Here is a 72089-nt window from a genome sequence, read left to right on the forward strand (position 1 = left end):
CTCAAGCTAAAATTACTAGTTTTCTCGTTTGAACTTTAACTTAATGTTTTGAATACAAACTTATTATTAACATACCTTGAACTGTACAAACACATAACTAAACACTTATATGCTCGTTTATATCAATATTAGCTTATTACACAGGTAAGAAATCCTCAAAAACTAAGCTAGTTAAGTGCAAATAAAAACACTGAGGTGTATAAATCTACCTAAGATCAAGATTCTTAGCACTCATTATATTAGTTCTCCACGTATTTAATTATTTAAATAATTTTTTAAATGTAACACTATTTGAAGCAATATTATCAATAGTAACACTGAATACATTGTCCAAGTTTCACTGAAGCAAGTAATTACCAATAGCATTTGCCATTTGCTCACCCTCATGACTAAAAATTAGACAAAAATTTAATGTTCTTTTATACAATGTCCAATTTCTATCAATAAAATGAGCAGTCAAATATATGTAATTAATTTTTTGCATCGATGTTCATGTGTCAATGGTACGACGAATCTTTGGTTGTGCTTTCCTAAAAGACTTCTTCAGATTATATTTTAGTTCACCATAAGTATCATAACAATCGCACACTGTTCTCACAGGAAGGAATCCAAAATAAAGATTGAGGTAGATTCATGAATTTTTTAAAGCCTTCCTTTTCAATAAAGCCGAATAGCAGTTCATCTACAATTATAAGCTCAACTAAAGCCCTCCTAACAGTTTCTTGATCAAATTCCCAAAGTGGTTCATCTTTATATGAAAATTTTATCTTATTTTTTTGAAAAATAATTGCATCAATAGGTTTATAAACTAGATACCTTCATAAATATTATTTCAAGCCTATTATTATATTAATGAAAGTATAAGCAAGGGATGGGGAACAATAACTGCACTTCACTTTATCTATATGATATAATCATGAGATCACCAAGAGCACAATACCTTTTACAAGGAATCAAGTCAAAGAGCTACATGGTCTTCAAGCAATGTTCACGAAGTTGGAAGCTTGTGATTGTTTCATGAGTTCACCTATTGGAGTGTATATGCTAAAGTGTGAAGGGGAGATTTGAAATACACTCCAAATACGCCTCTATTTGGGGTTTCATTAAGGGCATTCTTGTCTTTTAATGACCTATTTTTACACTCCAATGGAGCACCCTTCATTAAGGGTATTTTTGTCATTATTTGTAATAAGTATAAATAGACCCTTTAGCTTGTATTTTCCCAAGACTTGGATGAATTGATTGAGTATTTATCATTTTATTTTTTAGTCCTTAGTTTGTAGCTTAGAATCTGAAAATTAGTCTAAGAACATTTGAAGTTAGGGTTTCGCTTATTTTGGATAATTTGGCAAGAAAGGTGTGCTTGAGGAAGAGTGTTTCCTTTGGTCACCTAAGAGAGTGGTTTGATCTTACATTGGTGATGTGTGTTTGAAGGTTTGATACACCTTCTAGTGCTATTCATTGGTGAAAGTGAGGGTCTCTCTATCTATCTTTAATTTCATGCAATTCTTCTTCTTCATCTCCCTTCTAAGTGTAGTTTTTCCTTTTGTGTGCTTGCTGATTTTTGCATATCTAGTGTCCATTTCGTGTGTTCATAGACTTTAGGCTATCATTTGGTATCAAAGCCTTGTTTAGGGGTGTTCCTACATCTCTAAATCTTGGTTTTAGTGTTATTATATCGTAAATCTCATAAAAAAATAAGTCAAAAATCCAAAAATCTAAAAAAAAATTGTGTGTTGTCTTGTGTGTTTATTGTAGATCCGAAAATTACAACTTAGATCTATAAGTTTTTACTTTGTTTTGAAGGTTTCTTGTGTTATATTCTTGTTGCCTAACACCTAGGGAGTCTAGATCTACTTTTAGATTGAAGTTTGGTTGAGATTGAGCTTAGAATCCACCATGGCTATGGAGTTTTGAAGATTTTTGAGCTATGGACATTTTTGTCATGGTGATTTAGGAATTATTTGTGGCTGGTTTTATGTTGGTTGTGTTTGTATTAGCCTAAGTAACCTAAATATACAAGAAAATCCAAATTTGGGGTTTATTTGATAGAAGGTCAAACTTTGGTCAACTCTTGAATATTCATCTTGTTCTTCATCATACCTTGTTTGAGAAGAATATTCAAAGTGTAGTTTGATCCAAAAGAGGAAAGGAAGAGGGAGAAAAAGTTGTTTGTCCAAAAGCATATTCAAAAAATATTCCATTCTTCCAAAAGGAGGAGGGGATAAGGGGACAAACAAAGTACAAGTGTAATTATTAAGGGGGGGGGGACCATTTCATTTCATTTTTTTATTTGAGACTTGAAAGAACCCTAAATTGCCTCATTCCATCCCTAAATCCGAAATTATAATTCCCAATGGGTAGTGTTTGGCCAAAATTAAGTTTTGGAAAAAATTGAAAATTTTGAAAAGTGATAACCAACCACGAAGTGCCACATCATCATTTATGCTCAAGCAAAATTCGACTCTAAACTTAGATTTCTTAGTTTCTAATTTTTGATTCTAGTTTCTTTAAGCTAATTTTATCACTAATTAACAAACTAGTAAGTACCTACTAGGTTGGTAATTAGATTAGAGAGTTCGTTTATTTCGCATCTTCAATTTTTATGTGTTTTTCTCATTTTTAAATTCATAGTATTTTGTTGGTTCAAGTGCGTGCATCACTTTATTTGAGTTGTATCAATCCAAGATCAATTCTGATCTAAAGCTTCTCACCTCTCAAGTAACTTGCCAAGTATTGCCGATTCTCCAACACTTGTGAAACCAAATGTGAGGTGAGGTTGAGTGTGAGTGAAGTGAGGCTTTTGAACTAACTCGTTTGTTTGTTTTGTAGGTTTTTTTTCTTGCTGTTTTTGCACTTTGTAGGTACATTTTTCCATGGAATCCGGGGGTACTACTTCCCAATCTTTGGGAAATGATGCTATTGGAGCCTTGATGGCTCACATTGAGGTCTTGGGCCGAGACATGAAGAGTAACCATGATGCCTTGGCCCGAAAAATGGAAGATAGTCATAATTCCTTGTGGAATGATATGGATGCTATGAAGGGTCACATGACTAGAATAAAAGCGGGGGTAGATAAACTATGTCCACCAAACCCTTCACAAGTTTAAATACCACAAGTCCAAAGATCCTACACTTCATAAAATCCAATGCCTCCTCTCCACAAGTTGGAATCCAAAGAGAATGAGGCTAAGTCTCAAGATGGAGAGAAACTTGAGGGTGAGATACAAAATGAGTATGAAAAAAAGAGGAAAAAGGAAAAGAAAGCCGTGGGTAGTGATGTTAGGATGGAAGAAAAATACTTGATTGTGGATCTTGTCCACAAAGAATCATTATTACTCACTAACCCAAATACTAGAATTTGCCTAGTATTTTACCTTCTCATGTGAAGGTTCAAGACCCTAGATGTCCCAAGGAGAAGCCCAAGGAAGTTCCCTTCAAGCCCTTGGCCGAAAGTCCCTATTTGGGAACAAGCGATGAAGAAGTGAATCCAAAGGGAAACCTTGACCTATTCCCTTTTAATGTGGGCCATGAGGGATTCCATGATGTGAAACCAAGTTAATAAAACACTTCCCATGATCTACAAGGTAACAAATCTCTCTCCTACACTCCTAGAAACTTGAATTGTTGTGAAGTGGCTAGTAGTGGCCAAAGTGGTGTAGTTTTGGATTATCTTAGTGAAGAAGTGTATGAATATTCCTTTTGTGATACTCTTGGTGTTGTTAGTTTGCATAATGACCAAACTCTTGTTGTGAGTATGCAAGCACTAGTTGATCCTTTAGATGGCAAAATCAATTCTTTTTGTAAGAATGATTTGTGTCCATCTAGTGCTAGCACTTACAACTTGAATAAGGTCATATTGCCAAGTGACAGGAGTATTCACACACTATTGGGCTGCCCTAGTACAAACCAAGGTAACCTGGGTACATTCTACACTCCCTTGAGTTTAAAATATTGTGATGTGATTTTGGGTACATCTAGTGTAGAAGTACATGCTTCCTTCTTTGATAATGCTTTGGGTGAGTGTGATACCCTAGTAAATGGAATGAGTAGCCTCGGTTTATTACCTTTTCCACTTTATCCATTTGATCCTGGTGTACTAGTGGGAAGAAAAAGGGATTGTTTCGGTTTGTGCTTATTTTCCCTTGATGTTTGTCTTATCCATATCCTTTGTAATGCTCATATTAGATGTTTCATGGTTAAAACAAGGGATTGATGGTTGTATTTTAAAAGTGTACCCCCTTGGCATGATGTCTTCACACTTGATTTCTTTCTATACAACCTCTTTAGCTATGATGATAAGCATGTTAATTTTGAATTTGTATTGTGTAGAGGTAGGAAGTTTGGTGGCTGGTTTCATTTCTTGAATGATGATGATATATGGATGAGGTGGAACTTAGGAACAATAGTGGCACCATATTTGATGAGTTCCTTTGTAGAGATAATGAAACAAATGTGTCTTATGGTTCCTAAGCCAAAGGTAGTCATACCTTTTGGGTATAGTGAAGCCATTAAGACCATTGTAGTTTCCTTATCTCTTGATATTTTCCAAAACCACCTCCTTTGTTCCATTCATGCTAAGGTTTTCATGTCACACACAAAGGACCCGTGGATGCATTTCAAATGTGAACAACCTTGGCTTGTTGATATATATGATGGTCTTTTGTTACACTCCTCTTTCCTTGATGTCTATCTTAGCCAAGTCCTTTGTGATTCTTGTAGTAAGTGTTTTATGATCATAAAAAAGGATTATTGGCTATATTCCAAGAGTGTACCTCCTTGGCATGGTTATATCATTTGTGGTACTAATGCTAACTCTCCTACCATGAGGATTGTGTGCTTGTTTTCTTCTCTCTTTAGTGTTGCTAGATGTGAATTTAAGGACAAATCCCATTCAAAATGGAGAGGATGATACAAGAATGAGAAGCATCAAGAGCACAAGACCCTTTACAAGGAATCAAGTCAAAGAGCTACATGGTCTTCAAGCAATGTTCATGAAGTTGGAAGCTTGTGATTGTTTCATGAGTTCACCTATTGGAGTGTATATGCTAAAGTGTGAAGAGGAGCTTTGAAATACACTCCAAAGATGCCTCTATTTTGGGGTTCATTAAGGGCATTCTTGTCTTTTAATGACCTATTTTTACACTCCAATAGAGCACCCTTCATTAAGAGTATTTTTGTCATTATTTGTAATAAGTATAAATAGACCCTTTAGCTTGTATTTTCCCAAGACTTGGATAAATTGATTGAGTACTTCTCATTGTAGTTTTTAGTCCTTAGTTTGTAGCTTAGAATCTGAAAATTGGTCCAAGAACATTTGAAGTTAGGGTTTCACTTGTTTTGGATAATTTGGCAAGAAAGGTGTGCTTGAGGAAGAGTGTTTCCTTTGGGTTACCTAAGAGAGTGGTTTGATATTACATTGGTGATGTGTGTTTGAAGGTTTAATACACCTTCTAGTGCTATTCATTGGTGGAAGTGAGGGTCTCTCTATCTATCTTTAATTTCATGCAATTCTTCTTCTTCATCTCCCTTCTAAGTGTAGTTTTTCCTTTTGTGTGCTTGCTGATTTTTGAATATCTAGTGTCCATTTCGTGTGTTCATAGCCTTTAGGCTATCACTATACAAATACCATTGTCATCCACAATCTTATGATGATGATCCAAAACCTTAGACCTAGATAAAATTTCTTTTCTTTTCTTTATAACTTGAGTGTTAATTGAGTCATTGCTATTTTCTGAATTAGGTAAGCTATCACTTTTACCGGCAATATGTACTTTAATTTTATCATCATGGATAACGCCCAAGATGCATCTTCACCTTAAAGATGATTACAGTTGTTGTCAAATATAGTAACCCAATAAAGTTTAGGGTCGAATCCCAAAGGAATACGTGGAATAGTGGATCTCAGATATTGTAATCAATGGGCAAAAACTGGAAAAGTAAATGGGGTGATTTGAATAACAATATCAAATAAGGAGCAATTATCAACTTCGGTTGTAATCAGTATTAGTGAGCACTAGGATTGTGTTCCCCCTGGCTTCTCAACTCCGTAGGCTTATCGTGCTTTGTTGAACTAACCCTATACCTTGCATGCAGAATCAATAATTTATGTACCTTCTATAGTCTGTTGGACGAGTAGAAGGATTTCACCCTTTACCTTTTGAGTATCTGGATGTCACCTTACTAATCCTTATCTTGATCCCAGTTAACTATTACCTTTTGAGTCTCTAGTTATTAGATGAAATATAATAATCTTCCGTAGATAATACCTAATAGCATGGATCGACAACTAAACTTCAAATTATTATTGTCATTATCTTTTCCTAGTCACTACTCCTTTTTTGGAGTAAGTAGCAATAATCTTGGCGGGATCTTAATGTTGGCCACTGCTAAAATAATTATTAAAATAAAGATAATGCAATGTATGCATGGGTATTAGTTCAGAACAACAATATCACTTCCCTTACTTTGTCAATCCGCCAGGGTTTCTACAACCATAGCTATGGGTTTTAGCCGCTCATGCTTATGAAATAATCAATAACATGCATGATTGAAAGAATATATGAAATCACAATAATAAGAAGTATAAAACCCACAACCGTAACTGAATTAATCAACTAAAGTCAATACAAGAGAATTCAAAGATCAAAATCGAATCTTTGGATCAAAATATTTTTGTGAGTATCAAATGTGCGTAACTCCTACTAAAAAATACTTAAGGAGTATTTATAGTACACGAGGAAACCCTCAAACCAAAGCCTGAAAGAAATAGGAGAAAGTAGGGTCGGTAGACACATTCGACCCCTACTTGCACCCTGACCCTAGGCGCAGGTAGTACCCGCGGTCAGTAGAGTGGGCATAGGTATAGGGCGCAGGTACCAGGATAAAAAAATCTTGTAGGTGAGCTCTCGGGATTTTGGACTTCTGGCACTTACTTTGCTTACTTGTGGTCCACATGTTGACTTAGTAAGTGCTGGGAGTCATCTTTTCATCTCTTCTTCAATTGCTTAACATGCTTCGATCATGAATAAGCCAAAAAATATCTTGAACATCCATAATTGCTCCAAAAAGTAGTCAAAAACACCTTTTTTCAAGAACCTAGCAACTAAAACATGATTTCCTGTAAAACATACCCAAAATGCATCATATCTAACAACACAACCTCAGAAACTTGCATATTTTCCTCGTTTTAAGCATCAAAACTACTATATTTCTGTAGCACATCAACACCCTTAGCTTAGAACATTTAGATGTCCTCAGGCAACAAAACACAACAAAACAAAAATGATGCTTAACTAGGAGAATCTTAGCTATTCAAGCCAGTCAATCAACACTTTAAGCTCAAAACACAACACCCCTTGCAATCTCACTTTTCAAAACCAACTTTGTATAAATATAAAGCACAATAATGTGAAACAATGAGATCAAAGTATGGTATTACATTAGCAACTGACAACAATGTATATTTACAAGTTACACTACTGAAAACATACTAATAGCTAGCAATATGACTTATGTGCCCTCACAACAAATATATGCCACTCACTCCAATGAAATAATGCAAGTCAATGCAGGGACAGTCAAGTGACATTCACTCTCAAAAGAGAATTTCCAATCAATGTGCATCAAATACCATAGGCTTGCCCTTATGTTCTTTACCTTAGTATTCAGACAGTCAACTTAGGATCACTATAGGACTTTTCTAGGCTTGTAATGTAGTCTTTGGGGCTGGTATGGTACATATGGACATATCAAGTGACTAAGCCTCCTTAGAACTACACTAACTTTGGGGTCTCACTTATTAGCCAATTTCTTTTTTATTCCACCCTTATATCTCCCTTTTTATTCTTTATTCAACATTCAAGTTGGGTGTGGTCTTCTATTCCCTCTTTTTCACAATTTTTCTTTTCTTTTTCTCTTTCTCTTTATTTTTCTTTTCTTTTTCTACCACACCCAGCTGTACTATATTTTCTCTCATTTTTTATTCTACATACCTATTTTAAACTAGCACCCCTATGATAGCCACCTCCAACTTAGGCATTTTGCCTGAGTTTAGGTGCGCAATGTCCAAGAAGGACCAGGGCCAAAACAGGTTCATTATAACACAAATGGGAAAGTGAAAGGTTAAAAAAATAGGCTACAAGGCTCAAAGCAGGGATCAAGGGATGCTGATTTCCACATGGAATGTCATTTAGGCTAAAAGTGGACTAGAATAAAAAATAACCTATGATCATTTCCTAACCAACTATCCTACAACCTAGGCAAAAGTAACCGAGCAAGTTCTGAATTCAACACATAAAGGGAACTAAGTAGTATCTCACACACATGTAGCACAGAGTCAATATAACAAGCTACTACCTATCCGATTCATGTAATTATTTAGAAAGTGATTATCATGTCACTAATCCTAATTCCATAACAAGATCCACAAAGTTCACACATATATACATTCACACAGTTCTAAAACACAAAATTTTGGAGGGGTAAAAATCCATAAAAACCTGATAACTACCCTAAACACTTAAGAATATCCTGATTACACACAACATATTACAATACAAAAAAAACACAATGCGACACAAATTAACCTAGATCTGTTGGTTCTACCACCATCCACGACCGACAGGAAAAGAAGAATGGAAATAACCCAGCGGCAGCTATGGTATGCTCCACCCTCAAATAAAAATCATACACCATCCCAAATGTGCTAAAATAATAGAAAACAAAGGGAATGTGGACACACCTGGGATGCACTAGGCATTCGTGTCATGATCTTCCCCAGATGGGGGTATATTTACTGGTGGAGACCATGGTAGTGGTGGTGCACTGTAAGAAGATGCAATCACAGATAGCTCAACATGCCTCTTCCTATGAAGAAACACAGTCTCCATTGAATCATGGGTGGCCTACACACCTTAAATCCCATTAGGCCGGACATACACCTAAAGCCGTAAAGGACTGAGAGTAGCCACTTATAACCTTGTACATATCATGTATATAAATATGATAACCAAGGGTTTTGCCAAATATGGTACAATGCATCGATGAGAAAAACCATGTGGACGAGCACAAACTTATATATACAAGACTTGGCCATTGGGGCCATAACATCTTAGGTACAAGACACCACCATGCTTATAGTTACATTGGTCTACAAAGCCTATAAAAGATACATAGACACTTAGTTAAGGCCAGGACAAATGCCCACTTTACTTATAACTATTGTACAACACCAAAATATATAAAATAGACTCAAAAAGCATTGAATCAACCTGGAGCTCATTGATAATGCTCAACTTACACATCAATTTAGTGCAAGGTGGTCGTTATCAATATATTTACCCAACTTTGGAGTTGGGGTCGAATCCACAAGGAACAATGTGAGTGGCGATTAAACTAATTTGAAACTATAGCTATAAGTTGAATTCAAATAAATGGTACGAAAAGATAAAATGGGGGGGGGGGGGTTTGATGATCAAACAAATGTTAAAGTTTTAACTTGCTTCAGAGGTCAAAACTAAAATTTCAATTGTTTAAATCAGTGATAGAGAAACTAGGGCTGCGATCACTATGATTATTAATGCCCATTAACTAATAGCTATAGTGTTAGGTTCTCATAACTTGTGGGAAACACCAAAATATTAGTTTCTACAATCCATCTAAGTGTTTCTCAACCTACTTAGATGTTGAACTCCCAAATTCTCTCAAACTTAGGAAATCATTCTATTCATTCTGATTTTATCTCAAGTTGATCAATCTTGTTACAGCATTAATCATTAGATGGAAGCTTAACCTTCCCAAATCCTTGTTGATAATTCGCTACCTTTAGTTTATTTCTCAATTCGAGCAAATCAACATAAGGAGGGATTTATTATTTGCAATCAATAAATAACAATCATAACAAAGGAATTATCAAGATGCCTCCACAATCACTCAAACCCTAACCAAGTAATAAATCCATGGGGGAATAATCATAGATCCCACAACCCTAGTTGTGGGTTTGAGTTCCACATAAGAAAGAAAGAGATAGCAACAATTATAATCATCATTCAAAGTAATTAAACTTGCAAAAGATGAAGTCTGAAGTTGATTCTCTTCTAAGTTCAAAAGAAAATTCCCATAACCAAATCAAAGAGTTGAAAAAATTGAATTTCAAGTTAACAGAGCCAAAAAGAAAAGTAAACTCCCTTGGAATAAGTTCCAGATGTTTCGTCCCTTATGATTAGAAAACCCTAACATATGCTTTAAATACTTCATCCTAATTATGGAAACAAAATCACAGATCATAGTAGTTTCTCGGATAGACGACGACGTGTGTGATGGCTTATCAGGAGTTTGATGCCTTATTAAGAATGTCGTCAGCTCCTTTTCACATTTGAACAAGTTCTATCTTCAGCTGACGATAAAGCCTGATGGCTTATCAGACATATGACTACTTATCTGAATTGTTGTCGCTTCTTCACTTCAAGTTCTCAAGCACTGCCTAAGCCTAACGATGAGCCTGACGGCTTATCGCAACTCGGATGGCCTATTACAGGTTGTCATCACTTTTTCCAGCTAAATCTCATTCTCTGTCTAAGGCTGACGGTAACTCTAATAGCTTATTACAAGGATGGCGACTTATCAGATAAGTCATTAGCTATACTTCCCTCTCTACTTGCTCTGAAATCAACTCTTTTACTTCCATTATTCCTGGTTCTCTTGCATCTTGACTTTTACTACAATATCAAAGAGAAAACAATTAAAAACAACAAAATTATCTTAAGACTTTGCAATTATTCTCAGTTAAAAGCCTCAAATGTGTTAGAATCTGCTCACACATCAACACCCTCAACTTAAAATAATTGCTTGTCCTCAAAAAACTAAAACACAACCAAGAGGATACAAAGTACATTCGATAGTCAACCATCCATATTATCTCAAAACATCTTCACTATCTCCAAGGTCAATTAATTTAAAAAACAACTGTGCATATTATTGAAGGACAACAATGCGACACACAGGAATCAAGACATGGCATCAATTCAGCAACAACAACCATGCATGTACCAAGATTACTCTATCCAAATAAGTTAGCAACTAGCAACGTAATCAGTATGCCCTTACAACAAAGAGGTCCCTCTTCATTCATATGTGAACTCAAGCATGTCAATGTGGGGACGCTCAAGAGACACTCACTCTCAGAAAGAAGTTCCAGTCTATGTATGCCAAATACCATAGGCTTGCCCTTATTTTCATTACCGAAGCTTTCAGACAGTTAAGTTAGGATCACTATAGGACTTTTCTTCAGCTTGTAATGTAGGCTTAGGGCTGGTATGATACACAAGGATATTTAAAGTAACTAAGCCTCCTTGACACTACATTATTTTTGGGGTCTCACTTATCAAGCTTTACCTTATTTCTCCCTTTCTTGATTAAAGCACATTCAAGTTGGGTGTAGTTTTTATTCATTTATTTTTTTTCATAACTTTTGTTTTCTCATTCTTTTTCTACCACACCTAGCCTTGCATATTTTTTTTTCTTTTATTACCCTTCTTTATACTCACTTTACATCATGCACCCCTATGATAGTCATCCTCAACTTAGGCTATTTGCCTAAGTCAAAGTACAAGATGTCCAAGGAGGACCAAGGCCAAAATAGGTTTATTGTGATAGAAATGGAAAGGTGATAGGTAACATAAAAAGAATAGGCATTCAGGCTCAAAATCAGGATCAAGGATATTATTCACACATGAAAGGTCATTTAGGCTAAAAGTGAACTAATATCAACAACGGCCTATGATCCTTTCCTAACCGCTATCCTACAACCAAGGCAAGACTAACCGGGCAAGTTCTAGATTTAATACACAATGGGAACTAGGTAGGATCTCACACACACATGGCACAAAGGTACATCACAATCTACTACCCATTTGGTTCATGCAATTATTTAGCAATGGTTATCATGTCACTAGTACTAATGTCATAACAAGATGCACAGTCGTCACACATAAATGCATATTACACAGTTATAAAATAGACCATTGGAGAGGTGTTCAAAAATTAATAAAAACATGTTAACTGCCAAAGGTACTTGATTTCTCCTAGTCAACTACAATATTTTATAACAAATTACAATACGCCTAAACATGCCGGCTCTACTAGGAACAAAACTCTGGGGAAAAGAGGCACGACAACAAAAACCCCAAGAGGATATCAACACCCACAAGTAGCCCCACCCTCAACTTAAAATCATGCAATATCCCCAACACGTCAAACCAAAATAAGAGAGTTAGAAACATACCCGTGGCACCATGGGTGCGAAGATCTAATGTCAATAACATAATATGAATACAAATAATAAAATACCTTGGGTTGCCTCCCAAACAGCGTCTGATTTAATGTCGCAGCACGACTAGGTTATCTTGACTACTAAGAATTCATCAAGATACCTTAAAAGTGCTTCATCCTTTATCCCTCCACTTAGATGATTTGAATCGTCGGCCCATCTTTTAATCTTTATATCGTTTAGGTGCATTGGGCAAATATGAGAGGATTATAAGGAAAGTTCTATCATGCTACTTCGAAGACTTAAATCGCTTGCCCAATTTTGCACCGAACTTTTGTGTGGGCTCATTTAGCAACAGTGAGAATCTTAAAAATCCACTAAATAGACATCGATCTTTAAGCTTCTTGGCCTTCAAGATTGGGTTTGTATTATACCCTTTTGGCATAACAAACTCCAAAATGTAGGAAGTTTTCTTCTTATTTCCAAAATTCATCATTTGCTTGGGTGATTCAAATTTCATCACATCCACCAAGCATAACGTTGAAAAGTGATTCGTGTAGGGTCTTCTCCCTAATTTTAGAGTTGCATCCTTCTCGACCTCTTCACCACGAATAAGGCTAGAGTCTTTATAAGAGATTGGCTTGGTTTCTTCTTTTGCCTCTAGCACCATTTCCTCAATCTTGGCATTATCTCTCATGGTTGATTCGGTTGGTTGGGAAATCACCGAGGGTTGCTCATCATCAATCTCAACATCACTATAGGGTTCTTGATCCTTATCTTTCACTCTTTCATTATATTAAATGATTCCACAGATAAGATATCATCTAAACATAATATAGAAAAATGCTTTGAATGATTGACCTATATATTCATCTCCTCATGAATGATTGGCTTCATGTATTGAGACATATCACATATGATATCATACATTTCTTTCTGGATATCCAACATTCATTGAAAAATAGGTTCAATTTCACTCTTCCCGGTTCTTTGTTCTTTCTTTTCTTGACCATAAGACCTATCAAACTCATAAGAAAAACTAGAATTTAGGTTAGCATAATAGGGGGAGGGGTCATTTGGGCAATCACTCCAATGTCCATTTTGACCATTACTTAAAGAATAATCATACTCCCGATAAGATGGAGATAGTGCACACATCTCTCTCTGGGGAGCATATCTACAATCATGCCAAAAATGAGGTCCATCACAATATGGACATTGATCATCAAGATAAGATTTCCAACCACCAAGCTTATGTTCATTCCATGATGCCATAGTAATAAGTAAACTAAAATAAAAATCTACCTAACACAATAAATAAAAGAAAACTAAAAATAAATATTTACAAGTTTGAATTCAAGCAAGTAGGCTAAAATTCCAAACCAACTCAACGCGCTGAATTATTCCCCAACAACAACACCATTTTTTATAATGCTCAACTTACACATCAGTTTAGTGAAAGGCGATTGTCGTCAATGTATTTACCCAACTTTGGAGTCGAGATCGAATCCACGATGAACAATGTGAGTGGCAATGAAACTAATTTAAAACTATAGCTATAAGTTGAATTCAAATAAATGATACAAAAAGATAAAATGGGGGTTTTTGATGATCAAACAATTGTTAAAGTTTTAACTTGCTTCAGAGCTTAAAACTAAAATTTCAATGGTTTAAATCAGTGATAGAGATACTAGGGTTGTGATCACTATGATTATTAATCTCCATTAACTAATAGCTATAGTGTTAGGTTCTCGTGACTTGTGGGAAACACCAAACTATCAGTTTTGACAATCCATCTAAGTGTTTCTCAACCTACTTAGATGTTGAACTCCCTAATTCTCCTGAACTTAGGCAATTATTCTATTCATACTGATTTTATCTCAAGTTGATCAATCTTGTTACAACATTAATCATTAGATGAGAGCTTAACCTTCCCAAATCCTTGTTGATAATTTGCTACCTTTAGTTTATTTTTCAGTTCGAGCAAATCAACATAAGGCGAGATTTATTGTTTGCAACCAATAAATAACAATCATAACAAAGAAATTATCAAGATGTCTCCACAATCACTCAAATCCTACCCAACTATTAAATATATGGGGGAATAATCATAGATCCCACAACCCTAGTTGTGGGTTTTAGTTCCACATGAGAAAGAAAGAGATAGCAACAATTATAATCATCATTCAAAGTAATTAAACTTACAAAAGATGAAGTCTGAAGTTGATTCTCTTCTAAGTTCAAAGAGTTGAAAAAATTGAATTCTAAGTTAAGAGAGCCAAAAAGAAAAGTAAACTCCCATGGAATAAGTTCCAGATGTTCCACCCCTTATGATTAGAAAACCCTAACATATGCTTTAAATACTTCATCCTTATTATGAAAACAAAATCACAGATCATAGTATTTTCTCGGATAGATGACGACATGTGTAACGGTTTATCAGGAGTCTGATGCCTTATTAAAAATGTCGTCAGCTCCTCTTCACATTTGAATAAGTTCTGTCTTCAGCTGATGATGAAGCCTTAAAACTTATCAGATATGTGATGACTTATCAGAATTATCGTCGCTTCTTCACTTCAAGTTCTCAAGCACTGCCTAACCTAACGACGAGCCTGGCGGCTTATCACAACTCTGACGGCCTGTCACAGGTTGTCGTCACTTCTTCCAGCTGAATCTCATTCTCTGTCTAAGGTTGACAGCAACTCTGATAGCTTATCACAAGGCTGATAACTTATCAGATAAGTCGTAAGCTATACTTACCTTTCTACTTGCTAAAAAATCAACTCTTTTACTTCCATTATTACTGGTTCTCTTGCATCTTGACTTTTACTACAATATCAAAGAGAAAACAATCAAAAATGACCAAAGTTGCTTAAGACTTTGCAATTATTCTTAGTTAAAAGCCTTAAACGTGTTAACATCTACTCACACATCACTCGCCAATAGTCACTGAATACCTTTGCTCCTGTTAGAGAGGTATATTAGTTGAATCACCTATTCCTACATCATGAAATACAGGTCCCCCATGAGGGACATCAGTACGAAAATATGTACTGAATATGTAAGGCTAAAGTAAGCTAGAAGTAATTACACATAAAGCAAAGGCTTAATTAAAATCAGATAAAAGTGCATAAATGATTCTAATAGACCACCTTTACATATACTTGTAGGATCAGGTACGTTATATTATTTTTTCATTTTACCCTTCTTACTTTATAATCTTTGTAAGCCCATAGATACAAAGGACCAGGTGATCAGTGGTAATAAACAAATTGGGACTGGCCCAAGCTAGGCTTACGCCCCTGAGCTTCCACCCACATATAAATATTGGGATCTGCCTATACTAGGTTTTTTCCCCTAAGCTGCCATTCATATATAAAGGTATAGAGATCATCCCATGATATGCTTATGCCCATAAGCCGCAACCCGTTTAATTAATATTTGTATTACTTAGTTTATTTAGCCTTTGAGATTGTTACTTTGGTGGTCATAGCCTTGGAACAATAATCTACCAATAAGAGACATGTGAATATATACTTAATGCAATGATAATGAGGTGTGGAGCAGATTGTACACGAATAAAATGTTTAGGAGTTGAAAATAACATACAGGTCTTATTTGACTTAAAACAAAACTCTTGAGACTTGATAGTGAATGCAAAAATATAGACTTGATAATAAGCATATGGTGAGGTATTTTAACACATTAGGGAGCGGGAGCATGGCTGTTAGCTAGATGGGAGTTTATGTGCTGCCACTAGGTATTATTTACTATGGGAAAGCTTTAAAAGCTTACTTTGCACCATAAATATTGGATTTTATGCCAAAGAATATGACATAGAGTAGCCTTACATACCTGGTCATACAACTCCAATGTTAACCCAATTAACTTCCTGACATTAGGATTGCTTATCTATAATAAAGTATCTGGTAAAACTAGTACTAGTACCCAACTGACACATTTGGGATACTTCACCAAAATAGTAGCCGGACAGTAAGCCCTTAATTTATCAATTAAGGGTGTTATTCTTACCCTTTTTTCTCCAATTATATCCATATGCCATATAGATTCTTATAAGATCTGCCGAAACAACTTGGATTCATTACACCCTCTAAATGATACATGAAATAGAATAAGCAATAAACTTATACAACCATTAGTTCGGGGGTGTACCACCATACCTTTATTTTATATTTAAATATAAAAAACCTACTCCTTTCACCAACATCAAACTGGAATCCCCCAACACATACACATAAAACAATTTACAAAATAACGCTAAATTTCCTTTTATTGTAGCAATCAAATATTGAACTCATTATGTCTTGAGTTCCTTAATAACAACACATCCATAATTCTTTCCTAAATTCATATGTAATAAGGATAAACTAGAGCAATCACCTTAACTCAATTTTTTGCAACTTATCCTTTTAATTTGAACTCCTCAAGAACTTCAACTTTCCTTCACACTTTAAACCAAACAAGAAAGAGTTCTCCTAAGAAAAAAGGAAAGTGAGTAGGTAGCTGGTTTTATATTTTGATCTAGACTTATAATTAAGCATGGATATCATGTTTTCCTAATCTTCCATGGGAGAATTAATCTAAACCTTAAGTGTTTTCACTTACATTGGCTTGCAAAGGTTGGGGTTTCTTCAAGAACCCTAAAAGGATATATAGGGCTGACCCTTGTTATTTTATATAAAGTAGAGAGAATTTGTGAAATATAATCCTTTTTATGATTTAGGAATAAAGAAAAATGACCAGCAACTTGGCTTTACAAATGCCCTATTTTGGCTATCTACTTAGCAACATTTTGGACCTCAAATTGGTCAAAGGGGTACAAGTAGGTGATTCACCTACTTAAGGAGATCAAGATTCTCAAAAGGTTAAAGTAGGTGTTGCACCTTCTTGCTTGATTCATTATTGGGATTAATTAAATTGGGCATTGGCAGATTTAAGTATTGGGCCTTTTCTCTATTTGCTCCACTTTTTACTTAATTTGGTCCTAAATAAGTATACTAATATTGGCCCAAATCTGATCCATGGACTTGGTCCATTAACTTGGTTAATGTAACTCAAATAGGTGACTGACATACTATCTTTAGTTCAATCTAACTTACAACTTTTATATACTTGGTCACTTTAAACTTACTCCATTTTTAGTTCTTAATCCTTTTAATCTAACTTACAACTTTTATATACTTGGTCACTTTAAACTTTAGATTAAAATACCTGCTTACGATTCCAAGATAAATAGTTCTATCGATGTTAACTTGGTCGCGTCACATTAAAACGTACAGGCAACATCCAGAACTCCATCTACACCATCAATACTCGCATAACAAATCTCATCTGTTACCTATACCATAAGGCTATACCAAGTTCCATATAAATAGAACAAGTATATGCAAAATGCGAGGTGTTACATCCTCCCCCCTTAGTAACATTTGTCCTCGAATATTAGCATAATTTTCCAACCAAAATAAGTTCAAGCCTAAGTATAATATTCGTGTTATCACATAGTACTTATATATTATACTTACTTATTATTACTCTAATTCAATATCTTAAAATTTCTCATCATATGCGAATAAATGGGGTTACTTGGATTTCATCGCTTCTTCAGATTCCCATGTGATCTCTTCTACTTGATGGTTTCTCTAAAGTAATTTTATAGAAGCTATTTCTTTATTCCTTAACTTCTTAACTTGTCGATCCAAAATTGCAATAGGTATTTATTCATAGGTGAGATCTTATGTAATTTGTACATCTTTAGTAGGAATAATATGAGATGGATCTCCGATGCACTTTTGAAGCATTGAGACGTAGAACACTGGAAGGACTGTTGAAAGCTCTTGGGTAGCTCTAACTCATATACGACTTGGACAAACCTTCAAATAATTTTATATGAGCCTATATAATCTGGACACAGTTTCTCTTTTTTAACAAATCTCATTACCCCTTTCATTGGTGACACCTTTAAGAATACCCAATCACTTATACAAAACTCTAGCTCCCTTCTTCTAATATCTGCATATGACTTGTGTCAACTTTGGGATGTTTCTAAATGCTGTTGGATCACTTTAACCTTTTCCATAGATTGGTGAACAAGATCTGGCCCAAACAAGGCAGTTTTTCCCATATCAAACCATCTAATTGGTGATCTACACTTTCTTCCATACAAAGCTTCTTATGGTGCCTTTTTGATACTTGAATAATAGCTATTGTTGTCGAACTCGATGAGAGGTAGATGATCATCCCAACTACTTTTAAAGTATAATACACAAGCTCGTTGTATATCTTTAAGTATTTGAATGGTACGTTCTACCTGTTCATTTGTTTGAGGGTAAAAAGTTGTACTTAAATTCACTTGTGTTTCCAAATTTCTCTGGAAAGACTTCTAAAAATTTGTAGTAAATTGAGCTCCCCTATCTGATATAATAGAGATCAGTACACCGTGTAGCTGAACTATTTCTTTAATATACAATTTTGCATACTCTTCAACTGTGTAATTTGTCTTAACTAGCAAAAAATATGATGATTTTATAAGCCTATCACTATTACTCATATGGAATCAAACTTTTGAGATGTACAAGGAAAACTCATGACAAAATCCATATTGATCATGTCCCACTTCTAGATGAGAAGATCTAATTATTGCATATAACCCCAAGGCTTTTGGTGATCTAATTTAACTCTTTGATAATTTGGACACTCTATTAAAAATTCTGCAATGTTCTTCTTTATGTCACCCCACCAATACACTCCTTTTAAATCATGGTAAATTTTAGTTGACCCCAGATGGATAGAATACCTTGAATGATGTGCTTCTGTCATAATACACTTTCTTAGCCCGTCTACATTAGGCACGCATAATTTATTTTAGCACCGAAGTACTCCCTCCACATTGTACATTCTCCTAAAGTTGTAATAGAATGGGATCTTCATATTGCTTCTCTTTCACATCGGTTACTGATGAAGATTCTGCTGCATTATGCATAATAAGCCCCTCATCTAGAGTTTCAAGAAGGCAAACCCCCAACTTTTCTAGTTGGAGTAGATCCTTAGTCATCCCTTGTCATTCTATAGACAGCCTATAAGTGCCCACCATGGCCTTACGACTTAACGCAACAGCTATCATATTTTCTTTCCCCGAATGATACAAGATATCAACATCATAGTCTTTTTAATAGTTTAAGCCACCTTCGATGCCTCAAATTTAGGCCCTTCTAGCTAAAGATATATTGCAAACTCTTATAGTCAGTATATATTTCAACATGAATCCTATACAAGTACTGGCACCATATCTTTAAAGCAAATATAACTGCTGCTAGCTCAAGATCATGTGTAGGATAATTTTTCTCATGTGGCTGCAATTCTCTCGAGGCATATGCTATTACCTTACCATGATACATCAACACACATACTAATCCAATTATTGAAGCATCATAATACACTACATACTCTTCTGTTCCTTCTGGAAGTACCAATATGGGTGTAGAAGTCAACTTTTTGTTCAAATCTTGGAAACTCTTTTCACATGCGTCATTCCATTGAAACTTGGATGCTTTGTGTGTTAGATTTGTTAAAGGTAAAGAAATTAAAGAAAATCCTTCAACTAACCTTCTATAATAACCTGCCAACCCAAGGAAACTATGAATCTCTATAGGCATTTAGGTCTTGGCCAATTCTTCATAGCTTATATCTTTTGAGTATCAACCTTTATTCCTATATTAGATACAATATGACCCAAGAATTCCACAAATTTTGACCAAAACTCACATTTTGAGAACTTTGCATATATCTCATGATCACAAAGAATCTGTAACACCTATCATAAATAACTGGAATGGTCCTCTTTTAATCTTGAATAAACTAGAATATCATCTATAAAAACTATCATGAACATATCTAAGAATAGCTTGAACACCCTATTCATCAAATCCATAAAAGTTGTGGGTGCATTAGTTAGCCCAAAGGACATAACTAGAAACTCGTAATGATTGTATCATGTTTGAAGAGCTATATTGGGTATATCCTTCTCTTTGAACCATACTTGGTGGTAACTTGACCTCAAATCAATCTTTGAGAAACATTTGGTGCCTTGTAACTGATCAAATAAGTCAGGAATTCTCGAAAAGGGATATTTGTTCTTAATATTCACCTTATTTAGTTGTCGATAGTCAATACACATTATCAATGAGCTATCTTTCTTATGCACAAATAACACTGGTGCGCCCCAAGGAGACATACCAGGCCTTATGAATCTTTTTTCTAGAAAGTTCTTTTAATTGCTCTTTTAACTCCAGTAATTTTATCGGGGCCACTATACGAAGAAATTAAGATCTACCGAGAACCTGGAATCATATCAATACCAAAATCTACTTCTAGTTCTTGAGGCAAACCTGGAAGATCTTCAGGAAATACATAGGGAAATTTATTTACCACTAGAATAGTTTGAAGAGTTGGTGTATCCACATCTGTATTCTTCACTCTAACTAGATGATATATGTAACCTTTGGAAATCATCCTATTTTCCTTAAAATAACAAATAAATTTATCTCTTGGTGCACCAATATTATCCCTCCATTTAAGGACTTTCTCTCTTGGAAAATGGAAATACACCCTCTTAGTTAGGCAATCTACTATGGCATAACAAGAAGCCAACCAATTCATACCTATTATAACATCAAAATCTACCACTTCTAACTCAACAAGGTCAACCATTGCATCACGATCACAAATAGTTATTATACAATTTTGATACACTCTCCTTGCTATAATAGATTCACCAACAGACGTAGACATTTTAAATGACTTAACTAGTAATTTTGGTGTTCTTTTGAACTTTTTGGAAACCAATGGAGTGGCATATAATAATGTAGAACCCAGATCAATTAATACAAATACATCATGTGAAAATGTGGACAATGTACCTGTAACCACATTCAGAGAAGCCTCTAAATTTTGTCGATCTGCTAGAGCATATGTATGATTCTGAACTCTACTAGAGCTAGCTACTCCTTTAGCACCTCTACCATGACCTATAGGTTATACACCCCTACTTGAAGAATGCATTGATGATGATGATGAAACGGCTGATCCAATAAGTTACGTTAAACTACCCATGCCCCATTGTGGGCGTTCTCTCATCATATGCCCCAACGTACCACACCAAAAAAAGCATTTGTCCTAAAATAAAATGCACCTAAATAATGATTTTAACATTGTTTACATAGCTGCCATAGATATATTAATTGGCTCATACACCTTGAGCTTGTCCAGCAACTATACAGGTCAAAATTGCACCACATTCCTTAGAATTTTCTCAGTAGCATTAATAGGTGATTCTAGAGATGCTTTTCTTCCTCTTAGCTCTTCTGGAGATGGAGGAGTAAAATATGTTTGTGATACAAACTCAACTTGAGCCTTACTTTGATTAGCTTTTCTAGGTGGTGACTTGCTGGTCCCTTATTTGGCAGCCATATCTACTCACTTATGTGTATTCTTACTCCTTCTTATAACCAAAATCTTTACTATAATGAGAAAAAAATATATTCAATGGTTAAATATGACTTTACCTATGACTTGGGCTCTATTGTATGATCTAAGATGTGAAGAAAAAGAGACAACCCCTAAATGTCCCGTAGCCTCCTATTTATAGATGTGGTGCACAACACATCCATAAATTTTTTTTTACGTAGACACGACTTTGTAGACTTCCTAGGACAACCTTCTCTAATACTACTTTTGTCACACCTTAAATCCTATAGAGGTGGATAAGAACCTATAGTTATAAAGGCTTGGGAGCACCAATCTATGACATTGTACATCTGATACATGTAAATATAATAACCAAGGGTTTTTCCAATTATAGTACAATCCATTGATGAGAACAATCACGTGGATAGGCATAAAATTATATATACAAGACTTAGTTATTGGGGCCACAATATCTAAGTCACAAGACACTACCATGCATAATTTTACATAGGTCTACAAAGACTCTAAAAGATACAGAGACACTTAGTAAAGGTCGGGTGATGAGTGGTGAATTTATCTCTCATTTACAATTATCATTCATACACACTACTATGAATTGAAGACATAAATAAGACAATATTATAATTAAATACACTAATTTTCATATTTTCCAGGTATACATATGATGAGATAGAAAGAAGTGGAATTAAGCTGAAAAAAAACAAAGAGGAGAAGAAACTTGCACAGCTTAAGGACCATGTACAGAATGAGGCTCAGTTACCGTGATTGGGGTCTGAGGGCTGCGATCGCAGAAAGTCAAGAAGGTCATCAACTGCGATCACATGGATCTACCCGTAGTTGCGGTAGCCACGATTACAATAAATTTAGAGCAATCACAGCAGCATAGGATTAATCCTAGGGGAAGTTTTGTAATTTTCAGTAGCTGACCCCAATCCCTTAAAAGCCTAAAACCCTTTCCCATTTTGGGCATTCTATAGACTAGCAATATTTTGAATTTAAAGTTGAAACACTAAATTGGGCAAGAATAGTAATTTGATTTGGATATTTTGAATTTAGTAATTTCTTGAAGAATTAATGCTTTGTACAACCCTTATGGTATATTTTTCTTTCCTTTTATCATGAGTTGCTAAATTTCATTGTCTTGGGATTATGTTGAACTAAGGTGCAATTAGTTGTGGGTTGTGATGTATTTGTGTATATGCTAGTTGGTTAATGATGGGTTCTAATATTGTATAATTAAATTGGTTAGGATTTGTGGGTGAAAGCCCTAAATACTCAAAAAGGGTTTATGGGTGAAAACCCCAAACTCTTGAAAGTTTAAACCATCATTGAAAGAGAGGTTTGGGTGAACTTTTGGAACCCACATCATCCTTGAAAGAGGGATATGGGAACCAAGACAATAGTAGATAATTAACGGGTTTAGTTTGCTAATTCTTAATATCTTAGAAATAAGAGTGATTATGAAGTTGACTATATCTTGGGTATTTTCCTAGAAATATGGATACCCAATTGAGGTAATAGGAGAATATAATTAACACACTTGTTAGGTATCCAAAAGGTTTAATAAGTGAAATTCTTGAGATTTTGTTGATAAGCTAGCCTCAAGGATCCTAGACCTAGCCTACCATATTGTTAACAACTAGCATGTACACCAAATCTATACATACCCATACCTAATTTGCCCATAGATAGACACAATCCCAAGATTCTCTCTATATCAAAGTTAAATTACAATTGTTGTGTAATTTATGGAATTGAGTTACTATTGACACACACTTTCCCAAAACTAAAACTCCCAATTTTAAATCATGGTTTTTACTTTATTTGCACTTTGGGTGTTTTCTTAGTAAGTGTTAAGACCCATAAGACTAGAATTCTAATTTTCACTCCTTGTGGATTTAACCTCAATAAAAGTTGAGATATTGATAATGACTATCCTCTACCAAATTGCACGGTATAGATGAGAATTATCAAAATAGTGTCATTGCCAAGGAGTGAAATTTAGTTTTCACTTGTGCGGTATTGATTCCTAATTAGGACATACCCGTAGTGGTTTATATTTATTTTGGTTGTTGCTTTTATTTCCTTCTAAATGATCTCTGTAGCATAAACAAAACTATGAGTGATAGTGCTAGTCAAGCCAGGTCTTTCGATGGCCCTCTTGATGATGAGGAGAAACTCAATGACATTGGTCGATCAAGTGTTGTCCGTATCCTACCTACTCATGGGAAAAGTGTCTTTCATATCACAAGCGTAATGTTGAATATGCTACAAATAAAGGGACTTTTGGGGGGACAAGCCTATGAGGACCCTAATTTGCATTTGAAAAACTTCATCGAAGTGTGTGCGCCCTTTGATATTGCATACATAACCTAAGAGTCCATCCGGCTTTGTCTCTTCCAATTTTCTCTAATGTGAGAGGCAGTATTATGACTTCAATCTCTTCTGATTGGGTCTATCACTTAATGGGATGAACTCACTGCAGTCTTCCATGATCGGTATTTCCCTCCAACCAAAATGCTCCAATTGCATGATAAGATCACAAACTTTAGAAAATTTAATGGAGAACCCTTGTATGAGGTATGTGAGAGGTTAAATAATAAACTCATGCAATTTCCCAACCACGAGGTCTGGAGAAGATGCTTCTCCAAATCTTCTACCGGGCTATTACTCTGCTTAACAAATCCGTGGGAGACAATGCGGCATGGGGCTCTCTTGTTAAGTTAACTTATCATACGACTTCAAATTTGCTTGAGGAAGTTACCTAGCGAAATCGGGGATGACATGCCTGGGATGCTGAATTGCCAAAAGGGTCTCTACTACCTCTGTGGTTGAAAAGGAACAAATAAAAAAGTATGAGGAAAGAGAGAAAAATGTGACAAAAATGATGACACAATTAGATATTTTGACGAAACATGTGATGGGTGCACCCACAAAGGCGGTAAATTCCATAGCGTCCAAGGCCTATGATGAAGAAGAGGCCAAGAAGCTTGATGAGGAGATTCGGTATTTGGAAAATTATTCGGGGGGTTCCCACCCCGCCTATCAAAGGCAAGGTAGGAATCAAGGTTGCACAGACCATGAATGTAACCTGATTGGAGGGATAGAAATCATCTTTATAACCAGTATGTGCCCCCTCATGATTGGGAAAAGAACAAAGGTGGTAGCATTCCGACCTCGACAAATATAAAATCAAAGATTTCTTGGCAAGGATTTTGATGAGAGTGGAAGGATCAGACAAAATGGTTTGCAAAATAAAAAGAGATTTTTTTGCAACTTAATCAAATATGGTGTCCCACTCCACCTCTATTAAATAATTAGAGACTCAAATTTGACAAATTTCCACCCAATTAAATGTTAGGGAAAAGGGTAGTCTTCCTAGTGACACTATTGTAAACCCAAAGAATAAAGCTCAAGTTTTAGCAATAGTAACTAGGCGTGGGAAAACCCTTGTTTATTGCTTGAAAGAAGATTCGGGTGAAAAGATGCCTAAGGTTAAGTCAAAAGAAGTGCCACCACGATCTCAAGAAAGAAAAAATGAAAAAGAATCGGTTGAAGTTAATGAAGAGATGGCGGAAAATAAGAAACCAAAAAGTGATGTGATGCCTACAATATATGTCCCTACCATGTTTCCTCAAAGGCTTCAAAGAAAAGATGAGGGTGATAAACTCAAGAAATTTATGGCCAAGCTTAGAACCTCTCTATTAATATCCGATTGCTTGAAGGGATCCAAGAGATCCTGGGATATGTAACTTCATGAAGAAGTTGATGTCAAAAAATAAGCTCATCGAAGGTGACATGATCGAAGTCACCCATGGTTGTAGTGCTATTATGATTAGCAAAATTTTGGAAAAGAAAGAAGACCCCAGATCTTTTACCATCCTTTGTACCATTAGAATGCATATGTTTGTGAAAGCTCTATACGACCTCGGTACGAGTATAAACCTCATGCCTTTTGTCATTTACAAAAAGGTCGGATTGGACAACCTAACTCAAATATCTATGAGACTTTTATTGGCTATTCAGTCTATCAAGAGACCGATTAGGATTTTGTTTGATGTTCTAGTCAAAGTGGATAAATTTATACTTTCGGTGGACTTCGTGGTTTTAAATTATGAAATGGAACAAGAGGTTTCCATCATTCTTGGTTGACTTTTCTTAGCCACTAGAAGAGCCATTGCTGACTTAGAGTTGGGTGAAATGAGATTCAGAGTTCATGATGACGAGGTCTCTTTTTGAGTATGCAAAACAAAGAAACAACCCGTGGAACTTCAAGTGATATCAATGATTGATGTTGAAATTTAAGAAGTGAATGATGGGGCCCTTGATGACCCAACTTGTGAAATAAGGAAGACGTCGTGCCACGACATAAACTATGGCGCTACGTGGGAGGAAACCCACAAATGCCATGAGAGTGGCTCGTATCCTTTATTTTTATTTTTGTAGAGTAGATTTTAGTTTTGTCAATTGAGCACCCCATCCATTTATGGCGCTATAGAGTGTATTGGATGATCTTGAGAATGGGAAAGTGTAAAATTTTTGCATGCTGAGCTGAACAGGGGAAAATCTATCCAAATGTGAAATAAACTAAACAGGGGAATATAGGGGAGCAGAAATACGACCAGTTACTACGATCGTTGGACATTGGCCGTGATTGTGGTCACTCACATGTCTGCAATCATAAAACACTAACCACAATCATGGCCATATCATTCATATAACAATTCAAACCCCTCTTTTCTCCCAACATTCCTTTCTTAACTTTTCTCTCTAATTGGACCCAGTTCTCTCCAAATCGTGAGCATTCCAAAAACATCCTTGCATCCCTCTTGCATCACTTATCTTGTGGTTCCTCGAATCTATTCCTTGATTGTGGAAAATAAGCCATATGATGCATGTTATAGAGAAGGCCTGAAATTATGTTTTTCATGCTTAAATGCTTCATAAATTGTACTTGTATGGTATTTAGCTGCTAGAATATGGTGTGCACATAAGTGGGAAAGTATTGAGCACCCAAATTATGTATGAAATTGAGAAAAATAAAGAGTTCACACCAAGTACTCGATAGGTTTCCCGTATGAGTATTCACTAATGGTTTTTACATTCTAGGGGCATAATCGAGTACCTAGTGGTATTGTTCAATGCTTTTAGTGTAAATCCTTATTAAAAACATCCTTTAGGCTTCAAATTTGACTTTTTGGACATTAAAAAATTGGGTTGAAACTGGTCTCAAAAACCGCGATCATGGTTATCGAGACCGCAATCGTGACTCTATGGCTTGTGATCACGATAATTGAGGTTGATTTTCTACTCGTGCCAAAAATTCTGCACTTTTAATTTTTGTCTAAACACCACCAAGTAACCATCCAATGATCTTTAGTGGACAACATAACATAGTTTGTACAATAATATGTCAATGATTGATTTTGTTGTGTTGTCTCTTGTTTTTTAGGAGAATCTCATGGAGAAATATGACCACATCTGATTAATGGCACTCGAGTGCCACATTCACTACTATGGTGATCTTTTGAGGACAAAGCTGCTCCTAGAGAGAGGAATATACTTGGAGAATATACCAGAAAAGCTTTTGGCATTTCATGACGGGCTTGTGGCCACAGTGTGAAATTGTTTCATCCTGGATCCTTGCAAGTCTAATGAGCGATGGGTCTGTGAATTCTATGCTACCTTAGCATAGTATCTTTCTCGGATCCATCCTATATGGCTATCAAGATTCAGGGGAAAGTAGTGGACTTTTGGGCGGAGCAAATCAACACTATCTATCGGATCCCAAATGCAGACATGCGTGAGTTTGAAGAAAAAAAGTGTGTACCAGGAAGTTGGTTGGAAGAAAGAATGTGCCTCGGGAAAGAAGTTTCATGGGCGGCAACTAAGAGTAACATCTATATTAATGACTTCACTGTCGAGGATCGAATTTGGTTGAACATTATATGTAGTCGATTCTCCCTTGTACCTACATGATAAAAGTCCTAAATTTGCAGGCTCAGATGGTTGCTTGTATTTTAGACAGCATTCCTTGGTTGTTGGTCAGCTCATGGTTTCTAAAATGGAATTCTTCAAGAACCAAGGTGGGATGCATCTCTTCTTTTCCTCTTTGATTACTGAGCTTTGAAGGAGAGCTGGGGTTGATGAATACTCTGGAGATACTTGGGTGCGCCCTATCCTTTGAAAATTTGAGGAGAGGGTGCACCGAGAAAAAATAATAAAAGAAAGATCAATTTGGAAAGTCAACATGTGAGGGGCCTGAGTATTGTAGGCCATCCACCATTGGAATTGTTAAGGATATTAGAGTTGATATTGCGGCCATTAGGGAGCTTGTGTCAGGTCTACCCTAGGGACCGGAGAGCCCTCCACTACTCGTCATTCATATATGTCCTGATCTGATTATGAGGAGTATTAGGAAGACCAAAAAAACTAGAGAGATACCATTGTTAGGCTTGAGAGAGCATATTCATCCTTGGCAGATTCATATTATAATTGTCAAATTGCACATGAGAAGATGGTGAAAGGAGAGAAGAAGAGAAATAAATTTTGTAGCAAGATTGAAAGAGGGTGAAGGGCCTATGGAAGGTCCTGAAACCTCGTGATATAGTCTATTTCTCCTGAGTGAGGAGTGAAAATAAGGCACTAGCCGAGTATTTCGGTCTTAAGGATGTCGATGGTGATATAGAGTCAATAGACGAGAGTAGTTCTCGATGCGATTTCAGGGAGCACCTTTATCTCTTTTTATGCTTTATGATTTATGCAGTAAGGACATTGCTAGCTACTTAGTTGGGGGTTCTTGTCTCCACTTTATTTGATTTGGGCCTATATTATTGATACTTCTAGATGTTTTTATGTTCTTTTGGACGATTTTTATTTTTATTTGGGTTGTAATATTCGGGCACTCTTATGGTTCCCACATTTGCATGGATTAGTCATTTTGTTTTGTTGTTAGATTTTTGCGTTATCTTTATTTTATTTGTAATGATATTCGACGAGCATTTCCATATGGTATATTGAGTGATGACATTCTTAAGGGAAAAATGTCATGAGTGGGTTTTGAACTGTGGATACAAAAGAAGTCTGAGTACCCGTAGCATTGAGGTCATAAATATAAGGAAAATTTGAGTATCTATGGCATTTTAGGATTTGGGATCACACTTGTACCTATGGAAAAGTTGAAGTAGCCATATGGTTTACCCATGTAAAAGCCAAAATATGAGACGAAGGCTTATATGGGTACCATAGTTAGCAAATTGTGTGTGGTCCAAATGCAAAACAAACATCCCCCTCTGTCTAAAAAGTTTTCAAGAAAATCGAGGGCACGGACATGAGCAACCTTGTCTCTTTTGTGACTCCAAAATTTTTTTATTGTAAAAATTGGTAGATACTCTATTTTTTTCTCTAGTACAAGGGGCAATTGAGCCACTTTGGCGAATTTTCATGCCATGTGTGGTGAGCTTATTTTTCCAAATCTCATGTGTACTTGTACTATCTAGAACTTGCCCCATTAGTCTCTCAAGGATAATTTTGATTTTACTTGGTTGGGGAGATGATCTTAGGCCATCTTTGTGACGTTGGAAGTCCACTTTAGCTTAAAAATCCCTTGCATAGTTGTTATGCCTAGTCACCCACTTTGAGCCTTTGGACCATACCCTCCTTAAACTTAAAATTGCAACTCAAGGCTAAAAGCCTAAGTTGGGGGTGGTGATGATTGAAAGAGGTAACTTTGGGCCACGAGTTGTAAATGAGTGACTATGAGCTTAAGTATTGAGAACAAATGAATAAGAAAAAGGAAAATATCCAACAAAGGAAAGAGAAGCATAAAGGGTGCAAGAAAAAGAAATGAAAAGAAAATGGGTGATCCAAGGAAATAAAAAGTAGGAACAAGTGTAAAGAGTGAAAACAAAAGAAGTGGCCCATGATCAAAATTTGGATGGAATAGTGTGAAGTAGATGTTCAAGAAGGGTATAGCCATGTTGTTCCTAAAATATATCCTACCGTATCCCAAACCTATGTTACCAGCTCAAAAAGCCCTTCGTGATTTCCAACCAAGTATTTTCATTATAGTGACGATTTAAAATAGGGGCAAGCCTATGGCATGGTACTTGTTAGCATCGAGAGTTCTTGAGAGAGAGTGTGTTTTACACTTAAATTCCTTGTTTCATAATTGATGACTTGGTGTGTGGAATTTTATTTCTTGTGAGGATGCATGTAAGCAAGTCAAGGTGCGTGATTTTGTCATCTCCCGCAAAATAAGGCAAAAGGAGTATTATGTAGTTGAGGTCAAAAGTCAGTCATTTCTAAAGTATTAGTGATTGTAGCATGGTTTCTCTTTAAATTCTCTTGCATCCTTGAAAAATCACATTTTATGTTGAGGGGTGTCGTGAAAATAGTTTTTCCCATGTTTGAAGGGCTAAATGGTGGTATTAACTAAGCTTGAAGTCATTATGATCATTGGGTCATTCAGTTTGGGTATAAATGTGCATAGTCTCATGGTAAGAAGTAGTGTTGTTTGAGGACAAGCAAATCTTTAAGTTGGGGGTGTTGATGAGTGGTGAATATACCGCTCATTTACACTTATCATTCATGCACACTACTATGATCTGAAGAAATAAATAATACAACATTACGATTAAATGCACTAATTTCCATATTTTGTAGGCATAGAGGTGATGAGATAGAATGATGTGGAATTGAGCTGAAAAGGAAAAGAAGAGGAGAAGAAAAGTGCACAGCTGAAGGACTATGTATAGAACGAGGCTCAGTTACCATGATCACGGTCTAAAGGCCATGATTGCGGACAGTCAAGAAGGTCAGCAATCACGATCGCGTGGATTTACCCGCGGTTGTGGTAGCCGCAATTACAGAAAATCTGGTGCGATCGCGGCAATACGGGATTAGTCCTAGGGGTAGTTTTGTAATTTTCAATAGTCGACCCTAAATCCCTTAAAGGCCTAAAACTCTTTCCTATTTTGGGCATTCTAGAGACTAGCAATATTTTGAATTTGAAGTTGAAACCCTAAATTAGGCAAGAATTGTAATTTGATTTGGAAACTTTGAATTTAGTAATTTCTTAAAGAATGGATTCTTTGCAGAACCTTATGGTATATTTTTCTCTCCTTTCATCATGAGTAGCTAAATTTTATTGTTTTGGGATTATGTTGAACTATGGTGTAATTAGTTATGGGTTGTGATGTATTTGTGTATATGCTAGTTGGCTGATGATGGGTTCAACTATTATTTGATTAAGTTGGTTGAGATTTGTGGGTGAATGTCCCAAATACTCAATATGGGTTTGTGGGTGAAAACCCCAAACTCTTGCATGCTCAAACCATCCTTGAAAGAGGGGTTTGGGTGAACTTTTGGAACCCACGTCATCCTTGAAAGAAGGATGTGGGAACCAAGGCAATAGTAGATAATTAATGGGTTTAGTTTGCTAATTCTCACTATCTTAGACATTAGAGTGATTATGAAGTTGATTATATCTTAGGTATTTTCCTAGAAATAGGGATACCCAATTGAGGTAATAGGTGAATATAATTAACACACTTGTTAGGTATCTGAAAGGTTCAATAAGTGCAATTCTTGAGATTTTGTTGACAAGCTAGCCTCAAGGATACTAGACCTTGCCTACCATATTGTTAACAACTAGAATGTACACCAAAGCTACACATATCCATACCTAATTTGCCCTTAGGTAGACATAATTCCAAGATTCTCTCTATATCAAAGTTAAATTACAATTGTTGTGTAGTTTGTGGAATTGAGTTAATATTGACACACACTCTCCCAAAACAAACCCCATCATTTTAAATCATGCTTTTTAATTAATTTGCACTTCAGGTGTTTTCTTAGTAAGTGTTAAGACCCATATTACTAGAATTCTAATTTTCACTCCTTTTGGATTCGACCTTAACAAAAGTTGAGACATTGACAACGTCCTTCCTCTTTTAAATTGCAAGGTATAGCCGAGCTTTAGCATTTGGACAAACCCCCGCCTTACACTTAACTACCGTACAATACCAAAAAATATAAAATAGACTCGAAAAGCCCCGAATCTACCTGGAGCTTAGGAATAGTCATTGGATATCTTTGCTATTACTGGGGAGGTGTATTAGCTGAAGTACCTATGCCTGCAGCATAAAATACAGGTCCCCCATGAGGGCCATCCGTACGAAAATATGTAAGGCTGAAAGTATGCTAAAAGTAATTATACATAAAGCAAGGGCCTAATTAAAATCAGATACAAGTGTATAAATGATTCTAATAGATCACCTTTACATATGCTTGTAGTATCAGGTACGTTACATTATTTTTTTTAATTTTACTCTTCTTACTTTATAATCTTTGTAAGCCACATAATACAAATGACCAACCGATTAGTGATAAATAGACAAATTGGGATCGACCCATGCTAGGCTTGTGCCCCTGAGCTGCTGCCACCCACATATAAACATTGGGATTGGCCCATGCTAAGCTTTTTCCCCTGAGATGCCACCCATATATAAAGGTATAGGGATTGACCTATGCTAGGCTTATGCCCCTGAGCTGCCACACATTTAATCAATATTTGCATTACGTAGTTTATTTAGCCTTTGAGATTGTTACTTTGGTGGTCATAACATTATGGTATCTTGGAGGAATAATCTACCAATAAGAGACATGTGAATAAGCACTTAATTTAACAACAAAGAGGTATTGAGCAGATTGTACACGAATGAAATGTTTAGTAGCTGAAAATAACATACGGGTCTTATTTGACTTAAAGGAGAACTCTTGAGACTTACTATTGAATATAAAAATGCAGACTTGATAATAAGCATATGGTGAGGTATTTTAACACATTAGGGAGAGAGAGCAAGGTTGTTATCTAGAAGGGAGTTCATGTGCCGCCACTAGGTATCATTTACTATAAGAAAGCTTTAGAAGATTGTACCATCCAAACAATACACAAATTAGAATAGGCTATAAACATTTACAACCATTAGTTTGGTGGTGTACCACCACACCCTTCTTCTATATTTCAATACAAACTAACTACACCTTTCCCCAACATCAACCCGACAACCCCCAACATATAAACATAAAACAATTCATAAAATAGCCCTAAATTTCCTTTTATTGTAGCAATTAAATATTGAACTCATCATATCTTGAGTTTTTTAATAACAACACATCTATAATTTTTCCCAAATTCATATATAAGGAGGATAAAATGGAGCAGGCACCTTACCAAAATTTTCTGCAACTTATCCTTTTAATTTGAACTCCTTAAGAACTTTAACTTTTCTTTACACTTTAAACCAAAGAAGAAAAAAGGTCTCTTAAGAAAAAAGAAAAGTGAGCAGGTAGCTGGTTTTATATTCTGCCCTAGACTTATAATTAAGCATGAATAGCATGTTTTCCTAATCTTCTATGGGACAATTAAGCTAAACTTTAAGTGTTTTCACTTACCTTGGCCTGCAAAGGTTGGGATTTCTTCAAGAACCCTAGAAGGAAAAATAGGGGTGCTCCTTGTTGTTTTAGAGAAACTAGAGAGAATTTGTGAAATATATTCCTTTTTATGACTTAGGAATAAAAGCGTATTACCAGCAACTTGGATTTATAAAGACCCTATTTTTTATTGTCTACTTAGTTGTATTTTGGACCTCAAATTGGTCAAAGGGGTCCAAATAGGTGATGCACCTACTTAAGGAGATCAAGCTGCTAAAAATTTCAAAGTAGGTGATGCACCTTCTTGCTTGATCCATTATTGGGATCAATTGAATTAGGCCTTGGAAGATTTAAATATTGGGCCTTTTCTCAATTTCCTTCACCTTTTACTTAATTTGAGCCCAAATAAGTATCTAATATAAGCCCAAATCTAATCCATGGACTTGGTCAATTAACTTGGTTTATGTAACTCAAGTAGGTGACTCACCTACTAGACTAATTAACTCAAGAAATCACCTCAAGCTCTATTTTCATTTATTAAACCCTTTAATCTCACATAAAACTTGTATATACTTGGTCACTTTAAACTTTTGATTCAAATACCGGCTTGTGATTCCAAGTTAAATAGTTGTATAGATGTTAAGTTGGTCTTATCATATTAAAACATATGGGTAACATCTTGAGCTCCATCTACATCATCAATACTCGCATAAAAATCTCATCCATTACCTATACCACAAGGCTCTACTAAGTTCCATATAAATAGAACAAGTACATAAAAAATATGGGGCGTTACATTACCCTTTTCAGGGCTTTCTAATATAGCATGTCTAGATTCTGCAATTCCCCCTCTCAGCCTCTGTTGGTCCCAACTACAAGGACTGCCACATCATCCTATGCAAATAAATCAAAGTGTTTGGGACAACACAGAGGTCATGACTAAACAATAGGGGATACACTTGGAGAAATAGCTGATATATGGCTCTCTGTAAGAGAGCATACCTCTACTTTAAGTAGGTCCACCTTCTCTCTAATAGCTTCTCAATATTTCTAAATCGAACCGATACTTGAGTCTAAAAAATATCTATCCATATATGCAACTCATCTTGTAGCTCTTAACATTACAGTTCAATGCACAGACTGTAGTCTAGCCTCGGTCTTCTTTTGTATAGTCTGGACCCATGTTGGATCTGCCCATATAACATCGCTAACTCAATCTTAACAATCGATAGCCAAGTAACTGTCACCTTTATTATCTGCTCAACATCTGGTATATCTTGCACACTGGTCTTTGCAACAACATCCTCATCAACACTGTCTATTATAGATACCACTCGCTTATTGTCTGACTACAGTACTGTCATACACATATCAAAAACTACTCACTCATTATTTCGTTTGAAGGTGATATCCCCCAAATCCATATTAATAAACACCCTACCAGTGGATAAGAAGGATCTACCCAATATAATGGGGGTTTGAGAATTCACCTCATAATCAAGAACCATGAACTTAGTAGGGAACATAAGGGATGCCCCTATACTTCTTCATCACAAAAAACACCTATTGGTTTCTTCATAGATGAGTCAACCATCAATAGTTTTATGGATGTAGGTTTGAGATCCCCCATTCTCAAAAGCTTGTACATAGTCAGTGGCATCACATTTACTCCTGATCCCAAGTCATATAAAGCTTGCTTAAGATTAAAAGGCCCAATAGAAAGTTAAATGGTGACCGCTCTGGGATCCTTTTTCTTTTCTACTAATAGTGAGAAAGGGGTCGCATTATAAGGGTGAACATGATCATTAGTCTCGACAACCCAATCTTTACCACTATCATACTTAAAATCATTACCATATCATGTCAAATTCTCAGACTCTACCTCAGGTGTCTCATCGCTCTCAGTGCTATCAATATTTAACTCCTCAGTAGTAGCTATATGGGGATCATCAGTAGTGGCACCACAAATAGTACTGATCGCGAGACAGTGACCTATAGCTGGCAGACTCTAAATTTTTTCACTTGGAAGAGTAACATGCTATTTTTTTATCATAGAAAACATTTTCCCGAACTGGTGCTCTAACTACCTGATAGTAGTGGCATGAGACTCCACCTTTTGGGTCAACCCTAAAATTTCATCCTTAATCTCCTTAAGGTTGTTCTCCTGATTGTTTTAACCCTTCACTAATTTGGTCTGCATTTTTTCTATTCTTGATTCAGTATCTCATCTTCCAGGCGGAATGTACTCATCTCCCATCTCCTTGTAATCATCTCTCCATCTCTAGTCACCTTCTCTATCCCTACTGTAATCTCTATATCTATCATTATAGTAATTCCAACCTTGGTTTCCTTACCTTTGGGATCAAAAACCCTTCAACTAACGATCCAAATACCTAGCTTCTTCTTCTAATGCAGACTCATAAGCTTCAGAAGTTCCACCCTATGCTCCTATTATTTGAACTTTCTTAGAATTCATGGTCATGAACCACTTTGCCAGCAACCCAAGATAAGTCCTCAGTAGCATAATCTTTTGTGCTACAGAATTATCAGTCACTCTCTGGTCACCAGTAGCTCCAATGGTATAAGTACTAGAACCTATCTCTGCCTCTTGATTTTGCCACCCTGAGTTAGTAAGCGAGATCTAATAGAATATTATAAGCTACTTCCCAGCGTAATCTCATAAAAGCTTCTCCAGATATAGTGTCTACCATAGCTCTAAAACTGATGGTCAGGGCTCAATAGAATAATCCAAAAAGTTCATCCCTGAAATCCGATGGTTGGGCACCATACTCAACATCTTCTTGAACCTGAACAAGGCCTCATACATTGACTTCGACTACAAATGCCTAAAATTATAGATCTCATCCTTAAGCTATAACATCCTAGATAGAGGAAAGAACTGATTTAAGAATTGTCTACGCTAGTCATTCCATGTAGTAATAGATTCTTTTGGAAGTTGCCCTAACCATAAAGATGCTTCTCCTGTAAGCGAGAAAAGGAACAACCTCTATCTAAGTGCCTCTTGATTCACCCTTGAATATGTATATAAAGTTTGAATTCTAGTAAAATTGGCTTGATGCATGTTTACATCATCAGTAGAAAGCCCCACAAATACACCTTTCATGTATAAGAGATGGATCATTACACTTGATATATTAAACTTAATGCCTAGGGGTAAAACAAGAGGAATAATGGCACCAGTATCCACTGGTTCAATATACCATAGATCCTCTTCATCATCCTCATATGGTTGCAAGTACTGGTATATTGGGATCACATGGGATCAGCCACATCAAACTCTATTCTGGTTTCTATCGAGTACTGCTCGATGCTCTACTTCCTGTCTTTGCACAGCTAATTCTACCTCTCGAGCTATCTGCTAAGCATCTTCTGCTGCCCTTCTATCATTTTCATCTTGAGCTAAAAATACCTCCATCTGCTGGTCAATGATATCCTAAACTCCTTCAGGAGGAGAGGGAGGTATATTATCACAAACTTCATCAGAAAGATTGTCTCTCTTCGGCTCTATCATCCTACTACGTATTTGTAGGATCCTCTCTGGATTTGAATTTAGCGGGAGTAAGGGATTTCCTCTACTCTATATGTTAGTCATACACTAGAATATACCCAATTAAGAATAAAAACAAAAGACCCCAAAACTGCAACAACTTCAATTCGCAACTCAACACCACATTCCCCAGTAATGGCACCAAAATTTGATAATGCCCAAGTTGCAACTTTACCTTGAAGATGATTGCGGTCGCTATAAAATATAGTAACCCAACAAAGGTTGGGGTGAATCCCAAGGGAATACATGGACTTGTAGTTCTCAAATAGTGTAATCAACGGGTGATAACTGGAAAAGTAAATGGGGGGGATTTGAACAACAATATCAACCAAGGAGCAAATATCAACTTCGGTTGTAATCAATATTGGTGAACAATAGGATTGTGTTCCCTCTGGATTCTCAACTCCGCAGGCTTATCATGCTTTTTTGAACCAACCCGATACCTTGCATGTAGAATTAATAAGCTACGTACCTTCTACAGTCTTTTGGACAAGCAAAATGATTTCACCCTATACCTTTAGAATCTCAGGATATCGCCATACTAACTCTTATCTTGATCCCAGTTAACTATTATCTTTTTAGTAATTAGATGAAATCTAACCATCTTACATAGATAGTAACTAATATTGTGGGATGACAACAAAACTCTAAATTACTATTTTCATTATCTTTTGCTAGTCACTACTCCTCTTATGAAGTAAGTAGAAATAATCTAGGTAGGATCTTAACGTTGGCCACTGCTAAAATAACTATTAAAGTAAAGATAATGAAATGCATGCATGGGTATTAGTTCAGAACAACAATTGCACTTCCTCTACTTCATTAATTCACCAGGGTTTCCATAACCCTAGCTATGGGTTTTAGCCGCTCATACTTATGAAATAATCAATAACATTCATAATTGAAAGCATAGATGAAATCACAATAATAAGAAGTAGAAAACCCACAACCGCAATTGAATTAATCAGCTGAATTCAAAAAGAGAATTCCAAGAACAAAATTGAATCTTCAAATTAAAATATATTTGTGAGTATCAAAAGTGCGTAACTTCTACTAAAAAATATATAAAGGATATTTATAGTATATGAGGAAACCCTAAACCAAAGCGTGAATGAAATAGGAGAAAACAAGATCGGTCGCCACTTATGGCTCCTACTTGTGCCCTGACCCTGGGAATAGATAGTACCTATGGTTAGTAGGGTGGGCGTAGGTACAGGGTGCAGGTACCAGGATGAAAAAAATCCTGCAGGTCAGCTCTTGGGATTTTTGACTTTTGGCATTTGCTTTACTTATTTGCAGTCCTTAGGTCCTACTTGCGGTCCATATGTTGACTTAGTAAGTATCGAGAATTATGTTTTTTCAGCTCTTCTTCAATTCCTTAACATGCTTCGATCACGAACAAGCCAAAAAGTGTCCCGAACATCCATAATTGCTCCAAAAATAGACAAAACACCTTTTTTCATCTTCTTTACGAACTTAGCATCCAAAACTTAATTTCTGCAAAACATACCCAAAATGCATAATATCTAACAAAACAACCTCAGAAACTTGTATATTTTCCTCATTTTAAGCATTGAAAGTGCTATATTTCTATAACACATCAGTCATTTATGAAAAAATAAAACTTAAAAGTGCAACAATAAGTATAAAACCATAGCTCTCTAAGGCAAGAACCAAAAATTCAAAATTAATATTGGCATTGAAACAATTAACTAAACAAACAAAAAGTAATGAACCTCATGAATAAACATTTATTCAATAGTATCACAGTCAACAATCATTCCAACAATGACTCCAACAAAAATGAGTAGAAACTAGAGAAAGAGTAGAAAATGATAACACATAGATAATGTGAAGATGAGTAGAATGAGACGAACATTACCGCCTTTCTGATAGGGTAAGGTCCATTGACTAGTAGACGAGGGATACTGATTCAGTAAGGTAGGTCTTCAGTCATCGATCTTCGAAAGAGATAAAATGTCAGTCTAAAAGAGATGAGGCATCAGTCTAAAAAAGAACTCTGATTGTAAATAATAACAAGTGAATGACTACTGATTTGTGAATTTAAATATTAGGGTAGAAATATATGGGCTTGGCCACTTGGGACTTGGGTCATTCATTATTAATTGGGCCAACATCGAAATTGGTAGATTCTATTCAATATAAATATATATAATATAATATAAATAATTTTTTATAAATCATTACCCTCAAATCAAACACCAAATCGAAGAATCAAAATGTCACAAAAAGGGCACCGAACCAAAGAATCGAAGAGCCTAACTAATTCGGTTTGATTCGATTTTTCAATTCTCTAATTTTTATGCCCACCCATACTGCCAGTATACCCACTCTTTTATTTTACCTGAATCATGCTGACTTGATACCCTTTTTAAAATATGTTATTTATTAGTTATATTTAAAAATTTAAATTTAACTAGTAATATTTTATATAATTGTTTTTTAGGAATAGTATTGAAAGAAATAATAAAATTCTCTTAATTTTATAAATGGAACAAAACAAGTTGAGATAACCAGCTTTAATAAGAAAGTGAAATAATGAAAATGAGGGAGTATTATCTATATGCTCTTTTCGTTTCATTTTAGGCTCATGTTGTCTTAAGAAGATATTTATTAAAATTTTTTTTATTAGAATAAAGCTTATTAATTATTTTTTTAAATTTTAAATTTTACTACTAATATATTATAGAGTCATTTAATAATAAATAGTACAAATAATAAACTTTTTTTAATTTTATAAATTTTAAAATAAATTAAAATAACTAATTTTAAGAAATACCAAATAAAAAGAAAGAGTTGAAATGGGAGAGTATAAAGAGGTATGTCATGACACTCGCTAGAGTTAGAATTTGGCTTTTTCCATTTTAAAATAGTTGATCCTTGTTGAGTTCAAATTTTATTTAAGAAAATATTGTTAGGATTTTATTTTTTCAAAATAGTCTTATTTAATTGTTTAGTTATGACCAGTTACCTTCTACTTGGCCTCAAATTGTTGCTGTTCTTGACTTTTTCAGACCTAAATTTATAACTAGATGGATAAGATGGTAACCCACTGCTGGGGGATGGTGGAAATTTAATACTGATGGGGCCTTGAGAGGTAATCCAGGCTGAAGTTCAGATATATTTTGTGTGCAAAATCATGAAGGTGATCTTGTGTATGCTAAGGGTTTCTATATTCCAGATTTGACTAATCTAGTTGTTGATCACCTCTTGTGTTTGATTCACTTGCAGTAGTCAACATGATTAATGGACTATGGGAAATTTCTTGGAGTGTGACAATGGAGATCAACTCTATTAACAATATGATGAATTCTTGTTCAACAAGAGTACAACACTCTTTATGGAAGGGAAATACTTTTGCTGATTTTTTCACTAACTTGATTTTCCATTTTGCAGGTAATTTTGAATTTAACAATTTTTAAAAAATTTCAAGTGCAGGCTGAAAAATAATCAATCTAGACAAATAGGGCATTCCACAAATGAGGATAAGACAGTGTACAACAACTAAGTTAATAGGAGATAGACCACTACCCAGATTATAACTTGAGTATATAAATCTTGTTAGCAGGGACTAGTTAATGGTGAATTTAGTGAAGTCTGAATTATTTTTATTTAGTTAACATTCTATGCACCTATGGGAATTTTTAGGTGTTATAGATGGTATAAAATCGGGACTCACTTATACTAGTTGCTAATTACCAGCTACAGAGTTTATAAATTATCAAGCACAAATTTAATGGTATTTCATATTCTCAAATCTGTTGATGAGGTAAGAACCTGGGAATTCAAAGTTAGTGTCTGGGTAAGCAAAGTGCAGACATAATCACGGCTTCACCTTTAACGCATAGAGTTTGTATTTCCTGTAGAGATTGGGTAATGGTGGTAGTATTAATCCCATAGTGGTTTAACCCACCAAAGTCTAGATTTATGAAGGAATTTGAATTTATCGTGGAGTTGAAAGGGGATGTTTGACTATTCTTCATAACCTTGCAATTGATCGATTAAGCATCATATTGCAGCTCGCCTAAGCTGTAAAATAAGAGTTGTAGTTTGCATCTTGCTACAAGAATCTATTGAGGTGATGAGGAGATCAAAGAAAATTACCAGGTTCATTCTCAACCTAAAATTTAGCTCAACTAGAGATGTAGAGAATGGACATTCTAGTGGATTATTTCTTTCCTTTTTGATGACCAAAAAATATCTGGGTTATGTTCTTTCCTTTTCTCATTTTGTTCTTTAGTTATTGGACTGGGTCGGGACTTGGTCTCTTCCTTTGTACATACTGCATCTTTATTCAATAAATTAGGCCCAATTAGGTCTTTTATTTAATTTTTTTTTTCAAGATAGTCTTATCAATTATGATTTGAAATATAAATCTTATTATATTTTTACTATTATTACTATATAAAAAGATGAGGATTAGGATGATCAAGGGTGTAAATGTAATTTTACTCCATGATACTTCAGTTGCACTAGAACTATAGAGAACTATCCAGATCCATTCTATTTACAGAATAGAGTAATCAACATAAATGTCTCATAATTCTCTCTTTATATTCTTTCTGCAAATCCTCTTCTTTGATTTTTCTCCTCTCTTTTATGTTCAGAATTCATCTATCTTTCTACTTTTCTAGCCTTCTCCCAACCATTTTGTCTTCTCAGTTCTCCCAAAAATCTCTCTTTTAATTTCTAATTTCCAATTTCTGGTGAGCTCTTCATTGATTTCTTGGTTTTCTCTCAATTTTTATTAATTTTATTTTGAATTCAATAAGCTATGTGCACTAGAGTGACAAACTGACGATAAGGATCAAGTACGAGGAATAATTCTTAATTCTATACTCCATTGAAAAGGTATGTTTGTTCTTAACCAATATTAGATTCTATTTTAACATATATGTGGCCAAGCACAACTAAGTGAAAAAGAAAGAAAAGTTATTTCTTTATATAGAAGTTAGAATTAAAATTCTATTAGGTTCCACAAAGATCTCTCTGTCACTTGCTTTTTTTTTTTTTTTGGAAGTTCTCCATTATCACCAGAATCTTTTCAGGTAATTCCTAATAAAAAAATAGAGAAAATTTGAAAATGAAAAATCAAAGAATTGTACAAAATGGGGTATTTGCTGATTGAGATTTTAGAGACTCTTCGTGGCAATCTGTTGGAGTCATCCGTATTTGATTATATTGAAAAATTATTATTTTGAAGAAATTATAAAAAGGGGTTAAGTTTTTGGTTAACGTGATTGTAGAGGAAATTGAGTTCTAAGTATTCTTTCTCTTTTTTTTTCTCTCAATTGCTATCCTCTTTCTCTCTTATTAATACTCTCCTTATAATAGTTTTATAGCATTTTCAGCAATCTGTTAATTTGCTTCGTAAAAGATAATTGGTCCTTGGATTTGATATTGTGCAATTAATGTTCCATCATTGATTTCTAAATTTATATAGGGGTTGTTCCATGCTATTAGATTGATAGTTATGATTGAGCGTGTGAGTGATTATATATTTATAAAATGCATTTCATATACTAAGTTTATTGTTCAAAGGCTTGATCAAGTTTTTTGCTAACTTTATTTCAAATTATTTTTATCCTTTATAAGCAAATTTGATTTTTAACATGCTTGTAATTATTTCAGGCGTCGTGTATGGTGTTTTTTTAGCGGTGATTCTTCTTTGTTCTTTTACTGCTTCTTACTACAATCTTACATAGGTTTGGAGGGTTTTAGTTAATTATACCTTTAGAAAAAATAATATTTGTGGTAAAGTTTATGCTATAATATAACCCATATAAAATACAAGAAATTTTGAATCTCTTAACATTTGTGACAAACAACTATGCGTGATATCTAGCTAAAAAATGTATTGTTTAAAAAGATGACTAAAGTTACTTACTTCATGGATTTTATTTTCTTGATAGAAATATAGTAAGCTTCATCTGCATCATGGTTGAGCTACCATTTAATAGTTTGGGTAAAATATTTTGTTGATATTCTATTTACTTCTAAGTCAAAATTTTTTGATGGTGTTTCTTTTAATGTATGTAAAATAGAGACATACTTAGGTTTGATTTGTTGGGATCGATAAGTAGTATACTCTAAAAGTTATTTCTTGCTTCCTAGAGAAATCTTAATTTTCTATTTCTATCTGCAAAGACCCTCCAAATATAGAAATTGCCATCTATAAATGTTTTTTCATTTGCTATAATTGAAGAAACTTTCATTTACTATGTATTTTATTCTCCAAAAAATTTCCATACAAAGCATTAGGTCTTGTCGTCTTGCATAGACAGTAACAAGCTTGGACATTATAAGAGTAGATGAGAGACAAGGTATGGAAAATCATTGGTTATATAACTTCAAACAATGAAAGGAAGAATAAAGAAGGTAACTTATTTAATTAGATAGACAAAGGAGTCAAGGAACATTCCAATATGTGATAAAAACTACTGATAAAACAACTTAAATTGTACTCTAACCAATGACAAATAAGTGTACATTTAAAATTTCAATATCAGTTCTACCTCTTACATGTTGATTCCTTAAGTTCATACATATCCGCATTGTCTCGGTTCTCTTTTCGTCTCTTTTCATGTGGCATATACCAATACAATCAAATGCGATAGATTTAGAAAAAAAAAGAGCCAGTCGGTGCACTAAAGTTCCTATTATAAGTGTTTTGACTTGAAGTACTTGATAAGATATGCTAAATATTGCTGGAAAATTTTTTTTCACTTTACCTAGAGTTACGACTGAAAAATCAAACTGTTAAAGTTCTTACTTGGTACACATGTCAAAGCTTAGTTCTTGTACAAAATTCGGTCTACTATTAAAGGCCAAGGTCTTACTAGGTAGACATGCCAACGCCTTGGTTCTTGTGCAAAATCCATTAAAATAACAAGTGAGCTTAGTAAGATATTGAACTTTTCTTACATATAGTAAGCTCCATCATTCCGTTCAATTCTAGAATGCTGGAAATCTTATTAATTGTTTTTCCATTTTAAGAAGTTGGATCTGAAACAATGAGGTGTTTCATTTCTCCTTTTCAATGTTGTTTCGTCCAAGTACTTTGGAGATATGTCATTGATATAATTGTTTCTAACTACTATGAAAAAGTGTATACTGATTCACCTGGAGTGATTGATAGTATGTTGAGACAACCAAATAATTATATATTGTAATTATTTTTCTTTTTCAGAGGTTCTTCACTCATACAATATTTATTTCTAATTGACTATATGTGTGATCAATGTATGTGTGGTATTGTCATTATGATTTGATAATGACCTTAATTGAGTGACTACAACTGATATCGAATACGTAGAATTAAATAATAAAATTAAAGGATAGTTGAGAAATAAGAGATGAGAAGTGAAGAAAGAAATGCTCAACTTAACAATAATTAAACCAAGAGAGAAAGAGAACTCAACCAAATGCAAAAAATTGAGTTCACAATATGATAACTCGATGATCAATCAATTGAAGAATATAACACAAGCAATTCGGGAATCCATCCTAATCACTCGATCCAAGCTAACAATTGAAATTGAACTCAATTACTATCCTAACCTAGAGTTACTAAATATCAAGAATTTAAGTAAAGAAAATAGCTAAGGAAACTATTTATACTCCTTGCCTTTTCACAAATAGCCTATTACAAGTAATAACCCACAAGTACCCTTCTTGATTGCTAGTGACCTTGTGTATTTATTTTTTCATACCTTTCTTTGGGCTTCAATCTAACCAAGCTCATATCATGATTACTCAATATTTTTCTATTTTAGTTGATATTCTGATCCCCACAATATAAATAGATAATTTGTGATTTATTCTTTCGGTGATTTTATGTGTTGAAATTTTCACTCGATATTAATATAAGTGTACTCTAAATTTAGGTTCTTGAGAATTACTTTAACAGTAAAATGTAAATTTTTGCACTTCTGTGTTGTTTGGAAGTTTTTGGAAACATGTTGGTACTGATTGCCTGTTTCTCTCATTGGTTGCCTTTGGATGAAGTTATACTGAAGTAATAAACTATTATATCCTTATTATGATTACATATCAAATTTTATTTCTTAGGATGATATCAAGCAACCAAAAAAAATAAGTAGGGTGACTACAAGTTGAGTGTCTAGATAACAAATTCTATCCGCTGTAGAATAATACACAATTTTCTTATAATCTTCCATCACTGAGACTATGTACGTGTATAAAATGTATCCATAACAATGTCTGCATGTGGAAACACCCTCAAACATGTTTTGTACTACTGAATTGCTATTCTCAACCTCAAGTTAATGTCTGTTGGTTAGTTCATTATTAATGAAAGTTTATCATGTTCTAAATACTGGAATGTTGCTTACCATCATTAAAGTTGTGTCTAACTTTCAAGTATTATTTTGTAATTATGTCCCAATATAAACCTTTGAACACTTAATAAAGTTATTTGATTTATACCTTTAACAAACTTTCTGTACAGAATATGAGGTTCCTAGCTAACTTCATCATGGAGGCTAGAATATATTATTATCAAGAAAAGCAAGATTCATAATCAAATACAATAGCATACCCAGTGAAAGGTTCGTAATCAAATCTTTTGACTAATTTTGATGGTTGAATTAGATAAAATGTTTATTATTCTTTTTTTTCCCATGCATATACCAAAATTAATATCAAGGCTCACAAAATTACAAAATAATAGAGGATTTTGATACAAGTTATGGATATGAGATATCGATAGATAAGCTGATTGATAAACTCTTTAAATATGAAAAGACGTTACTTCCTCTGTCCAAATTTATGTGAAGTCTTTTCTTTAAAGGTAGAACTTATAAAAGATTATTTTTATCAGCATAACCTTCAAACATAATACAATGTAGACTTGGTGAAGCGATTACTTTATTCAAGTTTAATGGTTTGTTTTAGCTTTGACACAATTGAAAAAAAGCGTAGAAAATATATGTTTTAGGCTCCACTGTTTCAAAGCTTAGATGATTCTTATATATATATGTTTTGATTTGGTTGTGAAAATTATCTGTACTAATATTAGTCTGTGGGAATATTATATGCAGAAGCAAGCTGGGCATTGAAATTTGACTTGATCATGAAATTTTGAAAAATTAGAGTCCTCATAAAAGTCGCTTGTTTTGGTTGGACTTGAACTGCAACAACAATAATCTATTTGATTTATGATATGATACAGAAGAAAAGTATCTATTTATGTAGCTGATGCTTATGTGAAATGACTCAAAGAACTGACAGACTTTATTTTGCATAGTAGATAAATAACACAAATTTCTAATTTATGTTTTAGCATTCCTCTATGTATCATTTGCATTATTTGGTTGGAGAGGATATGCTTTGAATATAAAAAAGAAGTACATACCAAACACCCTAGGTTCTGGCCCTTGCAAAATTTAGTGAGTTTGAGCCTTCTGTTGAATATACGACTCACCACATGTGTTGTATAGCGTGGGTATGGGTCAGGTTACCCAACTCATAAGTTGTCCAGTGTGTGATGATCAGGTTTCTGTTGTGCTTATGACTTGGTGGGTACGGGTCATATAGTTTGGTGATAGTTCGTTGGGTTAGCCCTTCACTTAATCTGAAACTTAGTAACTTTACTTAGCTTTGAGTATGAGTGTCTCACTAAGAGCTGTGAGGATAGGGTACAAGTAATAAGGTGTAATCATATATTGTCCAGTGTTAATAACTTTGAATTCGGCCTAGGGTACGACTGGACCATACTAGTCATATGGTTCACCAGTTGGGACCTTAGAGTCGTATGTTGGACAGAATATGGTGTCCAACTTTTTTACCAAGGTACGAGTAGAAGGTACCACTCGTATGATGTGGGTATGAGTGAGGGGTCCAAACCATACCCTCCTGTAGAAATTTTATAGTTTAAGTTGGGGGTATTTTGGATATTTCTCCTAATAACTCCTTATGACCCCATGACCTAAAACATCTTTTGGGGCTTTATTAATCTCTTATTCTCAATCAAACACTCTCAAATCTCTCTCAAGCTTTGGATTCAAGAAGAGGCTAGGGTTTTATTCAAAGTAATCAATTAAGACTCTTAAGGGTGGTTCCTCTTCGTCTTTCTTGTCGTCTAAGACATGTTACTCCTCCCTCATTGTTATTTCAACTAAAATCATAGTTTAATGAATGATTTTCATAGCATTATTATGGTATTATTTTGGGTTTTGAAGTATATGTAGGGGGTTTTGGTTGTTCTTGGTTGAATAATGTTTTCCCATAATTTTCTTATGCTTTTCAGGTTGTAATGATGATTTGAACATGTGGTTTTATGGTAATGGTCAATTGGTACTTGATTTTGGTTTTGGAAACTATATGCCCTCAACATGTTTGTTAAAATGCCAATGAGAATACTTTTATCACAGAGTTTGACTATTATCAAAAAATTTTCATTGCATAATATTGTTATGGAACCTAAATTGGTTTAAATGGTTTTAAACGGATTGGAAAGGTCTCGGTGTCCATGGTATTTGTTTAAATGAAAACTTTAAAGTCAAATTGGTTTAGTGGCTTTGGTATGGTGTAAATGGATAGACTTGCAAGCTCTAGTTTGGTATGACGATACCAATGGTTAATGCCTAATAAATAATACTCCTTGGTAGTTAGTTAGTTGTGTGTGAATGGTTTTAAAATAGGCTCAAAGGGGGATGTGTTAGCAAGGCCGTGGAAGGTGGCAGTCTCTGAGGGACCAAAACTGGAAACTCATGTTTGCGGATATGTAGTTAGTCTTGGTGACCATGTGCATCATGTCACACTTATATTTTGGGAGATGTATTAGTCATATTAGGTTTTTCTCTAGTTCATGCAACTAACACACGTCGGGGCCATTTCAGCAGGGGGAGCTGAAATCATATAGCCCATGGGTGGATTTAAGATGACAGAGCTATACAATACCAGGTTAAAGGTTTTAAATGCATGCTAAACCAGATTCTCTTTCCCGACATGGTATACATTTATTTTTATGGATGTGGTTGCATATGGTTATTTACTTTGGTTTTGAATAATGAAATTATTTTATCCTTACTCCTGAGTACATGCTACCGTTCACCTACAAATCCGTCTTCGTGCCCTGTATCCCATATGATGCAAGAATCGACGATACAACTCCTCTTGCTCAGTGACTACTTTGAGAACAATTTTAAGTTGGAGAAAAGTGGTAAGATTTCACTCTGAAATATTCATTTCATACTATTGTCTTCTTTTCATATTTTAGTTTATTTCTTGGACTTTGGTTTTGGCTATGGTTGGGGGAATGTCCCAATCGGATGTTATTCGATTTCAGTTAGAGGCTTTGTGTGACTACTATGGGCATGGGCGGTGTCGGTATTGGTGTCAACATTGGCATTGGTATTGGGGCTAATACTATTTGGAGGTTAAATGTTTGGGTAGTTATGGTTTTGAGATTTATTAAATGTCTTTCAATTATAATTGTTCTATCTTGTTATATGTTTAGAATTTATCCGACATAGGGTATAGGGCAATTATAGTTGGGTATAGGGCAGTTATAGTTGGGTATTAGGGGTGGTCTCCAATCCTTTGGACTTGAGATGCTCGACATGACTAGGCCCTGGTTTGAATCATGTCAGATTGGTATCAAAGCCCTAGGTTCATGGTCAATTGAGAGTCCACAAAGCTATGTCGAGTAGAGTCTCTTTTAAGGGTGTGTAGCGTGCCACACTCATAAGAGTGAGGCTACCAGACATTTAGGAATGTTTCTGTTTCATGTGTTCTATTTTTAAGTCGTAGATCTAAGATCCTAAATTTTCCTCTAATCCCTATTTGTTCGCTTTTCAGATCATGCCTCTTCGATGATCTGAAGCTTACAGAAACTCCTTTGTCCTACCTGAGGACAATGTTGATGGGACCCATTGTACTTATGGGCTCTAAACCCAGTCTAAGGGTCCAGTTCTTGATTGTGTTCCTGGACTACCACTGTCTCTCTTCAATCTTTCTCTATCTCCTCAAGCCAATATGACTAATGCTGAGTTTCATCAGTCTATCTATATATTGGTGCAGTTGGTAGCTTCTCAGGCTGAGCGTAGTTCATCTGTTACTCCATCTTCTAAGGCCACAAAGTTTGTCTAGTTCATGAGGTTGAACCCTCTGACCTTTACTGATGTTAAGGTAGAGGATGAGCCTCAATATTTTTTGGATGAGATAGAAAAGATCTTTCGGGTTATGCATACCACTAATGTAGAAGCCATGGAGTTTGCCGCCTACCAGCTAAAAGATGTGGCTTACTAATGGTACAAAGAATGGGATTAGTCAAGGGGGTGACAATGTTGAGTCATCTTTGTAGGAGGATTTCTTTAATGCTTTCTTGGACTGCTTCTTTCCTCAGGATTTAAGGGAAGCAAAGAATGAAAAGTTTGTTAATATGAGGCAAGACAAGATGTCAGTCCAGAAGTATGCCTTGAAGTTTCACCAGCTGTCTCGGTATGATTCGGAGATGGTTTCTAGCATGAGAGCTAGAATGAGGAAGTTCACTTCTGGGTTATCCAAAGATTTGATTTTGGAGAGTAAGGATGTTTTGTTGATCGAGGGTATAGATATCCTTAGGTTGGTTATGTACATACAGAAGGTAGAGAAAGAGAAGAAAAAGCAGGCTGAGATAGGGAAGAGGCAACACAAGAAGTTTAGGTTCTTCGAGCAGGTGATGGATAATAACAGAGTGGCAGGGAGGGAGAGAAGTGGCCCAAGAAGAAGTAGGGCAATTCTAGGTCTTACTCGATGGCTAGTGATCCCTACCCAAAGTCATTTGGTGACAGGCATTTCTAAAGTGGGGACAAATTCAGGGAACAACATGCCCAACTTAGGCTAGTAGGCCCCACTCAGCTCTATCATATCCTCTCTGCAGGGTTTGTAGTAGATTATATCAGGGTTATTATAAAGAAGAAAAGGATAAGTATTTCAGCTGTGGTCAATCAGGGCACATGATTAAGAACTATCTAGCGGATAAGGTTGCTTCTGGGGTGAACAAGGTTTTAGTTGCTTCATCATCAACTCTGACACCAAAGGGTGCACCATCTAGTTCCAACACTGGTCACAATCATCTTTATGCTCTCATTACTCGCTAGGAGTCCAAGGCATCACCTAATGTCGTGAATGGTATGTTGAAATTCTTTTCTTGTGGTATGTACTATTTACTTGATCTGAGTTTCTCTCTCACTTATGTGACCGCATTTATGGTTGTGTATTTTGATTTTGGTCTAGAGTGTGTTTCAAATCCTTTTTCTATTTCAACCCTGGTAGTGACTCTATGATTGCTAGAAGAGTTTATAGGGTGTGTGTGGTATCTATTGGTAGTAAAGACACTGTGGTGGACTTATTTAAGTTAGATACGGTGAATTTTAATATCATATTGGGATGTATTGGTTGCACTCATGCTATGATTCTTTGGACTGTCAGACCCATAGGGTATTAAAAAATTGAGTTGCCTGAATGGAAGTGGGAAGTAATGAACATGGATTTCATTACCAGTCTTCCTCGATCTCAGAATCAGTTTGATTTTTTTTGGTTCATCATGGATAGGATGACAAAGTTAGCTCACTTTTTGCCAGTGAGAACTAACTTCTCAGATAAAGATTATGTAAGGTTGTACCACCAAGAAATTGTGAATTTGCATGGGGCACCTATTTCTATCATCTCCGATCGCGGTATGCAGTTTTCATATCACTTTTAGTTGTCATTTCAGAAGGTTTGGGGACCAAGGTGAGTCTTAGTACTGCTTTTCACCCAGAGCCGAATGGAAAAATTGAAAGAACTATTCAGCTATTGGAGGATATGCTTCGGGCTTGCGCGATTGACTATGGTGGTAGTTGGGTTGAGCATTTTAATCTGGTAGGATTTACATACAATAATGCCTACCAATTTAGCATTAGGATGGCTCCATTTGAAGTGTTGTATGAAAGGAGGTGTAAGTCTCTTATTAGGTAGTTCGAGGTTGGTGAGGGGGACATGTTCGGAGCAGATTTGGTTCACCAAGCTATAGAAAAGGTAAAGGTGATTCGGGATAGGCTTAAGGCTACCCAAAGTTGCCACAAGTCCTATGCAAATGTGAGGCAAAGGGACTTAGAATTTGAGGTTGGAGATAGGGTGTTCTTAAAGATATCTTCTATGAAGGAAGTGATGCGGTTTGGGAAGAAGGGGAAGCTTAGTCCCCCATATATGGTCTTTACATAATTTTGAGAAGGGTTGGCAATATTTCATATGAGTTGGAGTTGCCCTATAGTTTGAGCTCCATTCACCAGGTACTTCATGTTTCTATGCTGAGGAAGTGTATAGGTGATCCGTCTTAAATTGTACCAGTCAAGGATATTGTATTTTGGATTCTCTATCTTATGAAAAGATCCTGGTTAAGATCTTGGATCGTCAGGTTCATCGATTGCGAACCAAGGATGTGGCCTCGGTAAATGTTCTGTGGAGGAACCACAAGATGGAAAAGGCTACATGGGAAGCTGAAGAGGACATGAAGTCCCAGTAGCAATTCCTATTTTTGGCTCCAGATTTAGTGCGGAAGGTATGTGTTCTTCCTAACGTCTTTGTTTTCAAACATTGTTAAAGGAAAGATTGATTCCTTGATATCTATATTTTTTGTCTCATAGGTAAGTGTAGGGGTGTTTGGGGATTTAATCATGCTGGTACTGCCTTGTTCCATCATTCGAGGATAAACAATCCAAGTGGGGGAGAATTAAAATACCCTGGGTTCTGGCCCTTGCAAAATTTTATGAGTTTGAGCCTTCTGTTGATCATACCACTCACCATATATGTCGTATGTTGTGGGTACGGGTCAGGTTACCCAACTCATAAGTTGTCCAATATTTGGTGGTTAGGTTTCAGTTGTGGTTATGACTTGGTGGTTATGGGTCGTATCATTTGGTGACGGTTCGTTGGCTTGGTCCTTCACTTAATTTGAAACTTAGTAACTTGACTTGGCTTTAAGTATAAGTGGCTCACTAAGAGCCGTGAGGATAGGGTACGAGTGGTAAGGTGTAATCGCATTTTTTCCAGTGTCAATCCCTTTAGATTCTGCCTAGGGTACGACTGGACCATACTAGTCGTATGGTCTGGTCACGTGTTGGGGCCTTGGAGTCGTATGTTGGACAAAATATGGTGTCCAACTTTTTTATCAAGGTACGAGTGGAAGGTACCACTTGTATGATGTGGGTACGAGTGAGGGGTGCAAACCATACCCTCCTGCGGAAATTTTACAGTTTAAGTTGGGGGTATTCTGTACATTTCCCCTAATAACTCTTTTTGACCCCATGACCTAAAATATCTTTTGGAGCTTCATTAACCTCCCATTCTCAATCACACTCTCTAAATACTCTCAAATCTCTCTCAAGCTTTAGGTTCAAGAAGAGGCTAGGGTTTTCTTCAAAGCAATCAATTAAGGCTCTTAAAGATGGTTTCTCTTGGTCTTCCTTGTTTTCTAAGGTATGTTACTCCTCCCTCATTGTTAGTTCAACTAAAAACATGTTTTAATGAATGATATGCATGGCATTGTTGTGGTATTATTTTGGGTTTTGAAGTATATGTTGAGGGTTTTGGTTGAATAATGTTTTCCCATATTTTTCTTATGGTTTTCATGTTGTAATGATGGTTTGAACATGTGGTTTTATGGGAATAGTCAATTGGTACTTAGTTTTGGTTTTGAAAACTATATGCCCTCAACATGTTTGTTAAAATGCCAATGAGAATACTTTTATGACATAGTTTGACTGTTATTGAAAACTTTGCATTTCATAGTATGATTATGGAACCTAAATTGGTTTAAATGGTTTTAAATGGATTGAAAAGGGCTTGGTGTCCATGGTATTGATTTAAATAAAAACTTTAGAGTCAATTTGGTTTAATGGATTTGGTATGGTGTAAATGAATAGACTTGCAAGCTCTAGTTTGATATAACGATACGAATAGTTAATTCCTAATAAATAAGACTCCTTGGTAATTGGTTGTTTATGTGTGAATGGTTTTAATATGAGATTAAAGAAGGATGTGTTAGTAAGGCCGTGGAAGGTAGCAGTTTTGGGGGAGGGGGACAAAAATTGGAAACTTACGTTTGCTGATGTGAGATTGGTCTTGGTGACCTGTGCATCATGTTACACTTATATTTTGGGAGATTTACTAGTCATACCAGGTTTTTATCTGATTCGTGTGGCTAACATGCACCGGGGCCCTTTCAGCAGGGGAACTGAACCTATATAGCCCATGGGTAGATTTCTGATGGGAGAGCTACACAATCCCAGGTTAAAGGTTTTAAATGCATACTACACCCAGTTTTCTTTCTCGATATGATATTTATATATATGTATGGATATGGTTGCATATGGTTACTTACTTTGGTTTTGAATAATGGTATTATTTTATCCTTAATCCTGAGTACATGCTATCATTCATCTGTTAACCTATCTTTGGGTGCTGTATCCCCACGTGATGCAGGAATCGGCCATACTCCTCTTCCTGCTCAGTGACTTGGTCTTCAAGAACAGTTTTGAGTTGGACTAAAGTGGTGAGCTTCCACACTCCGAAAGACTCCATTTCATACTATAGTCTTCTTTTCATATTTTAGTTTATTTTTTGGACTTTGGTTTTGGCTATGGTCGGGGGCATATCCCGATCGGATGTTCTTGGATTTCAGTTAGAAGCTTTGTGTGACTACTATAGGCATGGACGATTTCCGTATTGGTGTCAACCTTGGCATTGGTATTAGGACTGATAAAATTGGGATGCTTGGTTGGATGTTTGGATAGTTGTGGTTTTGAGCTTTATTAAATGTCTTTCAATTATAATTGTTCTCTTTTGTTATATATTTGAAATTCATCCAATATAGGGTACAGGGTAGTTATGGTTGGGTTTTGGGGACGGTCTCCAGTCCGAGCCGGACTTGAGATGCCCAACACGACTAGGCCCTAGTTCGGATTGTGTCGACTTATTTCTTATATAGATGCATACAAAATCTGTACTTTTAGTGGAATAGTATGATAGAAAATATACCTCCTTATTCTGATTGTCTAAACTTTATGAGAGAGTAATTGTAACAAACAATGTTGTAATCCGTTCTTTTCTAATACCATTTTTATACTCTGATACTAAATACCATTTTGATAGTCATGAATGTCATTTAGATACTTGATACTCGATACTGAATACAATTTCGATACTCATACTCATTTATTGAATTTTATCTTATTTTACAAAATAATTTATCATATATAGTCATGAATGGAATTCTTTTCAATATTTTTAAAAATAAATTGAGTTCATTAGCATCTAAGCATATTATTGGGCACGTGCTAAGCACGGGCATTGCCTATCTAATATTATATGAAAAAGTGAAGATGTGGGACGATCAAGTGTATTATTGTCATTTCAAATAAAAAATTTGATTGTGTGCTTATTATGTAAACTTCAAACTTTGTTACTACTTTTTATAAATGTCCATCATATTCCAAGATGTAAAATATCTCATGTGGCCAACAATTTCCTTCACAACTTATCATAAATGTTTTTGTCAATACTAATAGAAAATGCTTATTTCAATTTACTTTTTCAAGTGGTGAAATTTTAATTTTGTTTTATTCTAATGAAATGTCCACAAACACACAATTTAGTTTTTTCTTTGTAAATTTGACTACCTACAAATTAATTATTTAGTAGAGTAATAAAGAAAATAAAAAATATAAAATAAAAAAGATATAAATTAATATCTAAAAGGCATTCATCGATTCACAATTCACACTATTTGAAAATAATTTCAAGTTGAATTTTTTCACAATATCTATAAGTAATTTTAAAAATATAATTTGTTAACCCTTAAATTAGTTTAAGTGATAAGTTTGGTTCATAATTTATATATTTAGTTAATAATTTTAAATTAAATATAAATTAAAATGATATCCTCAAATCAACTAGGGAGAATAATTTTAAATTTAAAGAAAAATTATATTTAAAGTCACACAAACGTTTACTAGATAGTTAAATTAGGAACATATAATATGTCATCTCATTTAATTATGTACACCCACAATTTGAACATGCTTCAAGTTTACGATATGTTTAGGTTAATATATTTAATTTAAAGGAGGGATATATTTTTTTAACATATTAAAATTTGTACTTGAACGTTTGTTATTTAATTCAATATTTGTGTCTACCATAATATTGTTAAAATTAATATTAAGTTACATAATCTTTCAATGTTAGTCGTGACAACTTATACAAGTTATAAGTTATTATTTAGTTTTATAGAAATAGAAAAGACAACTTATTGCAAAGTGTTATGCTCATTATCATTTTGATTGTGTTTACCTACAAATATTAATAATTAATTTATTTTTTAAGAATAAAATATACATATTTCATTTTAGTATGTTTGACCTACCTTTTTTAGTTCGTTTAGAAAAGAACGAATCTTCCCCTTTTTGTAACTCTTTAATTTCAACTTCCATATGATATGTTTATGACCACAAGATTAAAGGATATTTGGTGCATATGTATATTTTTAATTTAGGTACATAAGATTTAGAAATCTTCTTTACAACAATAACAACAACAACATACCCAGTATAATCCCATCAAGTGGGGTCTGGAGAGGATAAGTTTATGAAGTCCATACCTCTACCTCAGAGATAAGATAGAGAGACTAGATAAATTTAGAAGTCTTTTTAATTTTTTTAAATTTCATGTCAAGTCAAAACATGCCGATCAGTTTGAAACAGAGGGAGCAATTTAAACAAAAAATAAGATTGTAATGTTGGGCCTATTAACGGGCCTTTTCATATCGAGTATTGTCATATATTCTATGTCCAATACTAAGCCTAAATCTATTTCATAAGTTAGTTATCCGCCTATATCCGCACCTCCCCTACAAATGGTATCAGAGCCTAGTTATTTAAAAAGTAAAGCAGTGAGATATATGTTAGATATGAGAAAATTTATATATGTTTATTGAATTAATTATGAGAAGACCATTTAAAAATAGAGAAGTTTTTAGAAAAATTAAAGAATCTTTAATTAGTAATTATTCAGAATATACAAGTCTAAATAAAACAAAAGAAAACCCACAAAGATTAGCCTACCTAATTACATTAATATCTAGTATTGAAGCAAAATTAATAATCCATTTAAAATCTAGGAGAATGAGACACATACCACCTAATTATGATAAAATTAGATTTAGATATCCACCAAGATATTATAAATATGGTTTAAATGAATAAAGTGCAAAAATACAAAGAATTAAAACAAATTATTTCTGAAAAACGTAAGGAATTAAAAATAAGAATAGAAAGACTACATTATAATATATTTGCCGGAGTTAGTGAAAATTCAATAAATACACAAAAAGATGAAATATCAAAATTAGAATCACAAATAGACAGTTTAGAATATATATATCAACATGAACTATTCACAATAAAATAAACAAAGAAGAATTTATAATAGATGAAAAAATATATGAAAATCACGAATGATTAAAAATAAAAATAGTATTTTCTAATCTAGGAAGAAGCTATAAGAAAATAGGTGAACATTTATATCTAATGTTAGAAAAAGAAGAATTAAAATTAGAAGATAAATTGACAGCAATGGTAAGAATAGAAAGAGAAAATGAAGAAATAGATAGGAAAAAGGAAATAGAAAAAATAAAACAACAAACTACAGAAGAAGTACGAAAAATAGAAGAAACTAAAAATAGTAGGATTGCTGAATTAGAAAAAGAACTAAAAATGTTAAAAGATCTGTATGAACAAAGATAAAAGGAAAAAGAAGAAAAAGATAGAGAACAAAAATTACTGAACGAGATAAATCAATTTAAGGAAAAATTGGAAATAAAAAACAAAGAATTAGAAATAAATAATATAGACGTTGAAGAGACAAATAATTATGATTCAGAAGATAGTGAAACATATACAGAAATATTAACAAATACAAAAAATTTAGAAATCAATGAAAAACAAAAAGTAATTAATGAGGAAAACTTAGAAAGTACCAACACATAAATAAATACTCTTGATAAAAAAGAAGATGAAAATATAATACCTAAAACAGCAGAAATAAGAAAACCTGAATATTATAAGAATAAGTTTAAAAAGTATAATGAATATGACAAATGGACACCAAAACAGATAGTTAATAAAAATTATAACTTTTTAGACCTACACTGTGTAATAGATACAGAAAAAATAATACAATTATGGATAGGATATATGACAAAACAATTATTAGATAATAATATAAACATAACAGATGCACCAGAATATATAGAAAGAACACTAATAGGATCAGTAAAACTATGGTTTTCAAATTTAACTAAAAATAGCAAAAAAAGTATTAAGGACTAATAAACCTATAGAAGGAACATCATCAACAACAACTAAACTAACACCTATAGAATTATTAAAAAAATATGAAACAGCTATAAAAGATGAATTTAATAGTATGACAACAATAGAAGAAGAACAAGATGAAGAAAAAGATACAATATGCAATATGCATATGTGTTATATAGATGAATATACTTGTGCATTTAAAGAATATTATTATAAAGGAGCATATAATATAGAAGAAAGTAAAGAAATAAGAAAATTATATTTTAATAAATTACCGGAGCCATTTAGTTCAAAGGTAATAAAAAGTTGGGAAGAAGCAAAAATAGTAGATACATTAGGAGCAAGAATAAAATTTTTACAACAATGGTATAGAAACTTATGTGAAAAATATAGAGAAGAATTAAAAATGGAAAAAACATTAATAAGAAATTTAGCATGTTGCAAAAATAAAATAGCACCCCAATTTGGATGCGAAGAAAGATATTATAAGAAAATAAAAAGACATAAGAAATATAAGAAATATAAAAAATCAAAATATAAATACAAGAAACCAAGAAAAAGATATTATGTAAAAAATTATAAATACAAAAGACCATATAGAAAGAAGAAATCTATAAAAGAATGTACTTGTTATAATTGTGGAAAGTTAGGCCATTTAGCTAGAGATTGTAAATTATCTAAAAATCTAAAAAATAAACAAATATCAGAAATAAAAATAGATAATACAGAATATATGCAGATAGATTATATAGATTATGAATTAGAAAGTGAGGATAGTATATATGAAATTTCAGAAAACGAAACAGATAACGAAATAGATAGTGAAATAGATGAATCAAATGACTGAAGAAGATATAAAAATAATAACAAAGGAAGAATATTTAAATGATGAAGGAACGGAATAAAAAATAATATTTGACAGTAACATATTTGATGAAATAAAAGGAAAGGAATTAGATTTAAGTGTAGAAAAAATATTTAAAATACCAACAATAAAAAATATTTTTATTAGGAAAAAAGACGAATATTATGTAGTATGCCAAAAAGAACATGTAATAGACTGTAGATATGCAAAAGGCAAAGCTAGTATACCACTAGTAACAAAAAGAATAATTAATAAAGAGATAAATGATATAAAAAGTAAAGGAGATTCAATAAAATATGTATACCTTGGAGGTACAGAGATATTAATAAAAGCATGTTTTATGTAAGGAATAGATACACCAATATAATTATATTTAGCAGATGATAGAATTATAAAACCTATAAAAAAAGCATAATAACTGCCGTAAAAGGAAATCTAATATATCAAAAATTCAAATTTATAATAAGTGCAAATTATTCAGTAGCGGTAATAGATAAAAATATAGATAAATCACTAGTATTATATTGGAAAATATCAGGAATAGAATTAACCCCATGAAGTAAAATATTTACAGCAAGATGCAAAAATTTATATGTATTAACAACAAAACATAAAATAACAGGAAAAAATAAGATTAACAAAATACGAATAGAAAGCCCATTCGAACAGATTGTAAAAATAATAGATTATAATGATTATAGCTATAGAGACATAGATATAGAATAAAATTTAGAAATAGTAAATGATAGAATAAGTACAACGAAAAGAATAGCTGATGAAAAACCAGAATCATCAAGCTCATAAAAAAGAACAGGTTATGAAATAAATTCAATAAGTACTTTAAACCAATATTACATAACAGGAAAAATAAATGAAAAAGAATATTTAATACTCTTAAATACAGGCCAAGAAAAAAATTATATAGCAAAATATCTAGTAAAAAATGAAGAAATAAAAACTGATAATGATATGTGCCCAGATCTACCAAGAAATTTAATAAATAGTAAAAATATAGCAGAAAAAAAATAATAATAGGAGTTAGAAAAAGAAAAATAGAATTCGAAGTAAAGGAAGAAATGCAAAAAGCAGATATAATATTAGGAATAAAATGGCTAGACCAAGTAAAACCATATAATATAGAACATACACAATTAACCTTAACATATAACAAAGAAAAATTATTCTGAAGAAGAGCCTTAACATAAAATGAAAATATATGTATTAATGAAGATAGTAGTAGAAGGATATTACAGTAGATATTATACGCCTATGATAGATATAGGAGCAGAAGCTAATTTATGTAGATATAATTGCTTACCAGAAAGTAAATGAGATAAATTAAAAATACCAATAATAGTTAAAGGATTTAATAATGAAGGAAGCTTAATTACTTATAAAGCTAGGAATGTAAAAATACAAGTATGGGATAAGATATTAACAATAGAAGAAATTTATAATTATGAACTAACATCAAAAGATATACTTTTAGGAATGCCGTTCTTAGATAAATTATACCCACATATAATAACTAGAACAGACTGGTGGTTTACAACACCATGTAAACAGAAAGTAAGAGCAAAAAGAGTTAATAATAAAATAAGAAAGAAAACTGATTGGATAAAAGGAAGTGAAAAAATTACACAAAAGTTAGAAAATATAAAAAATACTGAAGATACAATTGAACTAGTAGTATTTTCGATAAATAAAACAGAAATAACTATATTTTCAATAAATAAGATAGAAATAATTAAGAAAAAATTAGAACAATTATATAGTGAAGATCCATTAAAAAGATGGGAAAAACATAAAAGTACTATAAAAATTGAATTAATAGATAAAAATAGCATAATAACCCAGAAACCATTAACATATAATTTTGACGATTTAAAAGAATTTAAAATGCATATAGATGAATTATTAGAAAAACAATATATACAAAAAAGTAATAGTAAACATAATAGTCCAGCATTTATAGTAAATAAACATAGTGAACAAAAAAGAGGATAAAGTAGGATGGTTTTTGACTATAGAAATTTAAATGCAAAAATTATAACATATAATTATCCAATACCAAATAAGATATTAAAAATAAGGCAAATACAAGGATATAATTATTTTAGCAAATTCGATTGTAAATCAGGATTTTACCATCTAAAGTTAGAAGAAGAATCTAAAGAATTAACCGCATTTACGGTACCACAAGGATTTTATGAATGGAACGTATTACCATTTGGATATAAAAATGCACCAGGTAGATATCAACATTTTATGGATAATTATTTTAAACAATTATCTAATTGTATAGTATACATAGATGATGTATTATTATATACAAAAACTAAAGAAGAACATTTAAAATTATTGGAACAGTTTACAGATATAATAGAAAAATTGGGAATAAGTCTAAGCAAAAAGAAAGCTGAAATTATGAAAAATCAGATAGAATTTTTAGGAATACAAATAGATAAAAACGGAGTAAAAATGCAACAACATATAGTACAAAAAATAATAAATTCGAAAGAAGAATTAGATACAAAAAAGAAATTACAATCATTCTTAGGATTAGTAAACCAAGTAAGAGAATATATTCCAAAATTAGCAGAAACTTTAAAACCACTATAGAAAAAATTAAAAAAGGATGTAGAATATAACTATGATGAAGAAGATAAAAAACAAGTTCAAAAAATAAAATTACTTTGTAAAGAATTACCAAAATTATAATTTTCGGATGAAAATAGAAAATTTATATATATAGTAGAAGCAGATGCTAGTGAATATAGTTATGGAGGAGTACTTAAATACCGATATGAAGTAGAAAAAATAGAACACCATTGTAGATGCTACTCAGGTACGTTCAATGAGCAGAAATAAAATGGGAAATAAATAGGAAAGAATTATGTTCATTATATAAATGTTTGTTAGCATTTGAGCCATATATTGTATATAACAAATTTATTGTACGAACAGATAATACACAGGTACGCTGGTGGTTAACAAAGAAAATACAAAATTCAGTGACAACAAAAGAGATTCGGAGACTAGTCTTGAATATATTAAATTTCACATTTATAATTGAAGTAATCAGTACTAACAAAAATGTTATTGCAGATTACATATCAAGAAAAAGCTACACAGACTGAAATAATAGAAGAAGATACTCTAGAAAAAATACTCAACACCCTAACTACGCTTTCAATGAAAGTGGACAGTATGGGTAATGAGATAGAAAAGCTAAAGACTAATGAAGATAAACAGAAGTCTATAGCTACAAATCAGCTAACTCAGCAGTGTGCAGAGCTATGTCGATCGGAAGACATTAAAGTTCCAGAGCTAGAAGGAGACGATGGGACACTCCATAAAACCCATAACATTTATCAATCTACTTTTGCAGGTACAAGCAAAGGAGTTAGTCAACTAACATACCAGAACATGAATATGAATAAAATATTTGAGAAACTATTTATACCGAAAACACAAAAAGACCCCTTGTTTATACCCCCACAAATCACCACATACTGAGATAGCCTGAACTAAGATAAAAAAGTTTACAACTATACAACCCAAAAATACATAGAAAATATCTATAGAGTACAAACTTTTCTAAACCTTAACCCTAGAGCTACAAATATCAAAGAACCAAACACAAACTATATAACCCAAAAATTACAAGGATATAACAAGCTAATTGCACTACCCAAAACCAACCCAAGCCTAGTAAAAACTTGTTTTGACTATGGATTATTAAACACCATATACACCCAAGACGGAGAAGAACTAACAGCCATGGAAGAATTACATAAGATATTCACCACCTACAAAAGGATAACGAAAGGAAATCTATTTTACATAAAGTGTTATACTGCATTAGCAGAGATATTATACGACGAAATAAAACCAGTTATACAAGTTATAAAAATAGGACTAACCAGAGATATGATCATGCCAGAAGATATTACACAGCAACAGGAGATACCCAGAATTGAGATACCCGATTTCTACGCAAATAAATGACTCATTGGACTAGCTACGATTATACAAGAATTAGCAAATAATTATACTAATGGAAACCCAATATGGAGCTATTATTCGAGAGACCATCAAATGACTTATTCAAATTCAAAAGAGCTACGACAAGCAGATATGGAAGATGTTAGGCAATGGATAATGACCTTACTTAACCCAGAAAAATAATCTACCGCAAGAGCAATTAAAAAAGGATTTATTTCAGACGGATTACTGACAAGATATTGTCAAATAATTGGACACAAATATGCAGATCATCAATGTTCAAGATGTAATGGAGAAGATAACATTATTCTAGAAGTACACCTAGAATAAAAATCAAGAAGATGGTCATGCTAGCTGGAAAGATAAGATAAGAAACAACAGATACGACAACGAGAAGACACCAATGGAAGAAGACAAGATATTAAATTATTTACGTAAATTTGTTAGAATTGTTAGTTTTTATTGTATAGACTTTTCTCTTTTAGCCTCCTAGCCTTTTTTAAAGGCTATGACACTAAGTTTTTATTGTATAGACCTTTCTTTTTTAGATTCCTAGCCTTTTTGACTTTTCAAAAGGCTATGACACTTAGGATTCTAGTTTTAGAATTTTTTAAACATGTAAAGACTCATGTAAAGACTTTGTAAAGATTTTTCATTTTATAAATGAAAGAAACCGAAGGCATTGCAAAGCAACCCTTCATGTGTTGAAGCAATACTCTCTTCAGTCCACAACAAATATTTTGCTCAGTTAATTAAAAAACAGACATACTTCAATGGAAAAAGCTATGGAGGAACAAACTTCAGAAATATCAAAACTACCCGAACAGGTATATTTATTTATGATTATGAATAGCTAAATTCATAGTTCCCAACAATCATGATATGATAAAATAAATTCATATTAGTTATTTTATAGTAGAATTGTTCGAAGAATAATATGTTAAGAAGTTTATTAGCAAAGTGGAAACGAAGAAAAATCCCTAAGAACTATGCTATCCTAAAGGTGAAACAAATGAGGCAAGAAGCCGTGGCGGGGAGTAACCAGAGTAGACGCGCTATTTAAGGGAAAAAGTATCCAAATTACCATGCTAATAGTGATCGAAGAACATATTATTTAAGAATAATCTAGTATATAGTAATCTAAGATGACCATATTTTGTTATGTACATGGTTGAAGGAAATATTTTGAAAAAAGCAATTTTATGAAAATGAATAATTATTTATCTGAAGTGATGGTAGATAAATTTAAAATACTTATTTTGTATGCACTTAAAGATATAAAAGTAGTAGATATAAGAAAAATCATATTAGAAAAAACATTTGGTAAATATTACATGACTAGAGTAAATTATATACCATACCTACCTAACTACTCTTACAAATACTTACCATGATAAATTACATAAAATTTTTAGAAAAAGATATGAGAAACATACAGTTACTAGAAAAACAGATGAAAATAAATATAGACAAATACATGGAAAATAAAGATATAAAATATATAGAATTTCGTAATAAAAATATGCAAGAACTACTAAGACTAAAACAAACAACTACAAAATATTATAATAAAATCAATTTTAAAAGATAGATCATCTAGATTATCTTAAAGTTTTAATCTTATATATACTTAAAGATATAAAAATTATAGACATTAAGAAAATAATATTAAAAAAAGTAATAGACTATGAAATTGAAACCATAAATTGGATAGAACAGTTATACCAAGAAATTTATCCAGAAGGATATTATTCAGATTAAGAGATGTTAGAATATATTAGAAAAAACTAGAGAAAATCGAGATAATCTAAATAAAGAAATTAATTATAGAAACCGAATTAGAAAAATAATGGAGAATCTAAAAAAAAAATTAATATGGATAGAAGAAACCTTAGAAAATTTAGAAAAAGTACATGTGATAGTTTATATAATTTAAAAAACTCACTACGAGAAGAACAACACAAGATAATAAATAACATTGAAAATCTAGAATTAGATATACATTACAGTACAGTTAGGATAAATTATTATACAGAAATTTGTAACTCTGCAATTACTACAGGATAAAATAATAAACCAAACAAATTAATGAATACATCTTACGAAAAGAATAAATCATTAAAAAATATTGAAACAAAATTTAAGAAATATCCATGCACAAAGAAAAATAGATTCATTATATATATACTAAATCTATTTCATAATTTAGTTATCCGCCTATATCCGCACCCCCTACCTTATAGTTGGTGACTTTACTTTTTTGTTCCCCATAAGAAAATTTCTACAAAACTAACATTCCTTCTTTTTTTATGTATAAGATTTTTACCTATTTGGCTCTCTATACCTTAGATAATTTAAACAACGCTCCATACTTATTTATCTCAACTTCTATTTTTTCCCTCTTTTTTATTTTTTAAAAATTTTCTCAGCCTTTATTTTTCTTTTCTTTTTTTGTTTTGTCTTTTTTTCTTCATTTTTTTCTTTTTTCTCAACTTTTTTTTCTTTTAGTTTTTTTACTTTTCTCCTCTCAACTTTTATTTTTTTCTTTGATTTTACTTTTTTATTTAATTTTAAAATATTTTTTCTTTAACTTTTATTATTTTTCTTTTTCTTTCCTTTTCTTTTCTTCGATTCCTTCCAAAAATAAGCTACGCCCCATGAGAAAGAGTTGATGCTACCACATTGTGTCTTGATTTATAAGAAGTTATACAAATTTTGTCTTAGATGCAGAACTTAGTCCAAGGACTTTCAAACAACAAGTTATGTTTCATGGACAAGAGTTGACACTACCACATTATGTCTTAATTTATGAGTTATTCTATAACTATTGACTTAGAGGCAAGACTTAGAGCAAGGACTTTCAAACAACAACTTACGCCTCATGGAAAAAAGTTGATACTACTACATTATGTTTTGATTTATGAGATGCTCTATTGCCCTTATCTTAGAAGCAAGATTTAGGCCAAGGACCATAAAACAACAAGTTATTATGCCCCATGAGCAAAAATTGGCACTACCATATTGTGTATTGGTTTATGAAGTTATTTTTTAATTAAAATAGGCTCAAGGTCCTATTATAAAATTAAAAAAGAGGTACGTACAATATCGATCCCATTAGTGACCTTGGTCTAAACGAAAAAACTTAAATAAAGAAATCAAGAAATATATGTATCTCAAAGCTTTTAAGTTTTTTATGCTTAGTCTTCTTCATCCTCTGTTCATTGCTGGTGATGTCTCCTCAATGGCTTGAGCTCAGATAGTTGTGACATTCCTGTTTCTCTGATGCTGATGTGGATTTCCTCCCTTTGGAATCTCCCTTGATTTTTTCAATCAAAGCTCTAAGCTAAGTATTGCTTTCTCATTATTTTGATATAGGTAAACAAATATCATTTTTATATCTTAATCTCTCCACAAGAACTTACTTTTCGTTGGTTCTCTTCAACTTCCAAATTTGTTGAGCTAAATATTTATCCTATAATGGATTGTAAATCTCTATTTCGTCTTCAATGTAAACAATGTACACAACTCTTATGGTTAATAAATTCATCTTTTTTATTTTATTTCTTGTGGTTAGTGGGTTGAATCTCTAGTGAGATTAATCCACCACAAAATCAAGGAAATGAGAAGTAAATTGATAAAATTATCATACCACTTATTATAATTTACTAGTAACAGGGCACAAGTGCAAAAATACAAAGGAAACTCAACCTTGTCTCAATCCCTTATAAAGTCCTAGTTTTGTATCTTGTGATGCCTTAAATCTCACAGGCGCGGATACTAAAACCAATAGAAATAATTTTGACTTTATTTTTTGAGTTGAAACAAATGTGTTTATCTCTACTTTTTCCTCTGTTAATGCCTTACCTTCTAGAAATAGTTACACCTTGCCACAAAAATTATTGGCCTTATTAGCTCATATCTAGTCTATCAATTTCCTTATAATGTGTGATATCCCAAATCTATCTAAGTGAAGTATTTTCCTACCCAAACTAGGATGTCCTTAATTTGTTGAATAACGTAATCACCTGCAAAAACAAAAACAAAGATAGCCAAAAAATTAGCAAGAGTATTTACTTCTCGAAAGGAATACTGTACTCTTTTTGATAAGTTCATTCTATCTTGTTAATGTTATTCACTTACATCACCTTATACCATTGGGGTTTCCACATGCCTTTCAATATTTGAGCCATTTTTATTGAATCAAATTCAACAATTATATGGTTTATCCCCTGCTCTTGACTGTAATTGATTTCTTTCTTGATTGCCCTTGCTTCAGGAACTAGGTTAATAGTATTTAGGAGTTTAATTCCTTTAGCCATCATACACGATCCCAATGAGTTCCTTAAATAAAAGGTTATAGAAATAGGTTACGGGTTGCCTTTAGACGCACCTTCAATGTTGCATTTGATCCAATTATCCAAAGTGGCATCCATTTTACTATTCTAAAATTGTAAGATTCCCCATGTATTTCCAATGCTGCCACCATTTTAGGCCAACTCTTACTCTCCCAATTATCCTACAATTGTAACACCCCAAAAATCTGCGATTTAATATTAAAACTATGCTTTATGTACATGTAGAATAAAAAATTATTATTTGGTAGGATGAGAAGTGATTTAGATATGTATTAAGTCCATAAGTAACTCCAATTCATAACCAACTTGAAACCTTCCTTACTAGTAGTTTCCCTTTAAAGAATATCCCTATAGTAAACTTTAAATGAGAAAAAAATCCTATATTCTGAAGTATTTTTTAAACTCAAGACCCACTAAATAAAAGACCTTTGAGTTTTCTTTCTAATGCATCGAGTTTCTCCATATCCGAGTTTAAAGTTAAGAGTTACGACCCTTTTAATAGAGAACTATCAAACAGTGAGATATTACGATCGTACAATGGTTTCATATGCATGAAAAAGCCCCCAAAACCTGAAAGTTGACAAATATATCTTCCAACCACGATAGGGAACCAAGATCATGGTTTGAAGCCACGATTTTAGGTATAATCACGAGTCCTAAAGCTCATTCGGCTTGGAATTTCAACCTATGAACCAGGGCACGATCATAGGTGGTCCCACGATCATACCAAAAATCGTCTGATAAAGTCTACAGAGCCTCTAGTCTAACCACCTAACCAAAAATACCACCCACGATCATAGGTAGGTCCTCTAATCGTGTGATGGGTCATATATCATTCCCTATAACTTTTTCAGTTATATTCTATAATGGGCATTACAGTCTTTTCCTACTTTTAAAACTCTAAAATACATAGTTTAATCTACCCCAAAGATAATTATTAAGGTTAATGATACCCTAAAACCTCATTACTTTAAAAATAATCAATACTTAACAGAAACAAGAGAAAAAAGGAGATTTATCTTCTTTAGAGCAAATTAGGGTCCATCTTCTTTAAGCTCTAAGTTTAGAGATTTCTTCAAGATTCTTATCTTTAGGTATGTGGGATTTCATCAATGGGTACCTTTCACCCACTGAGTCCAAATTGTAACTCAATTCCTTAAGTTAATTCATCCTTCAAGTTTAGAGTTCTTGAAAAGAGTGAATTCCTTTATCTTCCAATCACTTGTTTTAGACAAACCATGAATATATATTTCCTCATAAAGTTGAGCCTCAATATGTACTCATGAATATGAACCCTCATTAAATTGATAAATTCAAGATTTTTGGTTTGAATTATGAAATTTTCTTATTTTAGTTAGATTATAGTATATCCATGTTTAGTTGCATCCTTTTGAAATGACGGGTTATGAACACCCGATGACTTAGGATATCATGCATGGTTAGTTTAATACTCAATCATTTAGTTTCCATGATTCAAAATGTTTCTAGATAAAATATTTACCATTTTTTTTGAATAACATCATTTTTTGAGCATTTTAGTATATATCAATTTACCTTCAGTTGGGAGTGGTACTTAGAACTAAGAGGACATGGATTTAGATAACCCAAGTCCCAAAATTATATTGCTACCATAGGTTGAAATTATAGTACTTTGGACATTATATTAGTGGATCTGTGCCATCCAGTGTTTATACCTTTGGCAAGGGACTAAACACCCCTCCAACCAGGGTTACTAGTTGGTCCCTATTTAGCTTAGATAAGGTATATAGGTTAATAGTGGCTCCCACAATTTAGTCTTAGAACTCATATGCCCTTGTGTTTAGTTAATTTAGTATATCATGTTATTCCATATTTATTACTTATTCATTGCATTAGTTTACAGATTTTAGTCCATGTTCAGTTTATCATGTAAATCTCAGAATATTTCACTTACATAGTGTAGTGCATATCTCATAGGCTCAATATATTCAATGCACTAGCCTCATACTTTTCTTTGCACTATATAGTCTTATAATATAGGTTCAGACGTTCAATATCTTGATAACGGTTAGCTTGATTCAACAGTCACTCTAGCAATTATGTTTGGTGAGTCCTCATTATTCGAGGACTATTTATTAGCATTTCCATTTAGTTTTAGATAGTTAGATTTAGCTGGGGGCTTGTCCCAAAAACTCATCATAGTAGAGGATTTTAGACAATTAGCTAGACTTTTAACATGATGGTTTTGTAGATATTATGGGCTTTGATATTTTGTATTGATTTTATTTTATTTTGGTTATGCATTTTAGCTTAGTTTTCTCTTAGTATCTATTAGTTTAGTTTATTAATTTTAGTGTCAAGCCAGGCCATGGGTTAACTTTTGGTTACTTATGGCCCTAGGCACCATGTTACGACTAGTGGGTAGTCTCATATTATGAAAAACTTAGTATTAGAGCATAATGTTTAAAGTGTCCTATGGTGTCTGAAAACTGCATTGAGTAGAGTCTTATTCATAGGTATGCAATGCGCTATACTTATGGGTGAGAGGTTATGAAATGCTTAGGAAAAATTTCACTTCTTTCATGCTCATATCATTTGATAAAGTATGACCTCTATTAAAATATTCTTATAACTCATACTCTACATATTTATAGAATATGCCTCCCAAGTGCCCTAACAAAATGAGAAATGATAGAAAGAATGACAATCAACAAGAACCACCAGTTCCAGCGGACCCTTTGGATGAGCAAGTCTCTCCTATTGAATTCAGGGATACTTTCATAGTGTTAGCCTAGTCCATGACCACCAAGAATAACTAGTAGGTTGTGGCACCATCTGACCCTACAGTGAATCCAATAAAAACTAGAGTCTGAGATTTCACACAAATGAATCCTCGGGTATTCTTGGGTCTAAGTCTTAAGAGGATTTCCTGGATAATATTCAGAAAGTTACTGAGATTATGGGTGTCACTCAAATTGAAAGTGCTGACTTGGCTACTTATCAATTTCAAGGAGTGGCTCATACTTGACATAAAAAATAGAAATAAAATAGAGGTATAGATGCAGGAACGCTAGAGTAGGATGAGTTTATTGCTGCATTTCTAGATAGGTTCTTCCATATTGAACTAAGGGAGGCCAATGTATAGGAATTCATTAATCTGAAGAAGGGTATCATGAGTGTGAAGGATTATTCTCTTAAGTTTACTCTACTTTCAAAATATGCTCTAGATATGGTTGCTAACTATAGGGCCCAAATAAGTAAGTCATGTCTGGTGTTTTTGAGGTCGTAGTCAAGGAGTATAAGATTGTGATATTGGTCAAGGATATGGATATCTCTAGGTTAATGGTTTATGCCTAACAAATTAAGGAATGTAATATTAAAGAAAGAAAGAGGGAGAGTAAGATGAACAAAATAAGTAGTTTTAACTTTTCTTAACAAAATTCAGATAGAGGTAATCGTTATTAGTATTGTTAGAAATATTTAGCTCTAGATCTATATTCTAATAATATTAAAGTGCCTAAGTTTAGGCAAGAGTACCGGGATAGAGCACAAAACTCTAAGTCCCAAGATATTGTTACTAGCAGACATGCTAATCTAGTTTGCAAGAGGTATGGTAAGAATAACTAAAGAGAGTGTTTGGATGGTAGTGGGAATTATTTTAGATAAAGGAAGATAGGGAATAATTTGAAGAAGTGCCTAGGTGCCTCCCAAAAGGGTGGACATGCTCTTCAACAAACTTAGTCTAGCTCTTCAGCAACTCCAGAAATTACCCGACTCAGTAAGGTGCCTTGTCTAGTGTAGCTAGAGGACAATGTAAGAATAGGTTCTATGTCCTTTAGACTCGAGGAGATCAGGAAGGTTCTCATGATGTAGTCACTATCACATTACACATCTTCCATATTCATAGATATGCATTATTAGATCCTGGAGCCAAACTTTTATTTGTGACTTCCTATATCGCAGTAAACTTCGGTGATAGTCCAAAAATTCTCTTAGAACCTTTTTTATTCTTTACTCCTATTAGTGTTTCATTCATAGCTATATAGATATAAAAAAATGACCAGCCATAGTTTCTAAAAGAGTCACCTCAATTGATCTTGTAGAGTTACATATAATAGATTTTGATGTTATTCTTGGCATGGATTGGATCTACTCTTGCTATGCCTCGATCAAATGTAGAAATAGAGTCATCTAATTTTAGTTTCTTAATAAGCCTACCATAGAGTAAAAGGGTGGTACTTCAGTGCCTAAAGGTTGATTTGTCTCTTAACTTATGACTAGAAAAATATTTTTCAATAGGTGCATATATCATCTTATTTGGGTTAATGATTGAAATTCCAAGACTCCAACTCTTGATTTAGTTTCTGTGGTAAATGAATTTCAAAAAGCGTTTCCTCAGGATCTGCCTAGAGTTTCTCTTAAGCAAGAAGTTGTCTTAGGAATAGATATCCTCCTAGATACCCAACCTATTTTAATTCCTCCCAACAAAATATCTCCATCCGATCTTAAGAAGTTAAAGAAATAGTTAAGGAGTAACTACACAAAGGTTTCATTAGTTTGAACATCTCTTCATGAGGTCATCCAGTTGTTTTTGTGCGTAATAAAGATGATTCTCTTATAATGTGCATCAGCTATTATTAGTTGAACAAATACATAATAAAAAATAAGTATCCCATTACTAGGATTGATGACTTATATCCAACTTTAGGAGACACATGTTTCTTTAAGATAGATCTCAAATCTGACTATCATCAGCTCAAAGTCAAAGAATGTGACATTTTGAAGACAACCTTCAAAAATTGATATAGTCACTTCAAATTTATTGTTATGTCTCTTGGACTAATAAATTATCCCATAAGTTTTATGAACTTGAAAAACATGGTGTTCAAAAAGTACTTGGACATGTACATCATTGTCTTTATTGATGATATCTTTGTTTATTCTCAGACTAAGGATGAACGTGCAGATCATTTGATGATTATATTGTAGACTCTTAAAGATCGCTTCGCTAAGCTAATCAATTGTGAATTTCTCTTAAAATTAGTAGCATTCCTTGGTCATATCATTTCTAGTGAGGGCATTCAGGTTGATCCTCAAAAGACCAAAGTAGTTAGAAATTGACCTTGACCCATTTCTCCATTAGATATTAGGCATTTTTTTGGTTTAGCTAGTTTATTTAAGTGATTTTTTGAGTGACTTTCCTCTATTTCTTCCCTTATGTCCAGATTGACTTAGAAGCGAGTCAAGTTTTAGTGGTTCGATTCTTTCAAGAAGAGTTTTTAGGAGTTGAAGACTTGACTCACCTCGACTGTAGTTTTGACTCTGTAGAGGTTCAAATATTTTTGTGGTTTTTTGTGATGCTTCCAAAGTTGGATTTGGGTGTGTGTCGATGCAACATGGCAAAGTTATAGTATATATATCTAGACAACTCAAGCCCTATTAGAAGAATTACCTAACTAATGATCTTATGTTGGCAATAATTGTTTTTCCCTTAAAATATTTTGAGGTATTAACTCTTTGGGGTTCAAGTTTATGTATTCATCGATAACAAGAGATTTTAGTATGTGTTCAGTCAGAAAGATCTAAATCTTCATTAGAGAAGGTGACTAGTGTTATTGAACGATTATGATATGTGTGTTTTCTTCCATTTGAGTAAAGCCAATGTTGTAGATAACACTCTTAGTAGGTTGTATGTGGGAAGTGTTGCTCATATATTAAATGG

General features: G+C 33.7%; 1 long non-coding RNA gene across 4 annotated transcripts; it reads left to right on the top strand.

Annotated features, from left to right (window-relative positions):
- Window positions 1-41231: 41231 nt before the first annotated feature.
- On the top strand, window positions 41232-53883 carry LOC107852843. Of its 4 annotated transcripts, none has more exons than XR_007046822.1 (5): window positions 41232-41648; window positions 45268-45367; window positions 47660-47982; window positions 52172-52262; window positions 53268-53883. It is a non-coding gene; the product is annotated as an uncharacterized LOC107852843 (long non-coding RNA). The 4 variants fall into 4 exon arrangements; XR_007046824.1 differs by having other exon boundaries at window positions 52178-52262; XR_007046823.1 differs by lacking the exon at window positions 47660-47982 and having other exon boundaries at window positions 41249-41648; window positions 52178-52262.
- The last annotated feature ends 18206 nt before the right edge of the window (window positions 53884-72089 follow it).

This window comes from Capsicum annuum, chromosome 11 (genome assembly GCF_002878395.1).
Source record: "Capsicum annuum cultivar UCD-10X-F1 chromosome 11, UCD10Xv1.1, whole genome shotgun sequence".
NCBI classification, from domain to species: domain Eukaryota; kingdom Viridiplantae; phylum Streptophyta; class Magnoliopsida; order Solanales; family Solanaceae; genus Capsicum; species Capsicum annuum.